At 42.4% G+C, this 64,626-nt stretch overlaps 4 protein-coding genes and 1 pseudogene across 7 annotated transcripts; 4 read left to right on the plus strand and 1 right to left on the minus strand.

The window, feature by feature from the left end:
* Nucleotides 1-2,403: 2,403 nt before the first annotated feature.
* On the minus strand, nt 2,404-9,983 carry LOC133921556 (nuclear matrix constituent protein 1b-like). Of its 2 annotated transcripts, none has more exons than XM_062366491.1 (8): nt 9,663-9,983; nt 8,347-8,556; nt 6,668-6,921; nt 6,189-6,459; nt 6,015-6,098; nt 3,778-5,495; nt 3,474-3,690; nt 2,404-3,006 (listed from the first exon to the last, which is right to left on the minus strand). In XM_062366491.1, exons 1-8 carry the CDS (start codon nt 9,807-9,809, stop codon nt 2,872-2,874), a joined length of 3,036 nt encoding a protein of 1,011 aa, XP_062222475.1. In that variant the 5' UTR covers nt 9,810-9,983; the 3' UTR covers nt 2,404-2,871. The 2 variants fall into 2 exon arrangements, with proteins under 2 accessions (XP_062222475.1, XP_062222466.1); XM_062366482.1 differs by having other exon boundaries at nt 3,474-3,693; nt 9,663-9,982.
* Nucleotides 9,984-23,819: 13,836 nt separating this feature from the next.
* Nucleotides 23,820-27,534, plus strand: LOC133921565 (protein TUNICAMYCIN INDUCED 1-like). The gene is made up of 3 exons (XM_062366503.1): nt 23,820-24,072; nt 24,168-24,515; nt 26,416-27,534. Exons 1-3 carry the CDS (start codon nt 23,959-23,961, stop codon nt 27,193-27,195), a joined length of 1,242 nt encoding a protein of 413 aa, XP_062222487.1. The 5' UTR covers nt 23,820-23,958; the 3' UTR covers nt 27,196-27,534.
* Nucleotides 27,535-29,219: 1,685 nt separating this feature from the next.
* LOC133921573 (DExH-box ATP-dependent RNA helicase DExH6-like) lies at nt 29,220-40,801 on the plus strand (annotated as a pseudogene).
* An 11,095-nt stretch (nt 40,802-51,896) lies between these two features.
* On the plus strand, nt 51,897-56,365 carry LOC133921582 (BTB/POZ domain and ankyrin repeat-containing protein NPR2-like). The gene is made up of 4 exons (XM_062366525.1): nt 51,897-53,189; nt 53,636-54,386; nt 54,942-55,136; nt 55,730-56,365. Exons 1-4 carry the CDS (start codon nt 52,533-52,535, stop codon nt 55,984-55,986), a joined length of 1,860 nt encoding a protein of 619 aa, XP_062222509.1. The 5' UTR covers nt 51,897-52,532; the 3' UTR covers nt 55,987-56,365.
* A 2,718-nt stretch (nt 56,366-59,083) lies between these two features.
* On the plus strand, nt 59,084-64,111 carry LOC133921592 (uncharacterized). Of its 3 annotated transcripts, XR_009910303.1 has the most exons (10): nt 59,094-59,278; nt 60,781-60,942; nt 61,754-61,842; nt 61,926-62,061; nt 62,163-62,237; nt 62,634-62,755; nt 62,846-62,921; nt 63,389-63,448; nt 63,567-63,955; nt 64,034-64,111. XR_009910303.1 is itself a non-coding variant. In XM_062366538.1 (9 exons), exons 2-9 carry the CDS (start codon nt 60,805-60,807, stop codon nt 63,693-63,695), a joined length of 825 nt encoding a protein of 274 aa, XP_062222522.1. In that variant the 5' UTR covers nt 59,084-59,278; nt 60,781-60,804; the 3' UTR covers nt 63,696-64,111. The 3 variants fall into 3 exon arrangements, 2 of the variants coding, with proteins under 2 accessions (XP_062222522.1, XP_062222530.1); XM_062366538.1 differs by having other exon boundaries at nt 59,084-59,278; nt 63,567-64,111; XM_062366546.1 differs by lacking the exon at nt 59,094-59,278 and adding an exon at nt 59,303-59,405 and having other exon boundaries at nt 63,567-64,111.
* Nucleotides 64,112-64,626: the final 515 nt, after the last annotated feature.

Below are 64,626 nucleotides of genomic sequence, written 5' to 3' on the forward strand. Positions count from 1 at the left end.
ATGACAGCCCCAACACTTTCCTGGCTCTCTATTTCGAGGTTGCATCGATGGTTTGTTTACATCTGCAGGTGCTTGATTTGGAACTGGTGGAGCAAAGTTGAAAGCATTTCTGTGAAACTGAGGAGTAGGTTGGGATGCTTTCTTCACCAAAAGGCCCTTTTCTAATTCTTTGGCCTTCCAGTAGGTTTCACAAAGAGTGGCAGGACTGTGTGGAATCAAATAGTGCTTAATTCCATCTTTGAGACCAACAATGAAACTCCTCACATAATAAGGTTCTATCAGGGTAGGATGCTCCATTTGTACTAAGGACATAATTTCTTCAAACTTCAGAATGTAATCATTCACAGATGAATTCTGTTTGATTTGATGAAATTGCTCAATAATGTTATAGGTGCTGCATGCTGAAAATCTATCACACACCATAGGACGAAAATTTGCCCAGGTGATTTGATTGGCAGGTATCCTGAGTCCTCTCCACCAATGGTCAGCAGGACCATGGCAGTGAAGTGTAGCTAATGGCACCCAAACATCCAAAAGGACATTTGCTAGATGAAAATACTTTTCACATAGCTTTAACCAGCCAGCAGGATTATCACCCGAGAATATGGGAAAATCAAGCTTAGGTCTAGCAATAGAGAGGTTGAAATCGCTATTTGATGGAGTTGTCCACATGGTAGTTCTAGGTTCAGCGTGTTCAAGTGCTTTAGGTGGGGAAATAGCTACTGATTTAGGAGAATCTGTACCATGATTACCTGAACCAGTTGCACCTGGTGCACTTGTGCCTGAAAACTTGACTGGAGTATGTTGAACCTGAATTTTCCCAGCTGCTTCCTGCTGTTTCAGAAAAGCCATCTCTTCTTCAGTGAGATGTGCTTGTGGTTCAGACTTTGATGCACTATCCGGGTTATTGAGAGTGTTCATCTGAAGAATTAGCTTGTAAATCGAATCCACCTTGTCATCCACCGAGGTGATATGGAGTTTCACCTCTTGAGTATTGGATTTCAGTCTACCCAGACGATTTTTTGTTTCCTGCACTTCGAGCTTGAGTTTTTTCTACCGCCGCCAATGCCGCCTCACCTGCAGGATCCGGATTTTCCATAGCAGATCTGAATCCTAACTTCCGTCGTCGCCACTACGAAAAAGTTTCTCCAGCGCACCGGGATTTCACACCAGAACAAGCCTGGAAACCGATTGCTGGAAAAAAAAATCACCAAAATTTCGATCCGAGGAACAAAGGCTCTGATTGCCAATTGTCAGATCCCAGGATGGAATCGAACAGAGGGAACATCAAAGCGATGAAAAGCTCAACAAGAACAATTGAGTTGGATCCAGAAGCTACTTTTACTTAGACCAAGGCCAACGGATTCTCTTCACGGCCAGATTCTCGTCGTGAAGGGATTCCCGTTCCCTTCAGCGCTCCCAACGGTTTCCCTTCACGGTTCCCTTCACGACGGGATTCCCAGGGTCATTCCCTTCAGGATAGGATTCTCTCCTTTCACTTCGCGATTCCCTTCGAAGGGAGGCTGTTGGAGATGAGAGGAAATAAAGAGAATGAGAACAAAAAAAGGAATCAGAAAGGGAACGAAATAAAAGGAATATGGTTGGGGTAGTCTTAGGCTAAACCAGAGCAACTTCTTTTCACACCCCATCTCACCTGCTCCCTCTGCCTAAATATCCAAAATAACTGTTCAAAAGTTACAGGCAAACAGCTACAGCGTTCTACTGAAACGGTAGAGAACAGTAAAGGAAAATAGTATATTCCAGGATGCTTCCCAGCCATCGGATGAGTTGAAACAATATCTTCTGAAGTGAACCGTTGGATCTTCAGTCTCGCGTCTCTGTCTTGCTCTTCTCTGCAGCCGTTGCCTTCAGCTTCTTCAGTTCATCAGGTTCTGATAGCTGCAGTGCCTGACACTCAGGCTGTCAGGACGCTTACGAGACTGAACATTTGTAGAACTACTTCTGGCTGATCACATCTACCCATGGCATTTTCTAAATCTGTTGCAGACTGTCATGGATCATGAAGACCGACTGCCTTGGTTAAAAATCCATCTTCTTGCTGCTGCTAGTTTTACTGAAGTCGAGGATTCTTTTAGTGAAGATGGCAACTTTCGAAATTTCGTGCGATGAAATAAAACTACGTCTGAACTTTTTCGTGCCTTCATAACCAGTGTTGTGCAATGGGCACTTGCGTAGTTGAGACTAGTTCGCAACCGTTGGGGGAGTGGGGAGGGGGATGAATATGTGGTCAAGTTATTCTGCAAATCCTGTGCATAACCGCACGAGTAAATTTCAAAACGAAACTACGAAACCGCTTGATACACTCCAATGCAATAACCTAGATTGGGCAGGACTGCAGGACGGACGGACGGGCGCACACACCCAGGGAACACAAGCAGCAGCACACAGCCTTGCACGATTAATAACCAACCGAAGCGAACGCTACGTTATGTCACTGGAACAGCTCAAACAAGCAACAGAAGCGAACGGTAACACACTTATCGACAATGCTACTAACCACCATGCCGGTTTCCTACAACCCATCCATTTTTACACGAACCTGGAAGCTATCAACCACTTTACATGCTGAAGCCTTGGTGGGGATATGAAAACAGGGGGAGGGGGAGTGGGTTACTCCACAGCACCTTCCAAAACCGCGCGCTGCTCACAATACACATGCACACAACCACCAGTACACAGCCTCCCCTCCTTCACAAACCCGAGAGGTGGGGCGTGAAAAAAAGGCAATGAAGCTACAGCTTTGTATGCCAAAAGCGACTGCGACCCTGCTCACAATACCTCATCTTCATAGGGCAGGTAACCGTCAGCCTACAGTTGGCTCTGCATATATCTATCATATGGGGAGGATAATCATGTGATGAGAAAGCGCCACAACTTCTTCGCTGACGATGTCTTCTCTTCCTCCTCACCTTCGTCATCATCAGAGTCATCAGCGTGTTCATCCTTGTCCTCAAGTCCATCGCCATTCAATGGTTCAGATGCAGACTGGCAAGGCAAATTATCAACAGTAAGATAAAAGGGCAACTGGCGAACTATGATGCTTACAATATGGGGAAAAAAATACTTGGGCAGATGATCTGTATGACTTAATGCTGAATAACTTGCAGCTAATGCAACACCTTATGTTTGGCAGAAATTCCCCTAAGAAATCTAGCTATCTTGCATAATTTAACAGTAAAATAAAAACATAAACTAGTGCCTCCAATTTTACATAATTACAATGTACAATTTTACAAACAAGATCTGTCATAGGTTCAGCGATATTGTAAGCAGCAATAATGAATATATATATATGGTAGAAAATAGATGAATTCCTTAAAAAACAAATCTCTGTCCGCACATGTCAAGTAAATATTTAGAAGGGAGAATGCAGCAAGGCTATAATCAAACTCAACATAACAAGGTGCAAACCATTAACCAGAAACATATAATGAGGAGCATTGAGTAGATACCACCAAAATCTCCCCTGAAGGCTTGCCATCTTCAGGAAAATCTGATGTATCTGCTTTCCCATTTGCAAAGAGCACATCATCAGATGAATCCAGATCTCCTGCTCTTAAATTATGAAGTCCTTCGTTTTCAAGTTCATGATCCTTGTTGCTCCCAGACAAACCAACTGGGACTGCATCATGTTCGTTCTTTGAACATTTTTCTTCTAGAACGGATGGACTGCTGAAATTAGACACAACAATACACAGTAAGAACTTCCCGAATTTAGCATAAAATTGAAACAATTGGGTAAAAAAGAAAGGATACCAATTGGAATCAATTTCCCCTCCTATCACTCTCTGAGTCTGAGTAGTGCTCCTTCGGTGCTTTCGTTTTGGCTCTAAAATTTCACTCTGATCCTGAGAGAGTGTATTATTGAGCCTCTTTTCCCCAACTTTTGCACCATGTCCAGCACCATTTTCTAGCTGATCAGCAAATAATCCTTTAGATTTACCACCTGAATAAGCAGTAGCTAAGCTAAAGTCATTGACATTTCCCAACTTTGCAGGTACACCGTTCTGAACGAATCTATCATCATCATGATCAGCATTCTTCTCTGGAGAACGCTTGAATATCACCTGAGCACATTTTCTAACCCAAGAAATTGGTGTTGAGACTGAAGGGGACACTTCTAATTTCTTTCCAAGGAGAAGTTTTGGTGATGAACACTTCTTGGGACTAGCATTTTGTTCATCATGAGACAGGAGAACATCATTCTCTTTCACATTTTCCACACTATCATGCTTTGACTTCCCACATGGTCTCAAAGATAGTTGCTTGTTCTCAGATTCAATCTTCAGCTCTTCCAACTCATTAAGCTGCTGGATTTGCTGTGTAATTGCTTCTCGATCTGAGTGAAGCAGCTTTCTTTGCTCTTGCAACTTCTCTCGTTGCTTATTAAGGGCATCAATAGTGTTCTTGATCTCAGACAGCTCCTGCTCTCTCCTCTCACGCTCCAGCATAGCTTCATTCCTCTCGTCCTCAAGTTTCTGCAATTCAAGCCTAACGTGTTCAAGACTTGAGTTGATAGTTTCCTTTTCAGAGTTCATGTACTCAAGCTCCTTGGATTTTTTCTGCTCAAACTCCTGTTCCTTTTCCCTTAAATATGAATCTATTTCCATCTGCCTTGCCTTGGCAGAACTCAGCAACCCCATTCTCTGGATATCAACGTCTCTCTTAAGATCTTCTCTTTCTTGTTGTATCCTGCTTAGCCAACTAGCATGCTCTTGCTGCATCTTATTCATGAACTCCTCATGTTCACGAGCAAGGGATTCTGAATTATTTTTGAACTGCACACGGAGATTTTCCTTCTCTTGTTTGATGATATCAAGTTCATTCTTGAGATGCTCAGTAATTACTCTTCGCTCTTCAGCAATCTTAACTGATTCCTTTTGTAGTTCCTCCTCCTTCTCATCAATCAGCTCCCATTCAATCTCAAACCTTTCTTTTTCTGCTTGCAGCCTTTCAGCATCAATCATGAGTTCCATTTTTTGGGCTCTCAGATTATCAATTTCTTCTTTAAGTTTCATCTGCAAATTAAGCAAATATTCTCGCTCATTCTGGGTTATTGCTAGATTCTCCTGAGCTTGAATCGCTTCCCGCTTCTCCTCTTCAAAGAAAGCTTTTTCCTTCTCCAAATCTAATTTCATATTCTGAATTTCCTCCCTTTCTTTTTGCAATTCGACATGCAGCGCTTCTTCGTGAGAGGAGAGCTTTCCCTCTTCCTCCTTCAGCTCATCAGATCTCTTCACCAAAGACTCTTCTTCATTTGTTAACTTAGAAAGCCGAAGGTTGACATTCTGTTCCCTTTGTGCCACGGCACGCTCCTGGTCATTGAGGGCAGTTTCTCTCTGGTCCAGCAAGGCTATCCTTGCCTCGATCTCTGCCTCAAAAGACTTGAGCTTGTTGTCCATTTCAGTGTCAAATTCATACTTTCTCCTTGCCAAGGTGATTTCTTGCTCCTGCCTCAGCCTTTCAATCTCAGCCTACAGCACACATCAAGATGATTTAGAAGGGTGACACTCAAGATGAACTATGCACACATCAACTCATAGTTTTAGAAACAGGACCAGGCCGCTGGTTAAACCGGAAAATCACGGAACCGGCAGCTTTGCCGGTCTGGTTTGACAAAAAGACCGGCTGGGCAAAAAAAAAAGGCCAGAAATAGCATTGCTGCCCAGCTTTGTAGCATATATGGGCCCGAAAAGTAAGGCCCAAAGCTCCCTTCCAAGGCCTGCTGCGCATAGTTAGCACAAAGACATGGTAAAAAGGGCACTGGTGGGATTAGAACCTTGGTCCGTGGGTTGAGAGTGGCATTCCGTGACCATTCCACCTGCTAGGTTGTTGTGTTTGAGCTTCTACATATAGATTATTGAACCGCAGTTCAACCAGCCAGGTCACGGGTTGGACAAACAAACCGGTGAACCAGGATCCTAAACAGTTCAATGACCGGTCCAGTTTTTAAAACTATGCATCAACTATAATGGTATTGTAATCCATCTTACCCTTTCTTTGCTTGCAATGGTCTCTTGGAAAATCAATAGTTCGCTTTCACGTTTGTCAAGTAGGGATTCCTTCTGAATTATAGCCTACAAAACAGAGCAATTTCTGTGTCATAGGCACAATTTCAGTAATGAAATTCAGCTGCTAATAAAAGTACAAAAGGAAACAATGCATACTTCCTCCCTAGAAGTAATTGCCTGCATTTTCAGTTCCAGCTTATTTTTGTCTTCCACAAGAACCTTCCTTTCATATTGCAGATTCAACTTTTCCTCCTCCAACCTTTTCTCTGAATGAGTTATATATGCAAGCCTCTCAAGGATGTTCTCATCCCTCTGATTAAGAAGTGCTTGTTCTTTCAGTAACGTCTGCTCCTTTTCATGCAAAATTTTCTTGGTATCATCCAACGATTTCCTCTGGAGGCTCATCTCTTTCTGTTTGGATTCATTCCTACAACAACATTCTTGATTTAGATAAATCAAAGGAAGATGATGTCCACAAACAAAAACATCATTTTGAAGTCAATTTGAACAAAAGATCAAACTGCACCGCTCACAACTTATTAAAACAACAGGCGATCAAATTGATACTGACCTCAAACTAAACTATTTTAGCTAGAAAAGCCAACTTAAATTCACAAGAAAAATTGAGTACATACTCAAGTTCACAAGAAGCACGATATCTTCTTAGCTGATCTTCACGATCTTCAATGTCTTGTAGACTTCTCATTGCAGAATTGCGAGTCCGAATGGACACTGCTTCCAAAGATTTTGCTGCGAGAAGTTTCTCTTCTGCTTCATCATTTTTTTTCTGCGCAGCCTCTATCATTTGAAGGGCTTCAGCCAGTTTGGCTTCATATGAAACCTTTATTTCAGCTGTTTCCCCACGCATATCATGCAGTGCCTTTTCAAGCTACATTAAACACGGAGTCAGTACAAGATTAAGCTGATGTATGAAGTGAACGAAAGTTTGATTTGAAAGTCCCATGAAATGCTAATTTGAGGAAAATCAAGTAGGAAGACAGATCGGGAGTTATCAAATGCTAGAAGCCTACAAAATTTCTTACATCATGTACTGTGTGCATCACTATTCATAGTAAAGAGTACATAAAAATGTTTAGCAAGAAACACGCATCAGTTTAGTTCCACGGAAAAATTAGGTCCCAATAGAAAAATTAGGATTTCACTATCACATTCATGATTTAGAGCTACCGGACTTCACTACCTCATTACCTCTTCACTGCCTCCTAAGTTCTGATGCTGCTGAAGCTCAAGGATTTTTCTTTGAGGGAGGGGAAGCTCATGCATTGGTTCTCTTTAGGGATGAGGATGAGGGAGAAGTGCCGGGTATGGGGATACCATGGAGAGTCCTTGGAGAAGCAGCCTCGCAGGAGTGCACAAATGCCTAGAGAGGTAGATGAAGAAGAGTGGGAATCTGAAGCTGAAGACAATGGCTATGAGGATGAGGAGATTGATTATGAGGATGAGGATGATGAAGATGAAATTCTGAACTCCAATACATGTGTGGAGTGAGGAGGTTGCACGATGGCATCATGCTGCCAAGTTATCTTTAATTTCTAAGTATGCAAGTTTCATGAACTATTATGTGATTATGTCTATTGTCTCTTTTGTGACTCACTAACTTGTGAGAGAAGTCAGCAATGCAGCTTGTGAGCTGTTTTATTTGTGAACTATTGTGACTATTATGAATTGTGAGTGCATCTTTATATTTTATTTGTGATTTGTGAGCTTTTTGCTTTGTTGTGTTGCTGTTTGGAGCTGATGCATGTGCAGCACTGCAGCTATCCCTATGAGATGAGTCTCTACTCTTTTCCCTTCTCTTATCGTTGATTTGTTGTTTAGATACTGGATTTCTCATCTCTTGTCTCTCTGATTGTTAGCTGTTGTTGTACGCAAGAAGCCAAGAACAAGTGTGCAAGAGCAAGTATGAATCTCAATTGAATCTGTTTTTCATTTCTCTATAAATATATAATCATATTCATACAAATTTGTTACAAATTGTTGTTGCGCTAGTGTATATGACTATATGTTACATAACATATTCATACAAATATCAATATGTAATGCTTAAGCGCGCTTAATCTACACTTAAGTGCCCTAGTCGCTAGGCAGTGGACTAGCGCCTAACGCCCTTTGGAACCTTGGGAATCAATGTCAATATTAACTCTCAGGTTACATATTTTATATCTTTGCCAACTTCAGTTCAGTGTAAATTGTTGACAAAGCAGTGGAGAACATGAATTTTTAGTTTTACACATGTGAAATCAAAAGATGAAATCGTAGGACATTGAGATGATTAATTGAAACGGGGTCTTACATTGGCAACGCACTCTTTCTGAATGCTGAAATTTTTTTTGAGATTTTCTTCCCTCTTTCTTGTTTCAGCTAAAGCAGATTGTTGCGCAGCTCGTTCACGCTTGAGCATGATCTCAGTGGCCTCAGAAGAAGCTTTAAGTTGTTCGTATTTGGATGTCAACTCCTTCCGCTCCAATAAAATAAGCCCAAGATTGTGCTGATATTCATAGATCTGCAGAAAGAGTTTTGAACAGAATCGGGAAAAAAATGGAAGATTTATTAACAAAACACAGGTTGCCAGTCTTTCGAGACATAGAAATGTAGAACATGTAATCTTAAACTTTGTTCTAACAAGAAAGGCAGCAGATGCCAGTAAACCAATATGGCGCACAACAATGCACTAGATTTGTAGTATTCTAGCACAGATCAAGGAATGCATGGCTCACATTTTTAATATGAATACATCATATGCAGTTATAACGTAAAGAAGGTAAGTGTTACCGAGAGCATTTACTATCCAGAAAATGCATGCATCTGTTAGCACAATAACTATGACAAGTTCATTATTTTTACCAAATCGTTAGGCCATCCACAGAGCCAACTTGGTCAGTTACCGATACATCAGCTCTTCACATAAGACGAGTAGGAGATGCAACTACATCACACACCGTGTACACTATGAGAGAACTGTTACCAGAAACAATAATGCTTAGCATTTATTAGTAAACCTCTAGTCTACGAGACAAAGTCCTGAACTTCTGCTGTTCTATAGCTATTGTACAACTGCGCGCTTCACAACTGGCACAAATAAACTACAAAATGGTTCAGCAAATGGCAACGCAAGTAGTCATTGTTGTTTTGTCGAGCTGACACATAAGCATTTGGATCCAACTTCTATTGCACCCTTGACAACAAAGCAACTCGCCCGAGTATAGTTCTTAGACGCAGCAATAAGAACTGCAAAAATCCTACCTAGCTCATTTGGCGTATGAAAGAACAGCTAGCTACGACAGTTAAAAACACAAGTCATCCCATCCAATAATTAGATGAATAAAACATGCAGGGAAACGCAAAAGAGAAACAGCAAAAATTAAGCAATTACAATCAAGCAAACCAAGCTGCAAAACCCAGTAAAAGATTTGTTCTGAACACAGCAATACGAACAACCAATCGAAAAACGGCTTCTTGACCGGACAATTTCTACTCCCATCTTGTTCTTCTCGCCTCCCAGTAAAGAACCCGCCTAGGACTACTCCGGCAAACCAAGAACCGCGGGCCACCGAGACAAGAAACCCGGGCGCATCCACCGCACGAGGGAGGAAGAGATAGAGAGATTACCTCCGACTCGAGCCTAGAGATGTAAGAGATGAGGGTCGCCTTGTCCCGGCGCCTGACGGCGTCCTCGTCGAACCCGGCCTCGCGCAGCTTCCTCCAGATCGCCTCGTCCCCCGCGACGCCGCCGGCGGCCGACCGCGGGCTCTCCATGGTCAGGGCCCCGCCCGCCGGAACCCTAGCAGATCCTGACGGCGCCGCCCGCGACCGCGGCGAGGTCACGCGTTCCTCGCGAGGGCTCAGTGCTTTCCCGGCCGGGTGAGCGGCGGTCTCTCTCTCTCTCTCTCTCTCTCTCTCTCTCTCTCTCCCACTACGCTTTCTTTTTTTTTCCTAGCTTTCCTTTTTCATCGTTTTCTTTCGTGCGCTGCGGAAAGGTGATGGGTGATCGGAGTCGGATGGGTGGCGATCTGCGGCGGTAGACCGGGAGCACGGAGGGTTGGTGGTCAGCAGCGGTGAGGATTGATTATTGTCGGATTCTCTGATTTATTTCCGGGGCCAACGCCAACTGTGATGAACTGTATGGAATCGTATTCTTTGTATGGAATGATATTTTATTAGTTAATTTTAGATTTTTATAGCACAGATTCCACCTTTAGAAGCTACTAGTGCTATGGGGCTATGCGTGATGAATTTGCTTAGTTAATGTTAGTTCTTGGAACGACCAAATTAGAGTTCATTGCTTAGAGAATATTTCTCCTTTCCATTTCGTGTAATTGACTTTACTATATAATAAATATAACTGGTGCAATTGAGAAAGCATACACCCGTTTCATTGATGTCACCTTTTGAACTTTGCTAGGCATGGATTTTAGCTTTCGAAATTACAGTCCATAACATTGACATTTCATACGTTTGGATTGTATAATTGTTCTGTTTTACTTACCTGACCATAGGAGTCGTAAACTTGCTCAAGAGATAACTTGCACGTTTCCTTAAGATTCTAAAAATGACATAATTTTTCTTCATTTGTCGTTCATCTTTATACAATAGGTGTGTTTTGTTCCCTGAACTAGATTTTGTAAAGCTGTATCGTATGAGTAGTTAATGGGAAGAAGACTGAGCGGAGTTAGATTTGTTAAAAAAAAATAGTGTTTTGTGGTTGTATTTATATGGATAGAATGAATTGTATTTTTGTTTGGTTGACTAAATTACAGGTCACATGAGTGGTGCAAGAGTCTGATATTGTGATTGATTACTCATATAAAAATGATTTTGTGACACTGGTAAGTTAGCTTATTTACATGAGTGGGTGCAGCCGACAGACTAAATTACGAAGTGAAGCTTCACTTTGAAAAAGGATGAGATCGTATTTTGCACTTGCAGGCTAAGCTATAATATTAGATGTAGATAACCAAACGGATTTTTTTAAAACAAATTGTACGTATCCGTTAGAATAGGATAAAGAATATGCAAGTAACCAAACAATCCCGTCGTCTTCTCACATGTTGAGCTTACAAACGAGATGATGAATCCATGTCCAACTGTAACGAGCAGTGGTGTTGCGGTTGCTCACCCTAAACCAGGGCAATGGGACATGTGTACCAGCTAGTCGTGCGCGCAAAAGGACCACTCGGCTTGCCCAACGGAGAAGGCTTGAACAGGAGCTCAATCGTGCCAATGCCAAGTAGCTTGATTGCACCATCACGACAATAGTGTGAGCAGCGACCCTGCTTAGCCGGAACTAATACAAAACCAACCAATGAATTTAATTAGGGTGTTACTGTAAAGACTGATGACGCCCTCTTAGAGATGAATTAGTTTTTTTAACTATTTAGCTTAATAGAACGAGATAAATCTAAACTAGTTTCTATCCAAATGTATTTCAATTTATCTAATGAGGCTACTCTAATGCAACAAAATTTTACACTCTAGGTTTGGTTCCTAAAAACTACACATGGTAATTTTGGGAAAGTAAATGGGAAATTAATCAATGTAATAAATAAGTGTGGAATCTAAATAAGTTAAAGAGCACAAACTCGGTACGGTAATTTTTTTCCATGGTATCGATAATCTGTCTCTTATCATTAGTTCACGTTGTAGCATCTCACAAGGGCTAAGCTCTTCGGTCAAATAACTCAACGGCTCTAGCTGTTGGAGCTCCACATATTCTGGTGTGCTTTTTGGACTCCTATTAGATGCATCCAGATGCTTACCGCCATCTTCACTAAGGTAATGAGTTGCCACTTTGGCACATACCACTCCTCCAGCATAACGATTGTTGCACGCTGCATAAACTTGTTTGGAGGGTCTTGCAAGACTCACTGCCACCGAAGCCATCTAAGTGTAAGCAAATACAGAAAGTAACAAGTGTGGATCACTCACTTGATTCAACTCTAAACTAATCTACTAGCTAGATGCACACAAGATCTAAACTAGTACCGATCAAAATCTTAATCTTATGCTAATTTTCTTGATCATTAATATCTTTACTAAGCTCTCAAACAGGTGTGTCAACAATCCTTTTATCTCTAGCAACCTTTAAATGGCCATGTGATGAAGTGTTAATTGGGCCAACATAAAAGACTAACCGTTATAAGAATCTGTCATGAAACTCCAATCATCGTACAATACAATGACTTCATCTTCAAGGGGCATATGTTGACAAACTCTTTATCCAGTGGTATGATACTACTGTATGATATAGTGATTATGGAAAAACTTATGGTAGAGTCTTCTATCTGTCTTGATTTATCGTATGTTATGATATCTCACCGTATGATATAGTGAACTTACCGTATAATATATGACCTAATTTCTAAGGAACTTGTCCAAATCAATGCATATAGTTCCGGTCCTTATAGCTTCCTTTTGCTGATGTCTTAGGTCCTCCTCTAATCTATTAGAGCTACTCAAATCTATTATTCATCAACTACTTAGATAACTAAACTAAATACACTAAACAAGCTATTAAACCCAAACTCACTTTATAATACGACCAAAGGAAACAAGCATCTATACATAATAGATGCTCTCAACGCCATGGTCCCTTATCTAAGTCAATATGTCTTTATATCTTCACAGAGCTCTTCTTTTATCTAGATGATCATCTATTTGAAATGTTTGGAACTCCAAATTCATCACATAATATCTATTAGACTAAATCTTATATACTAGCAAATAATATTAGTCCTATTGACTATATTGACATTAATCACCAAAATTGTATTGACTCAATGCTTATATGTCTTTGATTGTTCAATTATTTGAATATAATTCTTTTAGATGTTCCGCATCTACTCTTATCTTCATATTATGTGGTTTTTATAATAAATTGTTAGATATATCTTATAATTTATACTCGCTCTGATCATAAAAAGAGTGTTATTTTAGGTTTTCTGAACTCAACATGTTTAAATTTTAACCATCAATATCTTTTTGAATATTTGGATTTATTTTTAAAAAATAGTACATCTATATTTGTCCTAAATAGTAGTTTCATAATACTATAACTTTTTCATATTTTACATATATTTGATACCATCAAAGTAGTGTCTTGATGATTGCGTCGATGTTTAAAAGGACACGCTCTTTTATGACCCGAGAGTACTCTGTGACACGTAGTTGCGTATCTCTTTGATCATAATATTTGATATTTTAATCAAGATCTGATCAAACTTTTAAAACTATGATCATCAATAATTTTTAAAATATTTAGTTTAGAAATATAAAAATCATACATGTATATTTGTCTTGAAAACTAATTTCATAGTATTATATTTTTATAAAATATTATAATTATACTCTAATAAAAAATAGTGATCAAAATTACATATTAAAATCATGAAAAATTAAAACCATCGGAGGGAGTACAATAATCAACTGCACTTCCAGTTTCGTGAAAGAAAAAGAGGAAAACTGCAATTCAGAAAAAAAAAAAGCACTAGGCCCCCTGTTAGATTCTTTCCCTGGTTTTGGCCTGCACCTGTAGGCTTGGTCCACAGAAGAATCCGATGGAGAACTTTTCGGCAGTATATAAAATAAGGAAACCAACTCAGCACCAGGTGCATCGAACTAGCATGACACGTAGGGTTGAGCCCCGCATGTCCCACAAGTCAGTGATATCTGAGGTACAAGTTGCGGCGGCTAGAGTCTTTTTTTTCCTCCCAACCCGACCCCCGCTTTGGAGAAAAGCTCTCCTTTACTGCTGCCGCTTGGACGGACCAGTGAAAAACGCTTCGACCGCAGACGCTTGCCCAGCAAGCCACAGCTGTGCCTGCGACATGTGGGCCACAGATTCAGTGGGTCCCACGTCGAAGGAACACAACTGGCAAAAAGCGGAAACACGTAGCTGGCGCCTATAGGAGGGCGACCCAGCCGGTGGGTTTCGGCGTGGCGCCCGCCGCGAGGGCGGAGAAAGGGGGTGGAGCAAATTGGCCGGTGCTGTTGCGGTGGTGCCCACTGCCGAGCGGGTCGGATAGGATATGAGCGAGATAGAGCTCGGCTCGGGAGTGACGCCGGGCCGCGCGCATCGAAGTTTCGATTGGTTGGATGAATGAAAATTTTCATTTTATTTCTATCCTCAGCTAACATATTAAATAATATAAATGGTAATTAAAATAGCATAGAAAGAGTAATCACTTATATAGAAAAACAAAAATATTTAATATTGTTTATCTACGATGATATAATAATCTATCTATAAATTATTATATTTTAAAATGAAACCGTAATATGATTTTTTTTATAACACCTAGCAATAGAATATTTCATATAGATACCAGTCGTCTGTTTTTTTAAATCTGAAATCTAACATAGGTAATATTAAATAATTATTATTATATTTTATATTTATTTCGTAAACATACGATAAGTCAGAAAAAAAATATCCACATCGTTTTTACCTAAAAAGATAAGGTTTGACTTTGATGGCTCCCTCCGGGCCCGGCGTGGCGGCTCGTCATTTTTTACTGCCACGCTCGCGTCGCGTTCAAAATCAAACGCACACTGGCTCGTAGGGTTAGGCATGTGCCGCTTGTGGACGTACTGTGCGGTACATGACATCGGCCTATGCTCACCTGAGTGCCTGCAACTTACCACTAGAAAGCGTCACTGCATCATCCAGTATTTTTCTACCTCATCAGCCATGTACATACATAATCTTTTTTTTTTAACAAAATGTACCTACTCCCTCCTGTTCCGTATTTTTTGACGTTTTAGACAACATCATCCAGTATTTTTCTACCTCATCAGCCATGTACATACATAATCTTTTTTTTTCTGGAACAAAATGTACCTACTCCCTCCTGTTCCGTATTTTTTTGACATTTTAGATAAGATCTCACATACCAATGAGTAATTAATTAGGGTGCCTATTCCTTATTTTATCCATATTAAATACACTCGCGTGGCTTTCCCAATCACTACTCACTCACAGCCCGTGTGGTTACGGCCGTTAGTCCCTAAGCTTTAGTGCCGAGTTTGACTCCTAGCATTCCACTTTTTCGCCCACGCGCTGGTTTGGTGTCTTTTTTTTTGCTTCGCGCGTTGGTTCTTTTTCGTGCGTGAGCTGCATGCTTTTTTTTTGTGCCTCCTGCTACCGCTGTGTCGGTTCGTTTTCGAGCACGCGCTGCATGGTCCTTTCTGGTGCCTGCTGCTGCCCTTGTTTTGCCTTTTTTTTTTGCTTCGCGCTCGGATGGTCTACGCATTTTGCATGTAGAGAGCGAGGAGCATGCAGAGTGTGTTGCATGCAATATTTTTTCGCTAGTGCGCTACATGCAAATTTTTTTGGCACCGTCTCCTAAAGCTGAAACTCCCTGTCTGCTCCTTCTATTTAAACCGCGATTAGCTAGCACTTGATGCAAAGAAATCCAACCAGTTAAACACATCAAGATGGAGCAGCCGATAGATCATCACAGTGGTAAGTGTTCGTTTGAGCAATGCTTGTTAGTTTTCCTTTTTTTTTCCCGTTGAACCATGTTTTTTTGTCCATGACAATGTCAATGCTTTTCTAGGTGTTTTTATATGAACTTGGAAGCACCCCACGTTGGATTTGATTTGAACTTTGAAGCACCTCATGTTAGATTTGATCTGAACTTTAAAGCACCTTATGTTGGATTTGACTTGAACTTGGAACCTGTAGAAGATGACAATGTTGTCCAAGGTGGGATCGAAATGAACATGCAACCACCCATGGTAGCTAATCTTGTTTTTGTATTCTGTTGTGCCTTCTTGCCACTACTAATGGTTCTGCACTATTTTTTAGGTAGGGAAAAATACTCCAGATGAATTAAGAAGACAAATATATCAAGCTTTGTTGCAAGAAACACAAATGAGAAACTAAAGAGGCATGTTACCAAAGAAGTTGCCAAACTATTCGGAGTCCGTCATTGCACTGTTCAGTGTGTATGGCAGCAAGGTAAAAGCTCCCTTGATCAAGGCATTCCGGTTGATGTTTCTAGTAGAAAGCGTGGCAGAGCTATCCGTAAGCGAGTTCCATTGGATTTAGAACCACTACGTACTGTTGCACTTAAGCATAGAACAACACTAGAAGATGTACGTGCTGTGTTAGGTATTAGTAAATCCAAGCTACTAAGAAATATACGAGAATGTCAGCTTAAGCGTCACTCAAACAATATAAAGCCACACTTAACTGATGCAAACAAGAAGACTAGGCTACAATGGTGTGTGGATATGCTCGAACCTGAAAGCACGCATGATAATCCAAGGTTCAAGGGGTTGTTTGATGTTGTTTTCATTGATGAGAAATGGTTTTACCTTACTAGAAAATCATAGAGATTACATACTTCCAGATGAGGATGAGCCCTTACGTACATGCAAAAGTAAGAACAACATCCCTAAGCTCATGTTCTTAACTTTTACTGCTCGGCCAAGGTTTAATAGAGAGGAAGTTTGCATTTTTTATGGAAAGATTACGTGCTTACCTTTGGTTACATATAAACGTGCTAAGAGAAGTAGTGTTAACCGGCAAGCTGGGACAATGGAAGTGAAGCCAATCACTTCAATTACTAGGGATGTCATTAGAACGTTCATGATCGACAAGGTGTCGCCGGCTATTCGAGCTAAGTGGTCATGTGAGGATGTCAACAAACCCATCTACATCTAGCAAGACAACGCATCGTCTCATCTAGATCATGATGATCCACTATTTTGTGAAGCTGCTAAGCAACAAGGTTTTGACATTTGGCTTATTTGTCAACCGCCCAATTCACCAGATTTCAATATATTAGATTTGAGTTTCTTTCGTGCCATCCAGTCTATTCAATACAAGAAGACCGCAAAAACAGTTCAAGATCTTGTTCCAATTGTCCAAGTGGTACACTTTCTACTACTAGATTTTTTTTATATATTTTTGCTTTTTTATACTCAATGCTTGGAGCTAACTTTGATTTCATAAACCAGGCCTTCCATGAGTATTCTCCAGGCAAGACAAATAAAACCTATCTTACACTTCAACTAGTACGGAAGGAGACAATGAAAGTTCATGGTTCAAACAAGTTCAAGATTCCACACATGAAGAAACAAAGTCTAGAAAGACAAGGGCGCCTCCCTTTGCAAATCACTTGCGAGGCACTATTGGTAGCCGATGCTATGGCCAAGCTCGCTGCATGGAACAATTAGATATGGATTAGTAGTAGAATAATTAGATTTGGAGTAATAGTATGCATGGAACTATGTAATCCGCATCAAGCATTTGATAGTTAATCTTACCAAGGTTTTAGAAGAACTTATGCATGAAACTCTTGTACAATTTCGTCATAATCTCTTGTTTTGAGAATCCGGCACCTCAGTCTCGCTGGCCAAGGAGTCCACCACGAAACGTACCTCGTCGGAATCTTTGACATCGGCCAAGGAGTCCACCACGACGGCCTTTTGCGTTGGGCTCTCGGCAACGCCGTCGAACATCTTGGTGATGTGCGCAGGTAGCAAGATAACGTCGCCATCCATCTTGACATCCTCAAGATTGGGAGGAAGTACCTCACAGTTGAACTCGTCGAGGTCGTAGATCCAAGCCGAGACCATGTACTCTCTGTGCACAAGACCACAGCGAGAGCACGGCCTCCAGCTTGTGTGCCGGGTACTTCTCAAGGTCATTGACGACGTGGACTCGGCCGCAGCGATCGCACTCCAGCGCGAGCTGCTCCATGACGCTGGTGGTGTCGACCTCCTCCGCAAGGTGCTCCACGATGTCGCCGATCATCTCATCCTACTACGCGAGCTGCTTGGTGACATCAATCGTCACGTCGTCGTCCTGCGCCATGGCGCCGAGGAGCAAGCAACACCAGGGAGCAAGCTACGCCGGGGAGTAAGGGCAACGGTGAGCGGTGAGCAGCGGCGAGCGGCGAGAGGTGCCTCGGCCAGGAGCTCGCGTGAGGGGCCTCGGCCGGCAGCACCGGGAAGCAAGCAGTTCTTATTTAAAGCAGTGCCTCGGGAGCTCGCTAGTTGGCGCTGCTAGAGTAAATGCGATTTGCATGCATGCAAGGGTAAAAAAAACCAAAGTGACCGGCGGGAGGCCAAAACGTCAAGAATTCAGATGCAAAGGGTCCAAGCCTCCAACGACAATAAAATTGGAATCGGAGGGAGTACATAATAACTTGTGGCAAACCAATGCATGACCTGATTACAGGCAGTATTATTGATACGGCAGATGCAGGAGCAAAATTAGGGCATGTTTGTTTGAGCTTCTGCTTTTGAGCTTCTGCTTTTGAGCTTTTCTGAAAAACTGTGCTTTTGACCTATCTGAAAAGCTGCTTTTGGAAATATGTTGTTGGCTTCTACAATAAATTTTTGGCTTCTTAGCACATAGCTTCTCAGAAAAGCATATCTCAGCGAGTTTCTCAGCTTTAGTTCATTTTCCTCAGAAGAAGGCTTCTGGCTTAACTTCTTCAGAACCCCGTTTGTTCTGGCTTGTGACTTTTGGCTTCTGCTAGTAGCAGAAACAGAACCAGAAGCAGGAAACAAACAGGGCCTTAGTACTATCTGATCAACAAGAAGATCTTCATTTCCTTCAAAAAAAAACAAGAAGATCTTCATTCTACCTCGTGCAGCACAACAGCATTGATGTTTCTGGGACTTGAGTTGTTGAAGTGCTCACCTCATGCCACTAGAGAAGAACTTCTAGCAGCGATGTAATTGAACCCATTTTTTTTTTTGAAAATTTTACGGTAGTCTGGGAGAAAATTTTTACGTGGTATATTTCAAACCCATAAACAACTGATGTGCGATTGGCATCAATATATAAGCAGATTGCAAAAGGATGACAAAGGGTATGTATCGGAGGATTAACTCCTGTCGCAGCGATCCCGAGAGACCCCTTTTTAGAGATTCGGCCGGGGGATGATCCTGAATAAGTTCGTCGGAGAAATGAATGAGAGTAAATGCAACGGCCGGTGGTGGGGGTGACGATCTAGTGCAAAGAGAAGTAAATGCACCGGAATTTAGATAGGTTCGGGCCGTACGGGGGCGTAATACCCTACTCCTGTATGGATGTAATAACTGTCCTGAGGAAGCCCCTCAAGGATGTTGCTGGTTACAAAAATATTTGTCTAACTAAGAGCTTGAGGCTCCTTGTTCTTGGGCAGGGACTGTGCCTTGAGTTGGTCTATGGTTCGGTTCTTGGTGCTTCTGTATTCGATGCTTGCGGTCTCTTGCTCTTCCTCGATTTCTTGGCCTTGTATCGATGGCTTGTTGGGTCCATCCTTCTCTTCTGTGCTGCCGGCTCTTTTAAGCACTCGCCGGCTGCGACATGCCCCGAACGGGAAAGAGGAGGCACTAGTTCCAAGACGCCACGACTGGGAAAGGCGTCATCATTTCTTCTGGGTGAAGTGACCGGGGGGTGGAAAACGCGGCGCACGCCCGGTCACCTGTCACCATAAACGCCCTGGCAACGGGCGTCGTAGAGAGGGCCCACCGGGCAGCCGCAGAGCAACCCGGCGTGCCCGCCCTGTCTTGTTCCTCTGCCACAGCAAGGCGGCAGACGGAACGCCTTGATCCTGGCGATGTTATCCCGAGACACACCGGATGATACGGGACGGGACCCGTGCAATTAATAGCCCCAAGCCTCTCTGCCAAAATATGGCAGGAACTGACATTGCGGCGGGAGCAGTTGGGGATGTCAGGCCACGCACGCTCATTAAATGCGGCCTCGGACCTCTGACTGATTGACACCCCATCGGCGAGTGCCTCGGGGGTCTTTCTGAGTCGTCGGGGCACCGAGTGCTCGGGGGTACTGTTCACCTCCCCGAGCACTCTCTCCCGAGATTGCCTATCCTTGTCCTCGGGGTACCGGGTACTCGGGGGTACTATTCACCTCCCCGAGCACTCTTGCATGAACCTTCGGGGAACCGAGTGCTCGGGGGCTGCCACGTACAGCCCCGAGCACTCTCTCCTGAGCACTCTTGCCCGATCCTTCGGGGAACTGAGGGCTCGGGGGCTGCCACGTGCAGCCCCGAGCACTCTCTCCCGAGCACTCTTACGCGGATCCTCGGGGAACCGAGCGCTCGGGAGCTGCCACACGCAGTCCCGAGCATTCTCTCCCGGAACTTGGCTCTTTTGATCGTCGGGGGACTAGGGCGCTCGGGGGTGACCGGGCACCTCCCCGAGCACTTTCTTCCCGGTACTTAAACTCCGCGGATCATCGGGGAACTGGGGTGCTTGGGAGCCACGGACTGTGGCCCCGAGCACATTCTCCCGGGACTTGAACTTTCCTCACCCCGCAGGAGGGACCTCGCGGGATGGCGACACGTGGCGGATGACTGGCCTAGCCTCGGGACTCAGGGACCCCCGGTTCCTGATACACCGATAGTATGTCATTTACATATTTACAAGACACAATTTCGTGGTGAATCAGTTATTCAATGAGATTTTACCGAAATACAATAGTGTAAAGAAGCAACCAGATTATCAGTTAATATTACACTCGCACCAAATTGCACATCGTCGTTCGACTTCTACCGAAAGATCTAAGCATTGCTAAGCATGTATATCGTACTCGTACCTAGGCATAACACCATCTCTAGGCTACAAGAAAATTACTTGAACAATTGACCAAGGTAGAAAGATGTAATTGACATAGGTTCTACCCAAGGGTACCCGACACATGTATACATACATAAGCATATTTATCAATTGAGACTTCCAAATTTGACATGGGTGAAATATGTTAGTTGCTTGCCTTAACGCACTGGCTCACAAAGGTGGGGTACCTCCGGATCGCCCTCGCTCGTTGGGATCGTCGGTTCGGCGTTCTCTAAAAAGAATAAAGCGTGCAATACCATGAATATAGATGAAATGCAACAATGCATGCCATAAGATGCTCAAAACATGTTAAAAGCGCAAAGATAAGAGCTAGAGCAAAATTGGGACTCAAACCAATTTGAAAAGTTGCCGTAAGTGCGGAACCTCTGGACATATGCAGACTATCTGCAAAAATATACGAAACATTCGGACACTGCGCAACTCAGGCAAACTCCAGACTATCCGGACTTGGGCTGAAAATGTGTTTTGACGATTCGTCGATTGATTTAACCCCAAACTTGAATATATGCTACATACTCCTGCGCATATACCATACCAAGAGTTCTAGACTAACTTTGTAGCTTAATCTTAAGAAAATCTTGAATACAATTCAAATTGTCAATTTCACAGAAAGTGCTTCTGCACTTTGATGCGGAACCTCCGCATTTGTGCGGACTATCCGCACTGCCCAGAACTTCTCTAATTTTGAGGAAAAATTTGCCAAATCGAATTGCGATCTTTTCCAACTAAAGAGGAACATGTTTGAGACGGTTTATGGAGTCTAGAATTCACTCATCAACCTAGCAACTCGATTCCTAACTCAAATCTCATCTAAATCCTCATTTTGGTCCAAAACCTCAAAAACTCATGAAGTTTTCTAAAACTCAAAATCGATCAACCATATCATGAATTCTTGCCATGGGGAGCCTAAGAGACTTACTCAAGATGCTTGTGGAGTTGGGTGAACGTCGGGAAGTGGAGGAAATAGAGGGAAATCGAAGAACTCTGGTGTTCCTTGTGCTTCAACCAAGAACACCAAAAAACATCAAATTCGGTTCGAATTTTTCGAGAAAACGAAAATGAATTGGATGGATGAGTAGCTTATGAGCTCTAGAATACAATAGTACCACATGTATACCTCTAATTCTTCACTTGAGTTCGGATTTTGGAAGAAATGGAGAGAGTGCTTGAGAGGGGAGTGAGAGGGAGCTCGGGTGGGGACATGAGGGAGAGTGAGGAGGAGAGAGAGTGGGCAGGTAGGGTCTGCCCCTTTGGAGTGGAGGAGGTGTGGGGCTGGGTGGGTACTACATGTTTGAGAGAAAGATGTCCGTTTTAACTATGACTTTAATTCTTTTCTCTCCTGAATTTTTTTCTTTCATCTAATTAATTTCAAACAAAGTGCTTTAGTGTGTCAAAATAATTTATCTCAAAAATAATTATGATGCTAATGATATATAATTAAGCTTAATCACACAATTATAAAATTTGAGACGTGACACAAGGGAGATAGCTGCTAGGGCTAAGGACAGGGGCACAGGATCGGGATTGAGGAGGGTCCACCTATCAGGGCATGGAGAGGCAAATCGTGTGAAGAAGGCACTATGCTTTGTAAGTAGTATATATAGCAGATATTTCTATTTTAAAAATATAATAGTAAAAAAATCCCTTTACAGGCTCCAGCTGGACCAATTAATTGTTGCATACGAGATCATTCGAGGCACAGGAGAAATGCTTCGATTCTGGGCCGCCAGCTTCCATTTCTCCGTAGGTTCGGCCGATATAGGCGTGCCGTCGTATTGTAAATATAAATATAGATGAACTTTACCGCACATGGTTTCGTGTTTTTAGATTATTATAAATATAAATATAGATGACCAAATAGATGCCTAAGGATTTTTTTTTCAGATCGTGAGAAATTCAATCTATTTTATATAATCCGTAAAAGCTCATTCATATTAGATCGTAAATTATGAGACTTTGTAATACATGCAAACAAGCTTGTTGATTATGAGAATTATCTTTATATTGTGACTGTTTACTTTTTCTTTTACTTTTAAGTTAGAATATATAATCAAAATAAAAAAAACAAACATAGCCTATATGTCTTTAGATGAAACAGTAGTGGACAGATGCCTAGAGGCTACAAAGATAGCCCTTGTTGAAACCTACGTTTAGGGTGGTGCTATGTCCCCGGTGTAGCTCTATCAGGCAATTAAGTGCATTGGTTGGCAATACAACATTAGCTGCGAGAGAAGGGTAGCTATGTTTAGATCATCTCTAATAGATACTTTAAAAATTAATTTTTTATAATATTATTATAATATCCTCTAATATTATTATAGCACTCTCTATTTTTTTTTATCTCCAATAACTACCCTATTTACTTCTTTTTATTACTATTCATCTATCTTTAGATCCAAATGTATACACTATAAACAGTGTTGTCATCTCCGGCAAATTTGCCGTTCGTCTCCTGTAAATCTGCCGCTCCCGCATCACTATCGCAGCCAAAACTGCTGGAGCACTTTCTGAGCGCAGAGAATCCACCGCATCCCTGTGCTGCTACTGTAGCAGTTGAAAAACTACTCCATTGTAGATGCCCTTAGAACTTAGCAATTTTAGGTAGAAACAACATAAACTTTCACAACGATCAAAAGTTTGAAGCGATCCTAAATTCGAAGAATGTAAAAGACGATGGTGAACCGAGATCAGCCAACCCGAAATCCTTGATTCTTGGAATTGGATCCTCTAACTTCAAAGAAAATACTTCTATAAATGAAACTTGGTGCTATATGAATAGTGTTTAACTACGAATTGTTATAACGTGTCTCATATACTACTTTATGCCTCCGACTTAACCAGGTGAAATCAGAGGATCCGGGTCCTGATTCCCGAGGCGTGACGACGAGCCTTGCGGCGACCGGCGCTCCGGTCGCTAATCTGAAATGGCTGAGCACGTGCAGTGTGCCTGACACGACACGGAGGGCGGTGCCCAGGCCCAACGGTGACCATGAAGCGCTCCGACAGTCCAACTGTACCCGCCTCGTCCACCGCCCACGCAACGCAATCCTTTGCTCGCTCCTCATTGGTCCGCTACACGTGTACTAGTCACGTAGCGTCCCGACGGGCCCCACAAGCTTCCCGGTCCCACGCGTCATCCTTCTCCAGAGATTTCCGAATTCGCAGCGTCGAATTTTTCGAGGCAAAAAATAAGGCCGTAGCAAATCCAACTCGTCTTCCCCCTCCGTCTCTTCGTCGCGCAGAAGGAACAGCAGAAAAGGGGGAAATAATTCGGTTGAATCGACAGGAGTGAAGGGTAGGAGCAGCCATGGCCGCTCGAGCTCGATGGCGACTCCTCTTGCTGCCGCTCTCGCTGTTCCTCGCGGTCGGCCCGGCGGGCGCCCTGGCGGCGCCCAGCCCCCCCGTCTCCAAGGCCATCTCGGTGAGTGCAGGCGAAATTTCTCTCTCGCTCCAATTCGTTTAGCCCTTGATCTGATTGGATACGGATCAAATGCGATGCGGCTTTGATCCGCGCAGGACCTGAGGGACGCGATCGTGAAGGGGCTGGGGTTCCAGGCGGAGGGGCTCAAGGTGTCCGGGTTCGACGTGCGGGACGCGCTGGTGGGACAGGCGGTGGCGTACGAGTTCGACATCGAGGTCGGGAGGAAGGTCCTGCCGGTGCGCCTCCTTGAGGACGTTACTCGGTGGGACTTCGTCGATCTCCCCATCTTCCGCTCCCAGGCCGACGCAGACGACACGGCGCTCGCCGAGATCCGGCGAGGAGGGAGGGGGAGCGTCGTCGAGCCGACTCTACCGCCCTTCCAACTCGCCGGGCCCATGGAGCTCTGGATCCAGGATGGCGATGACGTCAGGCTAGCCTTGCCGGTAAGTGCTGAAGTTCTTTTCCTCCGCTTCCCCAACCTGTGCATGATTTGTAATGCTTTTGTTATGTTTTCATATACTGGATATTTGATTGTGAACTGTGAAAGGGTTTGAAAGCGAAGTGGTAGGCGTTCTCACTCAAATCATGCTACTCTTTAGCTCAAGCATTGAAATTCAAATTGAGGATGGGATCGGGAGACAGTGAGAAATATTGAATCTTGATTTGTGTAAGACATTGAAATGGAACCCTTGAGAGGAAATCAATATAAGAGTTGTATTTTTCTTCCTCTCAAGCATCGGAATTGAGGTGAAGTAAGGAGGCAGACCTTAAATTTCGCATTTGTTTTCTCTTAGCTAAATAATCAAAGTTGGACTCGAGGTCAGGTAACATAGCTAATTTACTTGTTTCTTCGTCTCATGTAGTAAAGTTGTGGCTGCTTTCAGGGGATAGAGATTGCAGATCAGAACTTAGGTCTCTGTCACATGTTGCTGCTGTCAACTATACCGGACAATTTCTTTTATACCTGTTTCTGAGTTGAATTGAAATTGGTTTCATAAAATAGCGAGATTGCTTCATCAGCTTACCTTGTATAATGCAGCAGACTCAGGGAGTTTTTTTGACTGGTGGCAACAAACAAGTATCACATTCACCAAAGAAACTAGGCGCGGCTTTAATTCTTTGGTCGTGTTGGGGGCTTGGATCCTTTGGAAAATAAGGAATGATATAGTGTTTAATGGTGCCTCGCCTAGAATAGACAGGGCGCTTCTCCTTGCTAAGGAGGAAGCTGCCTTCTGGATGTTGGCAGGCGCCAAAGATCTAAGTGCCATGGTCGCTACTCGACCTGGGGGTTAGTAGGTTGATGTCTTTGTGGGTTGGCCGTCCAATTTCTGAACGGGCGCTTTTGTACTTTTTCCTCCTAGAGTGTGTGTGTGGTGTGTGTTTTGTTTTGGCCTTTTTTCGGCCTTTGTCTTCTTCTTAATGCAATGATACGCAGTTCTCCTGCGTATTCCAGAAAAAATTTTGTTACCTGATGATTTTCAAGTGCATAATGCAAGTAAAGTCGAGTTGATGAGTTACTTACACGTAACAAACAAACTTGCGATTATGGCCTTTGGGATATGTGAGAAGAAGGAATCGAAGTGCCTTATGTGTTTATAATTCTTGGATTGTAAAAGTACTATTTGAATCCTTTGTTTGTGATAAATGCAATCTTGTTCTTGAATTGTCAGACCCAATACATATTGAGGCTTTCTTCCCAACTAATTTGTGTGAGCCAGCAGGTTGCATTAGTGGGTGAAGACCCTATTATTTTATTAAGCTTCTTCATTATGCACTCCTCACATAAATGATGTTAGTAAATCTCACTATAAAGGAGCCATGTGTTCCTAAACTGAGCTCTGCATGTAAGCAACGCTAAATATTCATGCGAGAAAGAAAATCTTACCTTTTTGTAAACTCATTTTGCTAGACATAGTTTCTTTGATTCCTATATGCTGAAAATATGGATTCTATGCATGCATGCTAATGAGCGTAAACACCCTCTGCTGCCTAGGCTTCATATAAGATCAGCCATTTAGATACCTGGCATAGTTAAGCATGAAATAGTATATAAAGAAAGTGTTTAATCTGACGAAGAATAAATTATTCTTGTTGGTTACTACTTTGCCTTCTTTTCGAACATGGGGAGATCTCCTTTTCCATTATCAGATAACGGATAATAGTAGTTCTTACAACCAGATCAGAATCCAGCGAAGTGGATAGAAGTGTTCCGACTAACATAGCAAAAGCTAAGCTAGGGAGGTAGGACTAAGTTCATAGCTAATACTAATTTGCTATGTGTATGTTTTTATATGATGTTCTACCATAGCTAGTATTAAATTCTAATGCTTGGTTCCTCTGCAGCATGATGTGGACGCTGGAACCCTGAAGAAAGTTGTTCTGTCTGATGGTGCAGTGGTAACAGTGAAGGGTGCCAGGGCTGTGAGCCTCCGGTTGCCACTTGAACTACCGCTTCCTCTCAACCGTACCACTTACAAGGGCCGCCTGTCAAGCCTACTATCCATTGCACAAGCCCTACGTGGTGCAGCCCGGTCTAACAAAAAACCCCTGCTCTCTCTTCGCATCGAGGGTCCAACCTCCCTGTCGTCGACTCCTTCGATGTCTCCCAATGACAAGCTCAAGCTCAAACGGTTGGCCCCAGGCCAAGTGGAGCTCTCCTCACGTGCGATCCCGGCTGTCACTGACGACGAGCATGAGCCACACAACACTGGATTGTGGCCTCTCTTGTCACTTAACGGCTCAGATGGCAGCCTGCAGGGGTTCGAGGAGCTGTTGGCCTCGGTCCTGGGAAAGAAGGCAGGCGAGAAGGGGACCTTCAAGCTGTTGAAGGGGCGGGCCTCGGCACAAACCTATGTCAAGATGGCATTCACGGTGGAGAAGAGGCTCACTGAAGGTGAAGTGAACTGGTCTGACTTCCCGGAGTGGAAGACGAAGCCCAAGAAGCTGAGAGCACACTATGAGGTTCTTGCTCGCGTGGAGGGCGGCCAGGCGATCCCAGAGAGGATCGCCCAGGTGCAGCCGTTCCAGGCCGAGGAGGCCACGTCCGAGAGCGTGCTCACTGGGAATGTCACGAGATCGAAGATGGAGATGGTCCATCCGCCGCCGGTTTACTTCACTCTCTGAGTGCCGGAAGAGCTGGAGGCTTTTTATTTTTCAGAGCTATACGACGGATGGTTGTTAGTACTAGTTTACGATGATAATGGAGATGACAAAAGCTTACAGGTGGCAAGAGTTTCTTGCCTATTGCTACTTACTGCGTTAACATGAAAATTGTTGTTGTATGGCACTTGAATACTGGCTACCTTTGTAAATTATCGATCGATTAATGAAGCCATACAAAATAAGATTGCAGTAATAAGCAAGTTGTACATTTTTGGACGCAAGTGTGCCGCCGAGTTCCTAGCTTGTACTTTACTGCTCTGCAGAAATTGCAAATTTTATCGTTCTGACAATTCTAAATACGATGTAGTGCCAGTTTTGTCGGATGATGCCATTGAACTCGGGGTAATGTCTCCGCTGTTCAGTGCCACGGCGGCGTCCTTGTGGAGTTCGCCGAAGGTGGCTGGACAACCGGTGAGCCATCAGCAACGCCAAGCCATCAGTATTGCACAAGAGCCAATCCAACGCCAAGTCCGGTGATGACACGCAGGGCCCTGAGAGTTGGCTTATGTGTCAACCGCCACGTCAGATGTCCTTCCGATACGATGCGATGCGAATCGAATATTCCTTGGAGCGTTGTAAGATCCCCCGTCCATTCCATGGTTGCCTGGGCCTTGTAAGCCTGGAACTCGCGAGTTCGCACATGGCCCGCTTCCACACGGTTCCACCGCCCCCGCGCTCCGTCCAACTCTCACCGGCCATGATGGGCCACATGTCAGCAGTACCCGTCCATCCAAACCTCCTGCGCCGCCCGCTCCCCCGCAAGGCAGCACCGCCGTCTCGCTCTAGGTTTTCCTTGGTGCACCGCAACAGCGCAGCGGCAACCAGGCGACCGCCGCGACGCGCGAAGGCCAGGACCAAACCCGGAGCGTCCCACCCGCCAAGCCACCGCGCCCACCTCCAGAGTTAAAGTTACCGACCGGAGCTCGGTATTGAAAATTCGTGATAACTGTAGTTACCGGTCAAAAATTTAAAAAAAAATTGGAGAAAATTTATTTGGCAAAATTTAAAATTTGGAAAAAAAAAATCACGATCGAGCGGTTTTCTCGAATTTTTCGTATTGTCGGTAACCGCTCGGTTTTCTCGGAACTACTCAGTTTTTTCGATTTATCGAGCGATTTTCTCGATTTTCAGTGAAGCTAAAAAAAAACCCAAAAATTATCTCAATCTTCTAAATTCAATAACTAATTCATCTTAGCTTCAAATCAAGTGAAACAAATTTTGTTGGTTTTCTTGTGACATGATACATGATAAAAGTATTTATACTCATAAAAAAGTTCAAAATTTTCTGTGAGAAATTGTATTTGTTAAACCAAGTTAAATGTATAGTTTACTCTTTGCTAATCCAAAAATCATGAAAATAATTTTTTAGTCTTTTTACATGATCCTATGTCTTTTAAAAATACATGAACTCATAAATTAGTTATTGTAACATGCATGATTGTGTAAATGTGTTGCGACTAGATTAATTCATAACTGACCCATCACACCTTAAAAATTAATGAAATTACTTTCATTAGCTTATTTATACTATGATTTATATAGAAAAAATAATAGTAGACATGAAAAAATTAATTACAATGTTGTTTTTTACCATATTCACTTTATGCTTGTGAACTTTATAAAAATTATAGAGAAATTAATAAAACTCTAAATAAAATAAAATTAATTTTAAAGATTCTCTTAAAATACGTTTTACACAAGAAAAATATGTGTTTTTATGTTACACTTTTTTTAATATGAGTTAATAATTGAGCCGCACGCTTCAATTTTTTTCAAATTTCCTCCAATATAATACAAACGACATTATTTTTTAAAAAAAATTTCACAGAAAGTCTTAGAATTATATCTAGTTTTTTAAAAGTTTTTTTTTATTTTTTTAATTATTTCGAATTTTTTAAATTTAAATTCGGTTACCGTTGGTTTTCTGAAACCGGACGGACGTAATCGCGATTTTTGGCGGTTACCGTCGCATTTGTGAACCGTGCCAACCTCGCGTCGATGACTACGAGGAGCAAGAAGGGATGGGGCGGAAGGGGAAGGACGCTGCGGCCGGGGGCGCCGCAGGAGGAAGCGGCGGCGGCGGCAGCATGAGGGAGGCGACGCTGGTGCGCGTCTCCAAGGTGCTCGAGGACTTCCGCGCCTCCGACGCCCAGGGTTCGAATCATTCGCTTCCTTTTCACTTTGGTGGATGTTTTTGCACTTTGGAGCCGCGATTTGGGGGGCCTTCGAGCGAGTTTTAGGGGCGCGGATGCGCTGCTCCGGGGGCCTCGCGCCGTGGGAGCTAGGGTTTCTGGCAATTTGAGCTCAGGCCCTGCCCATTTTTGCGCCATTTGATCCTTTCTCTTGCTATATTTTTTACCCCACTAAAGTAGGGCAATTCTTATTCTGCGGTCCGTATTTAGTCATTAGTGCTTTTGGGTTGCAACCTGCGTCGTGAGTAACTTTGCTAGTTTTGTGGTGCACTGATCACCAGTACCACTGTTGTATTTAGCTTGACAGCTGATCGCCTGATCCTTGTTATAATGAGGGAAGAATAATAGTATTTCTCATCGACATCGTGTTTTATCAACACGTGTTTCACAATTGCAATTACATGCTATTTGGACCTTTGTTCATGTGTGGCTAATCTGAATTCATGTTCACGCAAAATTTAAATGTTTTCTTAGGTTTGACCATCCACTAAATGGCGCATTCATTGTGTGTACTGTAGCTTTTCCATTCATACCTGTGGATTAGGTTGTGTTGCTTGGATTGCATGATACAGAATTTCTCTAATTTGAAGAGTGTGCATAAGACTACGACCCAAGAGTCTTTCTGAAATGCTGCCTTTCTTAGGTTGTAGAAAGAATGTTATCACGTGACCTAAAAATTAATTGAAAAGTATTTTCCATTGAGTTACAACTTGCAACTGTTAGTCAAGATTGTTTTGAAGTAATTGTACACCTCCTAGATCAGTAAAGTAAAATTGCTTTGCAAACGTCTCTCCATTGTAAAGTGGCTGTGGATTATGATTAGTGGGTGCAAAGTGAGCGCATGCTCCGGGCCCTTTTTGGGGAATTAATTGTTTAGTAAGTTAATGGTGATAGAATTGTAGTCAAGCGTGAAAAGGTGGGTAAGGTAGTAATAAACTAATAATTACATCTTATATCAACGGCTTTCTTTTTTCATGTGTTGGCCCTAACTTCAGTTTTACCACAGGGCCACCCCTATATTGTCGTCATTGATCTATATTATATCAATGCCTCATGGACTACTGGTCTCTTCCTTGGTGTTATGCTGTGAACTGAAAAAGTGATACCTAGACAATTTTAACTTGCAGTGTACACATTTGAATCTGATATATCCAAACAAGAGTGAGCTGCAATCCATGAGATGTCTAGAAAAATGGGCATGATATCCAAAAGCTCTGGGTGAGCAAGATAACTAGAATTCATTCTGCATAGTTATTTCAGTGAAGAGTTCTAAGGAACCTATGGCTGTGCTTGATGCATCTTTCTATTCTGTCATCCTGATGTTATATTTGCAGTATGAAAGTTACTTGGTATATTTGGTGGTTATTCTGAATTCTATTTGTTACCTACAGGTATGGGGAACGGCGATGCCTTTCTGTTCATAAAAGTAAACAGAAGCAGGGGCTTGATATGGAGGAAGGCCCTAGCCACCTTGGATTTTCTGAAGAAGCAAGACATGTTTTGCAGGAGTTATTTACGCATTATCCTCCTGATGATGCTGATTTAAATGGTGATGCTGTCAGGAATTCTAGTGATAAGGCTGCAAACATTAAATGGAAACCAGATAGTGCCTTTTCCAGGCCAGCAATGCGCAAACTTGATATAGCGAATAAAGTCGAGATGCTTGCCTCTAAAATGAATGGATCCACACAGTTGAGGAAGGTTGTATATTCTGTCTAGATAATATTATCTTTCTTTCTTTGCATTTATAAATAACTCCAATTAGTTTGTTGCTGCTTCTTATCAGTCATATGAGGTAATTTTATTTATAGCTGAAGGTTTTACTTGTATACAGATCATGGAAGACAGATCCAAACTTCCTATTTCATCCTTCAAGGATCTCATCTCTTCGACTTTGGAAAACCACCAGGTATTGTTTTTTGCTCCAAAGCTTTGTCACATTTAAAAGTTATATGTATGTAAATGTGCAATATTGCAAAAATAGTAAAAGAGGTAGTCCAACTTGAAATGAAGCTTTATCTTAGCTTCAGCATGATACATGGATTAAACATTGAAGTGGGTGCTGGATTTTGTCTCCCCCCAGTTGGGGGGGTAAAGCTAACATGAAGATACTCTAGAGTCTAGACATGACATATTCATACAAACGTACAGGAAATTCCTAACATTTGCTAGATCACATCTTCAATTCATGTGATGCTGGCTACCGAGCAAAAAATTGGAGGGCATCTATTCAGGAAATTATTCATCACTTTCCTGATCTTTGTTATTTTTCCTTCATGCATTATACACTTGTCAACTCTCCGGAAGATTTCTTTGATCATCAACTGATGGCAATTTGATCCTCCTATATTTCCTGCCAGGTAGTTCTTATTTCTGGTGAAACAGGCTGCGGTAAAAAAACAAACAGATTTGCCTCCATTTAAATTTTATGTGCTATTTTTTTTTATCACGAAACAGTTCTTGTATAGATCAATCTCACTATTCATTCCTGCATTAAATTCAGATGTTTATCGATGTATTTTTTTTCTATTATCAATTCTGCTTGTTAATTTTTGTTGGTTTATTGATGCAAGCCATTGCTATTCTTGTTGTTATATCAACAAAATGCACTTTGTGTGCTTGAGCCAGTGTCTAAGAATCTTATCAAGGAAGCAAATATATTGATCACTCGAATGGTGTGTCTATGCATAGAAAGTAGAAAGTTATCTATGCGTAGAAACTAGAACGATATTTATGTATATAAAAAAAACTTGACCAACCTAGGAGGAACTAGGTGGCATTGTAAATAAGACGAAATAGGCACCAAATTCACGTCGAAGAGGAATCAAACCTAGGCGGTCTACTTGAATGGTGTGTCTATGTATAGAAACTAGAAAGTTTCTTTTTCTGTCTCTGCGTGCATGCAATGTTATACAAGAAACAGTCTTTAGGTCCTTCGTGTATGTAACATATCTCGTCAGAGGCATGAAGTAATGGATTTCGTTATTTCTTCTAACTTTCTGTGCTTGATATCAAAGTTGCTATGTGCTATTTACATTACTGACATCTCTATTCAAGTAGACTGATTCCAGAAAAGTTTAATGGACTTCTCGTAGTACATATGGAATTGTGCGAACTGAATTGCTTTGATTATTATTTGGTGGTGTGGGAACGATATTTTCGTTTATTTGGCTAACAAGCCATATTGTTCTTATATAGGTTCCTCAATACATCTTGGATCATATTTGGGGCAAGCGTGAATCGTGTATGATCATATGCACTCAATCACGTCAGATATCAGCTATTTCAGGTATGTTTGGCACACACATTATGACATATTGCTTTTATGTTTGTTATCTTCTGGTTGCCAATAAGTTATGCTCTGTTATGTGTGCTATCCAGTTGCTGAGCGAATCTCTGCTGAAAGAGGAGAGGCTGTTGGTGACACAGTTGGATATAAGGTATTAACAAAATATTATAATTTTGTATGATGTATTTCTAGGTTGAGTCTCTATTTAAGGCCAGTTTATGGTTGCTGTGGAATGTCAACTTAGATCGAGAATTCAAAAGAGGAATGAATGTTCCTATAATAGAAGTTCTTCCAGCCTTCCATGGTCATGCGTTTTGAATCATAGGAAGTATATACTTTTTTTGTGGATAATTTTTCTTCATTTGACTTCTTGCCATGCTGTTTGGGACTTTACTTTTTACATCCAGTTTCCCTTTCCTGAATTTATATGTTTCCGCACCTATTGTGCTCATAATTGTGCACTATATTTCAAAATGTTCTTTCTTTTTGGCTTATACTATTGTGTGTTTCCATTTAGATACATTTGGAGTCAAAAGGAGGGAAGAATTCGTCAATCATGTTCCGCACAAATGGCGTTCTTTTGAGACTATTGATAGGAAGAGGAACTAACACCTCAAAAGTACAAAATCCAAAGCGCTCGCTAGATGCTGCGATTTTGGGAATAACACACATCATTGTGGTAATGCTTTATACTAAAATTTTCAATTGTGTTTACACATGTTATCACATGTAATTCGATTTTCAGTAGTTTGTACTCCCTTCCAACTGTCTTTTTTAGAAAGCATGCTATCAAACTTCTAAACTGTACCCATAAACACAGAAATATTTGGAATTTTCACATGGAAATGGTACTAATAGATTTGTTACAAAAAGTACTTTCATATGATTATTATTTACAAATTTCAAGAGCATATAATTGGAAAAGTAATGGTAAAGCAGTGCATTCGTGACCGTGCTAATGTCCTCAATGACATCTATATTGAAAGAGAGGGAGTATTTCTTTTGAAATCGAGTGTATTGCACATAATTTTTACCAACTGGTATGTAGTAATTTGATAGGCGTAGCCATCGTTATGGCTCATAAGAGATCTTTTCCAATGTCAATGCTTCTGCGACTTTAGATCCAATTTAGTATTTGTTTTGTGCTCTTTTAATGCCCTTCAAAAAATCACAGCGTATATGATTATGATTTTGTGTCCACTTTGTTAATTTGGGACAAATCCTGCTTAAATTAATTGTGAACCGTTCTATGGAAAAAATCCCTTTTGTTTTATGATGGGAATAGAAATTTATGCTTATCAATTTCGAGCTTCCATATAATTTGGCCATGATTGCCTTTTCTGAAATACGTATTTTTTACACTTTCTCTCATTCATTGCAAATGTTCCAAGATCATTGCGGGCAAAACCGAATGTTTTGCACAAAATGCTGCAGCAACAATAACAACAACAAAGCCTTTTGTCCCAAGCATGTTGGGTAGGCTTTTGATGAAACCCAACGAGAGCCACAAAAAGATGATATAATATATCCTAGTTCATGGTTCGAGCATGTGGATTGCTAATTTCCATGCACTCTTTGAAATTTTGCTCACAATGTCTTTAACTTTTTTATTAATTCTATTGAACTAGTTTAGCATAGATTTGCGGTTACTCTATTGTTGTAATGTTGTTGGGTTATGTATTGTTCAATATGGTAAGTGGTATGAGATAATAATCATTTTTACTGTCTCTAGGATGAAATCCACGAAAAGGGATAGGTTTTCTGATTTCATGCTGAACATTCTAAGGTATTATGAAAAAACTCATTTTGTATGCTTGTTGCTAAAAGTGCACATGCACATAATAACTGTCATACCCGGCTTTAAGACCAAACCAAATGCGGCTGTATGTATGTTAGGATCAAGTTACATGCATATAGTGACGTCACAAGTGTAATAACAGAGCAATATATCTTATTACAATATTAACTTTATTACCTCAATGACCCCAAGGGTCTAAAGAAAAATAAACACTGCAGCGGTACTAAGTGTAGTCTTTAATCTTCCAGGTGACTTCACTAGCAATCGACGGAGAACACATCCTAGAAAGTAGCAATCAACGGAGAACACACCCTAGAAAGCACCACCTTCTGGATAATCTTCATATTCCTTCCTAACCGAACAACATTGTTTTAGGCAAGTGTGAGTACGTCTTGCACTCCGCAAGTTGTGGTAAATATGCAAATGGGGCTTATCACAAGAATACGGCAACAGGGGTGTATTTGCATAAAAGAACAATTTAGGTGAAACTGTAATTCGAAAGCGAGTAATTAAATTAAATGAACAATAATTCGTAGACTCGAGATTCCCAGTTTCCCACCATCTTGATCTAACCTCAGATTTCAACCACCTGACCAAACCAAGAGTTCCCACCATCTCAACCACGGTTCCCACCACCGTGATTGATCAAATCAGACCACCAAGTTGTTTCTAATCATGTGAGGGTTCCTTGCTGCTCATAACCACGAGCACAACTGATTAATCAATTTTACATTGCAGAGATTGTACACTTTACCCACAAGATTTGTTTTCCTGTTTTGTCGAGTATCCGTTGGTCGACAGATAGCTCTTCCGCACTTCCGAGGTATGCGCTAGAAATCCATTGCAAAGCCTTTACAAAGCCTCTCTTAACATGTGTCTACCCGCTGAGGTTTCACCATCGGGGGAGTACACCCTCCACTCCGGAAGTCCCTTCTTGCGCCTTACGGATCCTAGTAAGTACACTTTCATTTCCCATACCACCAAATAGTCTACACCATGCTGAGAGTAAAGCAAATTAATCAGTTAGGCCCGTCTATATCAGGCTTGTGGTTGTACTGTTAACTCTGAATTGTTGCTCCACTAACTGGTCCTTATGACTTGAGTAGGACTACCACCCACATCATGCACACCGCACCGATCTCGACCGTCCTCTTGCTCAAGTCTTAATTCCAGGTTGCTAAAAAAAATATCACCATTTTTATTTCAGTTGCATAATATCATTATCACATTTCAGTTTAACAACTATATAGTTCCCAAAAATCCCAAAGCATGTCTAAGCAAATATACCCTTTCCATAAAACCTCAATTATCTGGTGACAAGGATGATATGTAATTCTAAAGTAGATCCTATCTTTGGCATTCCAAACAGTATTATAGCATGCAATTTTGGAAACAAAACATTTATAAAATTAGGTACAAAATGCGTCAAGGACAACTTGCCTTCTTGGTGCTCAGCGGGGTCTTCGAACACTTGATCTTGAACTCTTTCAAGCTCCTCCGGGATGTCGACGTCTACTCGCAAAAATAAAACAAGGCAAATAAACACCAAGAGACAAAAAAAAAAGCCAGAGGACTCTAAACAATCTAAAAGGAAAAAAAAAAACAAGCAAACCGCGCAAGAATCTAACAAAATTAAATCTAAGCCAATTTTATTTGATTTATTTTATTTTATTTCTCCATGCGCTTAATTTTTGGAAAATGGAAATTTGGGCTGTTACAATAACCTACTAATACCTTTCTCAAAACAATGTTATGCAGAGATTTGTTGCCAGTGTATCCTCATCTTCGCATGGTGAGCAGAATCTTCGTTTGTAATTCAGTTCTTGTTTTTCAGCCATCATTCCGAAACATAAAAGATGCTTTGTTGTAAAGGCAACTGTTTATTGGCTGCTTAAGGGTTTCTAAACTGGGAATTCCTGGTTTGGTAGATTGATGTTACGGCATCACTAATTTATCACATTAATACATCATTGACACTGGTTGGAGTTTTTAATACTATGATTATTTGAGTGGCGTGTTAAAGTCCAACTCCTTTCTAGTTCATAGGATGACCTGCATGTTTAAAATATTTGACCCGAGTATGTTTCGGTCACAAAAGTATTCACTAATGTATTTAACAGGTACTAATGAGTGCAACAATTGATGCTGAGCGGTTTTCACAATACTTCAATGGATGCCCAGTCATTCAAGTCCCTGGGTTTACCTATGCTGTTAGTAAATACTCTCATATTGAATATCTTAAACCATCTGATATCTTTGTTGACAAGTTACAACTTCTTTTCCCTCAGGTGAAAACTTTCTATTTGGAGGATGTGCTTTCTATTCTGCAATCTGTTGGCGACAATTGTCTTAATCCTACAACCAGTGATCTGAAACAGAGCAGTGTTTTAACCGACGATTTCAAAAGCTTAATGGATGATTCAATTTACCTGGCTTTGGTCAATGATGAATTGGATCCTCTCCTTGAGCTTATTTCTGCAGAGCGGAACCTGGTAATCTACAACTCCCAGCATTCAGAGACTGGTGTAACACCTTTAATGGTTTTTGCCGCAAAGGGTCAGCTTGGGGATGTCTGTATGCTTTTATCGTTTGGTGTGGATTGTTCAGCACAGGATCATGATGGAAAATCTGCATTAGATTGGGCACAGCAAGAGAATCAACAAGAGGTTTGTGAAGTAATCAGTAAACATATGGAGTGTAGTTCAGCAAAATCATCTGAAGATCATGAGCTGCTTAATAAGTACCTGGCAACTATAAATCCAGAGCACATTGATACTGTGTTAATAGAACGGTTGCCTGGAAATATTTGTTTGGATTCCAATGAAGGAGCTATCCTGGTATTTCTTCCTGGGTGGGAAGATATAAATCAAACACGGGAAAGGTTACTTGCTTCTCCATTCTTTTGGGATTCTTCGAAATTTCTTGTGGTATCACTTCATTCCATGATCCCATCTTCAGAGCAGAAAAAGGTTTTCAAACGTCCACCTGCATGTGTTCATAAAATTATTATCTCAACCAATATTGCAGAGACTGCTGTGACAATTGATGATGTTGTGTTTGTCATAGATAGTGGGAGAATGAAAGAGAAAAACTATGATCCATACAATAATGTGTCCACACTTCAATACTTCATGCTTCCTGGGTTTCGAAAGCTAGTGCAAGACAGCGTGAAGGGCGGCTGGTCGTTGTCAGCCAGGAACTTGCTATCATCTTTACTCAAGGTTTAGAGCAGCATCATTGCCAGATTACCAAATTCCTGAAATAAAAAGAATTGCCATCGAGGAACTTTGTTTGCAGGTACAATGCTAGCTGATATTTATTTTGTCCCTAATGCGTAATGAAAAGAACATCATGCATTATTTCACTAAGCTGCAATTAGAGTAATGGTTAGTTACTGACAGCTGTCCGTTAATCCAATCTTCATGGTGCAGGTCAAACTGCTTGATTCAAACTGCAGAATAGCAGATTTTCTGAAAAAAACCTTGGACCCTCCAATTCCAGAAACTGTAAGGAATGCTATTACTATACTTCAGGATCTTGGTGCTTTAGCACAAGATGAACAACTAACAGATTTAGGAGAAAAGCTGGGTTCCCTGCCGGTCCATCCATCCACAACCAAGATGCTCCTGTTTGCTATATTAATGAACTGCCTGGATCCTGCATTAATATTGGCATGTGCAGTGGATTATAGAGATCCGTTCATCCTTCCAATGGCTCCAGATGAAAGAAAAAGAGCAGCCGCAGTGAAAGTTGAGCTTGCTTCATTGTATGGTGGATTCAGTGATCAGCTCACTGTTGTGGCAGCATTCGACTGTTGGAGACATGCCAAAGACGGGCCAAGAATCTCAGTTTTGTGCAAAGTATTTCGTCTCTTCAAACATCATGAATATGTTATCAAGCATGAGACAGCTTCAGAACGAACTGTCGCAAAGAGGGTTTGTTCCTGCAGATACATCTGCCTGCAGCTTAAACTCTAAAGATCCAGGTACTCAGGTTTCCTTAAAAATATGAGCTCTGAAAAATTGTATGCTTGGATTCCTTTGATTTTTTTCCCATTTTGGTGTGTGAACCATATACATGTTAAATCGTGTGAAACACTAAGCAGTAAGTGTTCTGTTTTGCCATATCTCTAGGAAATTGTTCCCTTGAGAAGTGTACATTCTTGCAAGGTAACTGCATGGGGTTTGCATAGAAAATGTAGTTCTTTCTAGTGCCTGTATGTGGGAATATTCCCCTGTATAGTTTTTATCAGGGATTTACAATTTACACACGCATCATGCATAAAGTAGTTGAATAAGAGAATGTCACAGTTAGCACCAAAGATATATATGCCAAGTTAGTATATTCAGATATGATCTCATGTTCTTTTCAGTTCTTGAAAGATGGATATTATAACTTAACTGAGCTAAAAGTCATTACATATGTCAATTAGAAGTTCAGTGCATTACAGATTTTTCCAGCTTCATTTCTTTCATTATTTCTGTTTCTTTTTTAGTATTAATTCATGAAGAAAACATCTTGTACCTTTATTTTGTTATGAAATTATGTTTACCACTTCACAGATTTATATGCCAAGTTGTAACCGAAACCTTGTCAACCTCCCTTCACAAATTGTGTTTTGTACCTTTAAATTTGAACTGTTCAACTGCACTTAACTTGCAACCATGTTAGGTATCATGCGTGCTGTTCTTATGGCTGGTGCTTACCCAATGGTTGAGAGATTGGCAGATTGCTTCCTCCTCGCAAAAATGCTAGAAAAGCAGTCGTGGAAACATCTAGTGGTGTCAAAGTTCGTCTACATCCACATTCCTGTAACTTTAGCCTATCATTTAGTAAACCTTCTGGGAATCCACTTCTGATATACGATGAGATCACCCGAGGCGATGGTGGAATGTACATTAAAAACTGTTCAGTCGTTGGGTCATATCCTTTAATTCTGCTTGCTACAGAAATGGTTGTTGCTCCACCTGATGATAGTGATGAAGAGGAGGAAGATTCCAGTGAGGATGAATCTGAGAAAGACGTTTGGTACATCATAAAGAGGAGATTATGTCTTCTCCTGATAACACTGTTTCAGTTGTTGATCGGTGGCTCCGATTTGACGCTATGGCTCTGGATGTTGCTCAAATATACTGCTTAAGAGAGCGTCTAGCATCCGCTATTCTTTTCAAAGTAAGATGATTGTGCCTTGGCTACTGCATTTTTTATTTAATCATGTATATAGCTTGTTCTTTGTTCTGTGTTATATGTTTTGCTTTATTTTAATGAAAGATGCCATGATGACCTGTCAGGCACACCAGCAAACTTAACATACAATTCATTCTGCATCCTTTTTTCCCCTTCGGTTCCACATAGTTTTTTATAATATTTTGTCAGTTTTCACCAGCGCAAAAAAATTGGTGTACACAGGAAGAAAAATAAATACTGATGAATCTTCAATGTGCTGTTTTTTTCTTCTCACGGTTCATCCTGATTCCATGAACTCGTTTGGATAAAGCCTGTGGAGTGTGGACCATATTGTCTCAATTATACACGATTATTGATCCCTTCAAACTGTTGAGCCACATGACTTTTGTTACTTTTCATGCTTTTCTGATAAAAGGTGTTTTCTACAGGTGAAATATCCACAAGATGTCCTCCCTCCCGCTCTTGGAGCATCGATGTATGCTATCGCATGCATCCTTTCATATGATGGCTTGCCTGCTATGGTTCCGTCCAATGATCTTTCAATGAACCGAGGTTCGAATCAGAATTCGGCGGAAGCTAGCAGATTCTCCCAGGGAACGAGAGTTGGTTATATCACACCTGGTGGTTTCCTCATGTCTTTGTTAGCTGAGAAACCACACAATGCACCTCCTTTCCAGAAGCCATCTAACCATCCAGGGGGTGCTTCAGGGCATACTGGGTCATCCAGGCCCTCTGTTGGTAGATTTGATCAATTACAGCGTCCTTTTCGCAATTCTGGACCTGGGAGTTCAGCACCACGGTCTTCCAAAAGGCAGCGCGATGCTGCACGGTGACCATGGCTTAGAGGCAGCCTTTTGCATGCCCTTCGGCTGTGCTGGACCTGCTGTAACTGATGAAGGGAAAAGGACGATTTTTGTTAGGAAGTAACTAGATTCGCAGTGTTCCATGGTAGAAAGGGGATGCAAAGAATTATAGCACAGCAATGCATTCATCTCTCGTGATCAGAAATCAGCGGTTTCGCAGGTATGTTACCCGGAATGCAATCCGGGACTGAAGTGTACATTGTTACTCTATTCAGCTCTGCCTAGATCCTTTGCATGATAGGCCTCAGAAGTGCCTTGTAATCTCACGCGCTGATGTTGGGATGCCAAAGAATTGCTGTTACTAGCTCAAATACCCCCCCTCCCCTGATGGGCTATGTGCCGTAAACAGTAGGTTAGCCCCTGCATTTTTTTGATTTGGTCACAAGAAATCTCTAGATAATGAGGGCGTGAAGCTGAAGCGAGGGAAAACGTGCCCTGCACTGCACACATCTATTCCTGTGCATGTATGTGCCTGTCTTCTCTCTTCAGATAGTGAACCATTAGCAAAACCACCGTGGTGTGATGCAAATTGTCGTGATGCCGAGGTTGCCATGGAGGCATCTTTATTCATCTTTAATTTAAAGAAATCCGCGACTGAACTGTGCTCCGCTCCGCTCCGCTCCGCTCGTACACCAGGCAGGTATGAAAAAAGATTAAACAAGAAAGTATTCCTGCTAAAGTTGTGCGTGTAGCACGTGTCCGAACGGACCATAGATCATGGCTGTGTGGTACACGAATCCGGCGTGATGTGGCACGGTTGTCGGCTTTATGACATTTCACGGCTGGCAGATGATGACTGGTTTATTGCTTGTCCTTGTAGCATTAAATTCGTTGAAAGGCCTTCCCTGGCTGACAACGGGTGATGTCTTTTGCGGTGTTAAGTGGTCCGATTTAGGTGCACCATCTCTCTTTTTCGTTCTCTGTCGAACTGAAGGATGCGATATGCGGCCTCCTTTTCGATTAGGCGATAAGGGGAAGCTTTATTGACTATAAGCCGCTTTCGGCCTATATATATCGAATTAATATTTCTAATAAATTATTAATTATTAAATCCTCATCAAACTTAAATGAAAAAGAAGAACTAATTCAGACCATTAACACAAGCATACTTGTCTTGACAGCATATATGGTGCCATTGTATTGGCCACTGTTTCTGCGCAGAGGAGGGAAAAGATGAAGGGGAGGCACACCGGTGGCACGGTTCCTGGCGCAGAGGATCGGGGGCTACCATGATAGATGCTCTTCCGGTACGGTGACGGAGGAGGACCGCATCAGCGAGGCCTGCCACAGGGCGGGTGACGCAGCGGCTTCTGTCAGGTGCGCGACTTCACGTGTCCCACCACTGCGCTCGCATACGGTGATGTCACCCAGTTACGCTGCGCCCAGTTGATTCGCCAGCCATGCCTGAATTATATTGTTACGATTATTATTATATAGAAGGAAAGTTGACAATAGCTTACTTCATTAAACAAGCAAACAGTGGCTGCCATGGGAGATCAGGAACCGAGACCGCCTACCTGTTAAATGCAATTTCACGTGAACTTGTCACGCGTTTCTTTATTTCGATCATCTCTCTTATCTGATATAATCTCATTCATTAATTTTTCTCACTTATTTTATGATTATTTTTTACTATCTCTACAATATAAATCTCAATACAAATAAATAGTTCTGATAAATTATATGTAGAAAAAAAGTGCTAATGAAAATTTCATGTTTGACTCCAGGTGAAATGGGAGGTATTACCAAAAGCAATTGTTTCATGTCAACTAGGCTTGTTTAGAAACATGAAATTTCATAAGAGACGGTTCATTTCTTTTTTATTCATCCCACTCCTTGTTCACGACAAAATACTACTGCTTAAAGAGGGTTATTCTTAACTGCAAAATTGCACAGCTCTAGTAGAGATACTACCGAGTTGCTATTAAATATCAATATCTAGGAATGGTTATCAAAATCCATTTCCATCGGTAACACTTAGCATCGAATACAATGCTTTCTTCCTCCTCGTGTCCTACTGGTAGCTTCCCCTGCCACACCTTATTGGTGACCACCTCTGTGACCAATGGTGGGGTTAGACTAGAAACATAGATTGGCCAAATCTAAAATAATAATGCTCAATTTGATATTTTCTTAGTATGCAATTAAGTGGTGAAACAAAGTTTTATTTTCAAATTTGGAATGCAAGGAGTCAAGGAAGGGTCATGCATGCCCCTCTTTGGCCTGCATGAAGCTCCGCCATTGTCCATGATCCTCACTTGCCATAGTTGATGGTTTTGAGGTTGTGGCTACCATCTACGATGTCGCTCCATTCTACCATTGTAGCTAGCGGCACCATCATGGATCTACTGTTTATAAGGCTTCGAGACGAAACCTGTCAAAAAGCCTACTAACAAACTTGCAACTTGGCACATCCTCGCCAACTGCCCTCGCCTTACCTGCTTTGCTGCTGCCATCAAGCCTGCCAACTACCCTATTTTGTTGTTTTCTTCTTCTTTTTTGAGCGGCCACCGATTGAATCCTAACTCTTTCCACTAAACACGGCATGGGTGATAGCTTGACATTTATTGCAACAATTGTAATGGGTTATTTCGTTGGTCGCCATGCTTTTTTGCATACCTTACTTTGGTAAAGTATGGCATGCCACACTTCTTGTGGCTAAGAAATTCTTCACTAGAATTAGATAGATGTTGGCTAGAAAAATAGGTGTTTGAAAAGTAAATCTATAGTAGAGATACTATATCGAGCCACAAATGTGGCAATAACCAAATGCATGTAAAAAAATAAACTTATCAAACTTAAGTTTAGCATAGTGCTGGCAACCATGCCTGAATTATATTGTTAGTATTATTCTATAAAAGAAAAGTTGACAATGGCTTACTCCATTAAACAAGCAAACAGTGACAGCCATTGGAGAGCAAGAGATTGAGACTGCCTACCCTGCCGTACAACAGGGGCGAAGCTATAACTTAAATTATGGTGATGTCAAATACACAATCCAAAGTAAATATTAACCATAAAACTTAATTTACCATGATGCACATATGGTCAAAATAAGATAATTACTATTAAAATTTTGATTTACCCTAGCGCCAGTGCACCAGGATACCTCTACCTGGTTTCACCCTTGGTCTACAGGATGAAATGGGAGGAGGGGTTGCCAATGGTGATTGTTTCATGTCAATTAGGCATGTTTGGAAATCTAAAATTTCACAAGAGACGGGTTATTTATTTTTTATTCACCCACTCCTTTTTCATGACATATACCACTGCTTAAGAGGATTATTCTTAACTGCAAAATTGCACTGCTCTAATAGAGGTGCAATTGTCCACCTTTATCGAGTTGCTATTAAACATCAATGTCTATGAATGGTTCTCAAAATCAATTTCCATCAGTAACACTTAGCATCGAATTCAACGCTTTCCTTCTCCTCCTCCTCCTCCTCGTGTCCTACAGGTTTCTTCACCTACGACACCTTATTTGTAAGACCCTAATTTTTGGCTTTGTCAATTATTAAAATTATGCCCACAAATTAGTTGATAGCATCACCACTAGCATAGGAATAAAATAGTATTTTCATAAATCAAATAAATAACTTAGGTTATATTTTGATATGTTACATTCATGCTGGCTCTGTAGTCATAGTAGGCCCTTTTTTTCTCCCTCTCTGAATTTTTAGGTGAAAATTATTTCAAAAACTCATTTGAATTCAGTTTATATTCAAATTAGATTTAAAAATAGAAATGAAATAAAAAGATAAATAAAAGAAACTCAACCCGGACCAAAACTCCTTTAAAATCCAGCCCAACCCCCCTCTCTCTCTCCTGGGCCGTGGCCCGTCCGCCCTCCCTCTCTTTCTCTTGGTTTGGGTCAAGCCCATCTGGCTGAGCCGATCTCTCTAAGCCGTTTGCCGCCCCACCCTCTCTGCTTTACGGGCCCAGATCAAGCCACCGAGTCGCTGTCGAGCCGCCGAGCCGAGTTGAGCTCCGGCTCGTCTTCCACCTCCGGCCGCTCACCTCCTTGCTCCCGCGTCGCCACCGCTGCAGTTCCCAACTGAAGCCGCCTCCTTTTGCCTCCCCGCCCGAGCACCGAACCGTCGCGCACAAACACCCTTTCCCCTCTTCAATCACGTGAAACGGTCGTCCGTTGCCATTTCTGCCCACGCGGGTTTATCTCCGGTGATGAAGTTCGGTCGGATCGTGCGTCTCTCCTTCTCCCTTCCCCTGTATAAATTCTATGCCACCGAGTTAGCTATTCTTTTGCGCACCCAGTCCAACCTTTCTGCCCTCTCTCCTCACTCGGTTCGCCGTCGCTGTCATCTCTGGTGAGTTATGCCACCACCGTCGCCATTTCGCGCCGTCATGCCATCTCCAGCCTCACTAACCACCCCTTCGGCTTCGCATGGAACTCCGGAGGAGAGTCCGAAGGTCCTCGTCCCCAATTGGCCATCGGAACCTTCTCCTCGGCACACTCGGACCATCTTCGTCGCTTGTCCTCGTCGCCCGACCATCTCACCGAGGCTCCGACCCCATCGATGCTCAGGCAAGATCGCCGGCCCTCCCTTTCTCTTTTTCACCACTCGTCGGTGAAACCCGGCCACCGGAGCCCCTGTTCCGGCCAACTCCGGCCACTCTCCGCTGCATAGTGCCACCGCCGGCCGCTCCGATCCACCATGGACCTGTGGATCGAAGCCTTTTCTCGGTCCATGACCAAATAGACCCGGTCCACACCCTTTTCCCTTTTAAAATAATTCTTTTTTATTTATGACATCAACAACAATAATGCCTTGCACAATAATTAGTTTTTAGTATAAAAATAAACACTAAAATTTGGTAGTTTTGCAGAAAAGCCCCTAGAATTTCGAACGATCATAACTTTTTACTCGTAACTCCGATTTAGGCTATCTTTATGCTCAAATTCTCGTAGCGACGTGTAGAATCTTTTCATATGATTTTTACCAAGTTTTAGTATTTTTTAGTGTACTATTCTTATATTTTATTGTGTGCTTGTGTATAGTTTAAGAGCGGTTTGGGAATTTCCAGGAAGAAAACTTTGAAGGAATCGTGCATCACCTTGACGAAGGCAAGTGTCTTGACCATGGACTAGTTTTTATTTAAAGTCAGTCTCACAAAAAAAATACATGTTGTTTTATGGTGAAATGAGTAGTATAGCAAACACTAGCTTTGTGTACAGGTTTTATTCTTGCAGATGCCTATTTTCTCAATAATGTCATGTTTCGGCTTAGCCATGCTTTTAGATGAACATGTAGTATGTAGGTGATGAATCATGAGCTATGAAATTAAAAGTTGAGATAAAAGGAGGTTATGATATTTGTTGTTGTGAAGGAAATTAGCAACAAGAAATCTAGGGTTTGGGTAAGAAGGAAATGTTGGCGTGTAACTGTTGATGTGTTCCAGGCATGGTTATCCTTGGATGGATATTTTTTGGTGATTACCCTTGCTAGATGGTTTGCGGTCTTACCCGGACCATATTAAGGACCGGTTCGTGGAGCGACCACCCGTGACAATTACAACCACGAGACCTACATGGTACGGTTTGGCTAAGTAACTAGATGTTCTTCTAGTGATGTATGAGCCAGTTGGATGTGTAGAGAAGGAAGAATTACTTTCCGATTCTACCTGGCACAAGAGGGGACTTCTAGGATGGAGGATTACTCCACTTATGTACATCGGTGAAACCTCAATGGCCAAGTGTATACTGGGAAACTCTTTAGAAAAACCTCATAGTGATCTTTTGATGCACACCCTAGAAGTGTGTAAGGTATCGACGGGTATTGGTAAAAGAGTTGGTCACGACTCGTGATAAAGTGTACAATCTCTGCAGAGTGTCAAATTGAATATTCAGCCGTGCTCACGGTTATGAGCAGCATGGACCCTCACATGATTAGTTAGGTTGATGTTTTTCCTTGGTTAAGAAATGATTGAATTATCTAAGGTTAAAGGAGACCTGTTGCACATATTTCCTTTAGAAAAACTGATTTTTTGTAGCTTCAGGCAAAAATGGGCTTTTATGCAAATTGAACCTTAGGGGATAGGAAATCTTGGTTTAAGCCTTCATGCCATATTTTTTTCCATTTGCTGAGTATTGGAAATACTCACGCTTGCTTTTTAGAAGGTGAAGTTTTTGAAGAATATTTTGAAGTCAGTGCAAAGTTCTAGGCTTATGGAGCTTCCGATCGACTGCATGAGGAGTGGGCACTGTGCTGTTATTTATTTCCCCTTCTATGTATTTTTTTTCTTGAGAGTGTTTGGTCATTTTGTAATAAATAACGTTGTAATAATGAGCATGGTGTCTGTTTTCCACTAATGACATCGCTATATGTATGTGAAAATTGATCCTGACATACATATAGTTTATATTCGATTTGATTTTAAAACCGGGTGTGACATTATTGGTTACCAACTCTGTGACCAATGGTGGGGCTTGACTAGAAACAGAGAGGGGTTGAATCTAAAATAATAGCGCTCAATTTGATATTTTCTTAGCATGAAAGTAAGTGGTGAAACAAAGTTTTATTTTGAAATTTGGAAGACAAGGAGGGGGTCATGCATGGCCCTCTTTGGCCTGCATGAAGCCCCACCGCTGTCCCTGACCCTCACCTAGCGTGTGTGCACTTGCCATAGTTGATGGTATGAATGTTGTGGCTACCATCTACAATGCCGCTCCCTTCTACCATCGCAACTAGCGGCACCATCACGGCTCTTCCGCTTCTAAGAGGCTTCAAGACGAGACCTACCAAAATGCCTGCCGGCAAACTTGCAACTTGGCACACCCTCGCCAACTTCCCTTGCCTTACCTGCTTTGCTGCCGTCATCAAGTCTACCAACCACCCTATTTTGTCGGTTTCTTCTTTCTTTTCTTTGAGTGACACGCTTTGCTGCCGTCGTCAAGCCTGCCAACTACCATATTTTGTTGTTTTCTTCTTTCTTTTTTTTGAGCAACAAGACACCTATTGAATCCTAACTCTTTCCACGGACTGCGGCCATTATATGATGGGTGATAGCTCAACATTCATTGCAACAATTGTAATGGGTTATTTAGCTAGTCGCCACGCTTTTGCCATACCTTACTTTGGTAAAGTATGGCTTGCCACACTTCTTGTGTCTAAGAAATTCTTCACACGCGTAAGACCAGTGTTGGCTAGAAAGATAGTATTTGACAAGTGAACCTATAGAAGAGATACATATCGAGCCACAAATGTTGCAATAATAATCAAATTGTGAGAATCGTCCAAATAGTATTTTATTTAACCATTAAGTAGATTATTTACTTACAACTGTAATGATTAACCAGAATACCATTTTGGTAGTCCCGGCATCTGTTTTGTGTCTAATATTAGAACACATGCCTTTCCAATGTACATAATCACAACAAAGTTTAATAAAGAGAGAGTAATTGAAAATATAATACAACAAAGCTTAATAAGGAGTGAGTAATTGAAAATATATTACAAGTCTTTGATCATCAATAATTTCTGACAATTTACAACAAAAGAGAGCTAGGAGGATAATTAAACATATTATCACCTAGCCAAAAGAGAAACTACGTAACGAAATAAAACATCTATCAACAACAAAAGATAGGTGGAGCTATATTTCCTTAGGCTCCACCCCAAAATAACGTCATCCAAGTAGTTTGCACTACTCATCCCCGCCACCTACATCAGCGGGCGTGAAGTAGCCGAACACTAACTCCTTCACGCCGGTAGCACCTGAAAGAGCAGCGTGAGTACGAAGTTATTCGCAAGACTTAATCCATAATGTGTACATATAAATAGCCCAACTCTAAGGATAATACATTTGGATGTTAGCAAGAAAACGACCACATGGTTAAGTAAATTTATAAGCGAAAAAAATTGGACACGGTAATACGAGCATATATACTTAACCATACACATATACCCCTCCTATCCTGTAATCATTAACATCATAAATATCTGTAACGGAACTATTTATGAATAGAATCTCTCAACCACATCCCAGCATACCGTACCATATCATTCCACATTCCTGACTCTACGACCGATGCGGATGGACAAAAACATGATCATTTATGAATTGCTTTTAAACCCTGCATGAGGTACTCTTTTATCCACACGACACAAGGACTATTTAGCTTGTGTGACCAGCTAAAGTTCACACAAGGGGTACTCATGACAACCTTTCTTAAATAAGCCACAATCGTTTGATCAGGCGTCTCTAGGTGCGGGGGTCATCTAGAACTACTCCCAGAGCAAACTAGATACTCTTACAAGCCTATTATGCCCACAACATCCGAGACGTGCAAGCCAAAGGATCACAACTAAATTAGGTATTCATCTCATCTTTCCCATAAATGGATATATGGTTAGTATGGAAAGTGCTAAAGCTAACACTACTGACGGACGGTACTTAATCGATGCAAGCGACCAATGGGATCCGAGCTCCTCTCCCGACATATCCCTAGCACCGTCCACATCTCGCATCATCCTCACCACTCATACATCCCAACATTATTATCAATTCATTTTGTGAACAAGTAAATAAGCCCTAAGCTCACGAACAGTGGTTGAATCCACCGCTTGACTTCTACCAATGACCTATACATTACTAAGCATTTGGTTAACTTTTGAATTTAGACAACTATATAGTTAAACCCAGGTTACAAGGATAGGAAATATCAAATAACCAAGGTAAGATTAGTGCAACAATATAGGTTCTACCCATAATTCCCAACATCGACTCGCTGTTCACGCACAACATACATATAACATAACTTATCAAATTAGACACAATTGATCCAAAGTAGTGGGTAGAATATGCTTAGATACTTGCCTTGCTGCTTCGGCGCCTGCCTGATGCACTTGCGTGGTACTCACAAAATTTTGAAGGCTCGAGGTCGCCTTCAACCACTTGGACCATCGATGCAACGCTCTCTAAATAAATCACGAATGTGTTGCATAAACAAGTGAGTGACGGAAGAGTGTGCATATGATACATGCTTGAACAATAATGAAGCGTCGTGTTTCAAAAATATTTGCAAAGGAATGTTAAACGATTCGGGTTGAAAAAGTTTTGAACATCGAATAAGACGTCCTAAGGTCATATAGCTTTGCATGGCTGGCGGTTAGACTGCCGATGTGCAGAGAGATTTAGGGTGTGACGGTCAGACCGGGCCACTGGACGGTCAGATCGCGGGCACTGGCGGTCAGATCGGCCCTAGAGGCGGTCTGACTCTTTACTATAGGGTTTTAACCGGATGTTTTGGACTCAACTGGCGGTCAAACCAGCCCGATTAGTGGTCATACCGTGCGACCTTGCCGGTAGCACCTTTGCGGGGGGCACCAATGAAGGCTCTAGCGAAGCCTTCGGCTACGAATGGTACCAAAGTGCTCTATGAGACTAGTGGAGTGCTTATAAGGCTATTTGAACGATATTTACTGAGTTAAACTCAGAATACCCTATGGATAAGCTTTAGGTTAGGATTAAACTCAGGTCTAAGTGGGATGATGATCGATTAGAGCTTGAGAATGATAGGGAAACGGTAGGGGAAGACTCACCTTGAATTAGGAAAGCTTTTTAGCAGATCAACCCATTCCGGGGAAGCTCCGATTTGGAGATCAGACTCTAAGGTGGCATATCAGCTTGAGATGGAGAGGCCCAGGGAAAAGTGCCCCCCAGTGATGTAGAAGTGGGGGATGAGCTCGAAGAAGCCTTTGAAAAACTTGGGAAGGTCTCCTTCGTCGATCTACAATCGTTGGGAGTCATCTATATGATCTCTTACTCGGTTTGTGTGAAGAGAGTGAGTGAGAAGTGAGAGAGAGAGTAAGAGAGAAAGAGTGATCGATTTCTTTAAATGCCACTGGGCTCTAACGGTTAGATCGCAGGAGGTCTCAATTGGACTGCGGTAAGCCCACGTGGTAGTCATTGACGGTCAGACTGTTGGAACGATCTTTTCCCTTCTCTTCATTTTTCTATTCTTCTTCTTCTTTTCTAAAGCATTTATGGTTTTACTAAAGAGCTCTAAATCATCTCCAAAGTATGTTTAAACATGTTTAACTAGATTTAATAAATAAATATATAAAATAATGTCATGATAATTATAGATACTTAATTATATAGTTAAGATTTTGGGACGTGAAATAAATGCATGTCAACAAAAGTTAAAGTTATCAAACTTAAGTTTAGCATAGCGCTGACAATCAACCAAACATGGTCTTAACCTAAGTTTAGATTTGATCCCCATTTTCACGTTCCGTTCTTCAGCTTTAGCATAAAAATACCTTTTGTAAGGCTTTTCTTTTGTGAGAGATTTTGTAAGGTTGTAACTTGCTTTTTCCTACGTTAGCCGAGACATCGTGCACACAGCAATTTCTATCCGCACATGTCACCTCACCATAAGCATCGTTGTTCTCTTACAATCAACCTTAAGGAATCACAAAATAGGGATCTGCAGTCTTTTTTGCAATGGAAATACCATATTGGAGGGCGTCAACACAATTATTAGGAAACCAAAGGTCTCAACCAAAAAGAACTTCAGCGGAATTTCACGTCATCCGCCGAAATAAAAGACCAGAGTACTGTTTCAGAAAAAGTAAATTAGACAAACTCAAGTGCCATAGCATAACTTGCAAAAATCCTTCTTTTTTGGATAATAGGTAATTCCCGCTTACACCGAAAGCGAAATACAACATACAACTGTATTCCCATATTTTAGTCTGGATTTTACATATAACCAAATACTCCATCTAGACCGAAAACTGATGTTTTGGATTTATTTAACATGAACCTGGAATGTAAATTGATGAAAAATATATTTTATTGTAACATTTTTGTAAATTTTATTAAAATTGTGATGCTAATAAAATCTTGCCTAGAGAAATCGATATACTCTACACATGTAATTTTTATATATCTTATTTGAATATAAGAAATGTTGATAGACAAGGTTTAATTACTTTATAAAAAAATCACCACTTAATTTAGACTGGAGATTTTTCTAAAAAACCCCTCAATTTTTTTAGACCGTAGACTGGACAGGCATACGCTAAGCTCACGCCCTGCCGTCGACGTCACCGCAGTCAGGCGTCACCTGGCAACGTATACACGGCACTGGTTTTCCCGCAACTTATGCCAGAACACCTCAGGTTTCACGTAATCTACTCGAAAAAGACTCATCTAATCTAAGCAGTAGGCTTAGAATGGACGGCTATCCTCTGACTTTATGCGCCGTTAGATTCGAAAGGGATAGATAAGATTTAGTGCTACAGTATTTTATGTACAGTAAAAGTGGAACAGTACTTGCATGATCAGCAGCGTCCCTGACTTCGCAAGTCGGGTACGAATGGGGACGCAGCAAATCCAGTCGTCCCATCCGGCGCTCTATTCTTCCTCGTCGTCTTCTTCGATCCACTCCTTTTCTCCCCCTCCCTGCTTTCCACGCAACTTCCCCCCGAATTCTTCTTCCACGATTCCATTTGACCCCCGCTGCTCCTCAGAGCTCAGTCAGTCCTCACCCCTACCACTGCTAGGTCGTCCGTCGACGCCCCCCACAATTTCTCACGTCCTTTTTTCCTGCCCCTACTGCGCTGCCCACTGGGATTGGTTCTTTGGGATTTTACCCGCCGCCCGATAGGAAAAACTCTTTTTTCTTTTTGCCTCAGACCTGACGCAGCGCCGGCGAGATCCCGCTCCGGAACCTGCAGGGCTGGGGGGAGTTGGGGGTCAGATTTACGGCGACTTCTGTGCCGCGTTTAGGGCGGGTCACGTCGGGCAGGTTCTTGCCGACGCGGATCTGCTTGGAGCCAACCAAAGGGAGGGCCGAATCAGGCTGTTCGCCCGTGCGAGGCCAAAAAGCTCCGGCCTTGGCTGCCGAAACCGCGTGACGCGACCACCCGTGGTGGTCCGGCACGATTAGGGAGGGTCGCGTCTCGTGCTTGGTCGTTGGAGTTCGAGATCCGTAGCCAGGCATGGAGCCCTCGTCATCCATCACGTTCGCGTCCTCGTCGTCGTACCTCTCCAACGGGTCCAGCCCCTGCTCCCTCGCGCTGCCGCCGCCGGGGCCGCCACAGACCCCGCCGTTGGCCGCCGGGGAGGGGTGGGGTGGTGGAGGCACTGCAGGAGGGAGCGGCAGCAACGTGGAGGCGGTGAGCCTGAATCGGCTCAGCAAGAACCTCGAGCGGCTGCTGCTCCCCGACTCGGACCTTGACTGCAGCGATGCGGACGTCGACGTGCCCGACGGCGAGCCGCCCGTCCCTATCCACCGCTGCATACTCGCCGCGCGCAGCGCCTTCTTCTACGACCTCTTCGCCGCGCGCAGTCGCGCAGGGGCCACGCGCGGTGATGCAGCCGCTGGCGCCGGAGGGGAAGGAGAGGGGGCTGGCAGTGGGAGGCCGCGGTACAAGATGGAGGAGCTCGTCCCCGGAGGCCGCGTGGGGCGCGAGGCCTTCCAGGCGTTCCTGGGGTACCTGTACACGGGCAAGCTCCGGCCGGCGCCGCCCGACGTGGTGTCGTGTGCCGACCCCGTGTGCCCGCACGACTCGTGCCCGCCGGCCATCAGGTTCGCCGTCGAGCTCATGTACGCGGCGTGGACCTTCAAGATCCCCGAGCTCGTTTCGCTCTTCCAGGTGAGACGCAATACTGTATATGGCTGCTGTTGACTAAAATTATTGGATTCATGATTTCGTTTTGCTCCAATCCGTGTATTTGATGGATGCACTTTTTTTTTTGCAATCTCTTCATGCTGATCCCTAGTGAAAACAATAGATTTGGAGCAGGTAAAAAGATGCAAGATGATTGATTGTGGAAGTTGTTGAAAGTGGAAACTCATGGTCGAGTTAAGTTAGTTTTGTTAGAGTAACTGAGAACTGCTAAAATGGTTGAGTAATGCTTTCTTAGTTGGGCCAACTCAACCTGTCCGCTTTAGATCTGCAAGAGTTGCTAGGCTGTACACTGTACAGCATATGTACACCAAGTATTCTCGTTGAGTAGCTTGTTAGACTGTTTATCATCAGTTCAGCTTTGCTGTTTGGACTTACGTAATGCAATTGGTTAACATGGTCTTCTTCTGCAGCGGAGGCTTCTTAACTTTGTTGACAAGACTCTAGTAGAAGATGTCATTCCTATTCTGCATGTTGCTTCCCACGCAGAGCTGACTCAAGTGCTTGACAAATGTATTCAGAGGATTGCGAGATCAGATCTTGATGATATATCTTTAGATAAGGAGCTCCCTCCAGAAGTTGTTGATGAGATAAAAAAGATTCGCAGAAAGTCCAAAACAGCTGATGGTGATGCATTCGTTTCGGACCCTGTGCATGAGAAAAGAGTCCGAAGAATCCACAGAGCACTGGATTCTGATGATGTCGAGCTTGTGAAATTGCTTCTTAATGAGTCTGAAATCACATTAGATGACGCCAATGCATTGCACTATGCTGCTTCTTACTGTGATTCTAAAGTTGTCTCAGAGCTGTTAGACTTGGGGCTGCCTAACTTGAATTTGAAGAATAGCCGTGGATACACTGCACTCCACTTGGCTGCAATGAGGAGAGAACCAGCTATCATTATGTGTCTCCTAAACAAAGGGGCAATTGTGTCACAACCGACAGCTGATGGCCGGAGCGCAATTAGTATTTGTCGGAGGTTAACAAGATCAAAAGACTACAATACAAAGATGGAGCAGGGTCAAGAGTCAAATAAAGATAGGTTGTGTATAGATATTCTAGAGAGGGAGATGATGCGGAATCCTATGGCAGTGGAAGACGCAGTCACCTCGCCTTTATTGGCTGATGATCTTCACATGAAGCTTCTCTACCTGGAAAACAGAGGTGAATTCCGCACCTTGTTTGATAGAATGTCAGTGATTGTAATTGAAAAGATGGAGGCGGTGGGAATTGATTCAGGCCACCTTGTAGTCTAATGACATGTGCCCTCAACCTTTCTGGACATTAGGAAATAATTGGTACTAGGAAAAATGTTTGTTCATTTGTATCATTTTGTTCTAACTAGGTAAAGGAAAACAACTCTGAACATTTAGGAGCTGGGAAAAGCCTAGACTATCCATCCTCTTTCTCACCCTAACATCATCATTTCCCTCTTACGTGATGCACAAGTCCCAAGTTAATCTAATTTCCGATGACAGACCTGTAACTTCTGCTGCCACTCAACTTTGCTCACTCCATAGCCTAATGGTGGAGTTCTAGACAATATATTGAAAAGGATTTCACACTATTGTGTGGCTGTCCAACAGAAGCTAGAACTTGGGGTGATATGTCATTCTCATTAACCTTGTTTATATTGAACTTGAGAAGAAAATAAACTTTACGTTATTGAACTACACTGTATTCCCCTGGATCGTAACATGTTAAGTATCATCCATGCAGTTGCGTTTGCCAGATTATTCTTTCCTGCTGAAGCCAAGGTTGCCATGCAAATCGCACAAGCAGACACCACAGAAGAATTCGGCGGTATTTCTGCAGCAAGTACTTGTGGTAAACTGAGGGAAGTTGATCTAAATGAAACACCAGTAACACAAAACAAAAGACTTCGTTCAAGGGTGGATGCACTGATGAAAACAGGTACGGTTTCAAGTATCAGTCTTTCGATTTTACTAGAACTGCTCCATACCAAATTTAGTTATAATGCAACCACAGATTCTACATAGACCAAAGTGAGTTATCCATAAGATGTTGTATATTAAGCTGCTGACAATATGCATGTACTAGAGTTATTCTTGTTGTCTTTTTGAACAGAAATTGTTCGTATGGCTAACAGTACAGTAGATCAGCTTCGATTTATGTACTGCCACGTCTGCCAGAGTTAACAAAACATATGGCTTACATTGCCTAGCATGTGCTTTCTATATGGTAGTATAACGGCATAATATCCTTTCAATGTAACGACCTGATCATGTTAAATTCCGTTTCTGTATTGTGTTGTTTTTGTTGCGTCTTAACGAGGGCATATTCTTCAATACTACTTTGGTAGGAGTGGATTGCAGTTGATGTGAGTACGAAATGATATATTCTCGTGTATTGGTGTGATGAATATGCAGTTACAGTTATCGTCAAAGACACTTTCATTTAAAATGTGTGACTGTCGTCATATATGAAATATGCTTGGTTAACAGCACGGTAGTCATTCATTTGACATCTGCTTGTCATACTTGCAGTGGAGTTGGGCCGTCGGTACTTCCCAAACTGCTCTCAGGTGCTCGACAAATTCCTGGAAGACGATCTGCCGGACGGCAACACATTCTTCCTCCAGAATGGCTCTCCCGACGAGCAGAAGGTGAAGAGGATGCGCTTCTGCGAGCTCAAGGAGGACGTGCGGAAGGCGTTCAGCAAGGACAAGGCCGATAGCAGCATGTTCTCGGGCCTGTCATCGTCGTCGTCGTGCTCGCCGCCCCAGAAGGTCGTGAAGAAGTGACGAGTTTTGCAGCAGTACAGTTGTAATCACGGTCTTGAACGAAACAGCATAGGGATCGATAGTAGATTTTGTGTATGTACAGTGCTTACGATGATGCAAGTAAAACTATATGATATATGTCAAAACATGCCAAGATGGACACTAACTGCTCCGGGATCGGTTGAAGAATATGAACAGAAGCATACAGAGAGAGAAGAAAACGAGCAGGTGGCTCATAGATATTCCAGAGCAGCGGTACTCTACGCGGGTTTATCACGTTATCTTGTTTCGGATAACTGTAATATGTTCAATAGCTAGGTCATTACCGTGAGCTTACCACACTGGTTATTGAGGTTGTAGAACATGAAAAATGATGTACGAAAATATTACTTCATTGTCATCACTTGTCAGTATCAATACAGACGCTACGTGCGCTGAGAGTCTCCGTGAGCAAGTGTTGGTTTGTGTGGCAACTCGGTTGTTCTGCCTCCGTGGTCTGGATGCTCGCGGCACCTACGTCTTTGCCGAGTTGCCGTGCGGTTGCACGTGGGCGCGCGGCAGGTTGCTCCGAGTCCAAAGCCCAACCCACGCGCGTGCCGACCGGCTTCGCCTGCCTTTGCCAGTCGGCGCCGCATCGCACATGCCGACCACCAAAAGGTTACCCGCCGCGCCCTCTCGGCCACGGCCTCACGGGCCTCCGCGGTGTCGCCCGCGCCCTGGTCCTCGTGCGTACCGCTGCCCCGGTGCGCTACGTGCGTGCCGACGAGCAGTCTCGCGCGCGACTCGGGCCTTAGTGGTCTCGGCCGCGCTTGCGGTTCGTCTCGTCGAATGCGTCCAGCCCTCCGGTCGCGCGGGCTATGGCCGTCAAAAAATCTCGGCGCCCTTTGCTGCAACGGATCCGGTCGTGGACAGGATAAGCGATCCAGTTTCGGCGGGCCGGTGCCCTATTCCTTTCCCGTCAACGTCGAGAGGTATTCTAAAAATAATCCTACTAGACATGATTTTACATATTTACAATTTATATCTAATATATAGCGCGATACATGTCATGTATCATACTATAAATTATATTCGGACTGCAGCTATTATTTCCCCGTATTCGGCATTCTTTCCACTCTCCCGCGAGACGGTCGAGTCGCATTCCACCGGAGAGAGGCTGCATCTGGTCGAACACGTCGATCACATAGTCAGATGATACAAATCTTATCGGAACTGGTTACTGGTGGTATTAACGGGTGAACAATCTTACCGTACAGATTCAAGCTGTCTTCGACTCGAATTTCGCTCTTCTTCTCTTTGTAAACAGAAGCTGTTGCAAGTTTGGTGTAACAGGATAGATTGCCTTGGAGGTGTTGAAAAGCGTGGCTTTTGTTGTGCGTCACGGTGGTGCCGTGACGGTGACTTTGTCCTCGAATGGTGGAGCTATCCTGCAAACTTCGTTTCATTTTGACGAGGAATTGAAGCCGTTTACTCTAAAATTTTAATCGAACCATATTGGGCAAGAAATAGACTATATTTTGTAACAATCGAAATATTACGCGTCTGAAACAGTAGAGGCACAGTGCGTGGACGAGTATTCAAGAGTCCAAACAGTGGGGTATACAGTGCACATTGACCGGATTACCAATAGTTTCTCTGCTACAGTAAAATAAATTCAAATTGCAAAACTCTAATTCTCAGCGCTGTCCCAATGAAATTCTCACGTTCCAAAAGGCCACTTTAAGTGGATCGGTGTATGCAATTAAGCGTACCTCCTGAAATGAGAAGGCAAAGCATAGATATCACCAACTACGTTTTTATAAATATGCAAGAATGATAATGTTGACGTACTATTAATCATAATGACTCCTCCAATTAATATTCTCACCAATAGGCGCCACATTATTAATACACGCTTCTTAAATTTTAGATGTTGAAATTTAGAAGTGGCGACCGTGACAATTGCATACATCATGGTCGGTGATGTTTAGGGTTTAGAGGAGATTTTCGGAGTCACCGATATGATTCTCAGGTTTAGAGGGATGCTAGTGGGAGCAAGTAGGCTGTGGGAGGCGAAAGACGGCCGGTAGGCTAGTTATTATGGTGTGAGAGGCAAGAACGCTAGGTTAACATGGTGGTGGGTAGCACCAGCGGATCCGTTAGTGGGAGTGCCACCAGAGACGGATGCGGGCAGGCGGGTGGTGCGGGGAGCTGAATGTCAGAGATAGAGGTTGGAGAAAAAAATTCACCGTTGAATTCAAATTTGACGGTCTAGCGACGACGCTGATTTTTTTTTTAAAAGCGACAACTGATCATTAGCATCCGCCTTATTCATATCATCCATCTGCGTCCCACATACAAATCAGAATATTAGAGCATCTCTAACCAGCTACTCATATTTGACCCATATTCCTCCTATTTAAGGATTCATCATCTAAATTCCGCACCCTACTTCTCAGCGTGCTCCAACCAATTCATCATATTTGATTCTCTATATTTCACTCATAGCTATTTTATTAATATATTGTACTCTCACTCCTTGAACTCCTCTCTCTCCGAAGCCTATCTCCCTACTCCTTCTCTCTCCCCGATGTCGGCCCGAGCTCCCTCTCTCCCCCCGACGTTGGCTCGAGCCCCCTCTCTCCTTTACCTCCCTCTCCCTGAGCTCCCTCTCTCCACACCTCCATAGCGCTGGCGAGCGGGCAGGTGCGGGGTGGCGCGGCGGTACGGGAGGGCCTGTGCGTGGGCGTGGCGACGCAGGAGGGGGCCATGTGCGGGCGCAACGATGCGGAAGGGGTCGTGCGACAGGCCTGTGCGTAGGCATGATTGCGCGGGAAGGGGTCAGCGATGTCACTATGCGTGGATCTGCAACTCCCTACATGTGAGGTGAGTAAGGAGATTTGGGGTTCCTCAAAGAAAGGGACCGGATGGGGTTGGTTGGAAATCGGTTTTCGTTATTTTTTCCTTAAATATAGGATAGAGGATGAAAAGAGGGATTTTCAGTTCATTTTGTATAATTTTTTTTATAAAAAAGCATTTTAAATGCATTTTTATCCGTTCTTTCATTCTTTCGTTCATGTCAAGACAAAGTCCTCTCGCACTCTAATGGCCATTATTATTCCGGTCCTCTTCTTCTCCCTTCCACTCGTTCCCTTCTCCATTTCGTCTCGCAAGAGTCGCAAGTCGAAACAGGCGAGGCGAGAACTCGTCGTGGAAGCTAGCCGGCTCCGATCCCAACCCGACCCGACCCACCCCCTCCCGATTGCTTTGCACCAACGCAAGCGCGCTCCCCTCCGCCCCGCCCTGCCTGCCTGCCGTAACCGTGCCGCGCAAGGTAACTAACGCCTTCTCCTCCCTCCACCCCTCCCTCCCGCTCTCACCCTCGCTCTGTTGGCGCTTCTTTGATTTCCGTCTTTGATCCTGTCCGCTCCGAGAATCGTGGAGTGGGCTGCGGCTCAGAGGTGGGTTGGGTTGGGTTTTGATCTCGGTTCTTGCCGCCTCGCGGTGGTGGTGCCATGTCGAGGGAGTTGTGGTTTTGTTGGGTGTTTGCTCCGTGCGTTCCTGGGTTTGATTCTGATGGATTTTTGGGCGCCGACCGCGTCGGGTCCTGTACGCAATGCGGTGGGAGGTTTCGTTATTGTTTTCTTCCTCCTCGCGTTAGGATGTTGGTTGATGTGTTCGGGTACTGCGCACGCGACGGGATGCTGTGACCGTTGTTTCCTTTCGAGCTTTGCGACCCGTTTGGGAGTCGATTCCATGCCCCGATTGGTCGCAATGTGCAGGAGGGTTTTTCTCTTGTGCCGTTTTCTCGCTGGCGAGTTGAATTCTGCCGCGAAAAGTTGCCCCTCTTGCTCACCCTTTTCCTCCTCCGCCTAACCTTTATTCGTCGTGTTCATGATTCCTTCTGCGTGTTTGCGTTGCCTTATGTCGTTAAAAGGCCTCTTCGATGAGCTGCAGTGCCCACCGCCCTCGGTACTATTTTCTTGTGAGAGGGAACATCGCACATTCTTTGGTATTTTCGTGTAGATTTTCTTTCATTTTTTTTTCTGAATGGTTGTCGATCATGTTGTTTGTAGCGATCGTTGTTAGGTGCCACATGTCATGTGTCTGGTGTTGTTGTTACTTGTATTGAAATGACTGCAAATACAGTAGCTGTTATCAGTTGTTTTGCATTTGATGGATGCTCCATTAGAATTCATGTTTGCTTTACTTGGACTGTTATATTTAGAGTAATGGTAGTTGATCATATGGTTTGTTCCATAGCTACAACTGTACGTATGTCTGGTGGTTCTGATTCACACTTGGGCACTTGGCTTTAGTTGAAGGCCATGCTATCTGATTATCTTAGACTACGGCACCCATAATTCTTAATAGGATAAATCATTTTCCTTCGGCAATATGTTGTTGCCTTATTCACAACTCTTAACTAGTTAGTCTAGTTTCAGTATTTTCTGTGCAGTCCTACTTGCTATTTTAGGCGAACATGAAGTATGAAAGGAATTGAGTATATCTGGCTTCTCGATCAGAACTTAAAACATTCATAACTTGTTTAGTAGTTGTCGAACTAGGTTGCCATATCTGCATGGTTTCCCATTGCTCATTTAATTGTTGGATCTGTATGGTTTCCCATTACGCATTTAAAACATCCATTGCACATTTCATGGATGATTATCCGATTATTCTGTAGCAATGGCCCATTTGTTAGTTCATCTTCTACATTCACGCGGGCAACTGGATGACTCAAAGCTATTGTTGATATGCAATGGTGGTCATTTACTATACTTATGCTCCATGGTTGAAAGGTTGTCTCATTATTTGACATGTCTCTTTCATTAGGTTGTTGGGTTTATACATCAGGTGATGGACCTGTCCACCACTTCAGTAATGGCAGCTAAGGCCTACAAGTACAAAGCAGAATCACTTGTTAAGGACTACCTTCTTGCAGATTCTTATGTTTCATACACTGCTGTACTTGGTGGGATCCTGATGTGCAAGATGGTACCATTTACCCCCTCTTATCTGTCCACGCTTAACATACATGATCAGCCTACCTCAGAATTAATTATGCTCACATGGTTCTGTATTTAGATGAAAGCAAAATATTGCTGTAACTTTTGGTAGAAACTTTTTTCCCTTAAAAAGATTGATATGGGTAAATTGAGGACTATGGAAGAGCTTAGCTTCAAATAAATATGTTAACGTCTACTCAGTACTCACCAAAGCTGAGTTAGAGATACAAAACTATATATGGTAAATTAGGTTGTGGATGTATGAGATGGTTGAAATGTTTAACAGTTTGCTTGGTCTTATAATGTCCAGTCTTATTATGAGCCATTTTGGTTCAGCTAAATTCATGGCAAGTTTACCTCAATAAATGCCTTTTGAAGCCATGCACATTACAGTACATAATTTTCATTATGTACACTGTTTAGCAGCACAGAAAGTAGAACTTGCATCACAAGCTATTGTGTGGTTCTTGTTTAATCTTTATTAGTTCAATCAACTTCAGGATGTGTGAAAATATTAGCATGGGTTGAAAGTTTCAACTTGAAACACTAAAAGTTACTGAATGAAGTACAGACAACTTGGTCAATGTGTGAGCCCTACCTCATCAATAGCAAATTAGCAACTGGACTGCAATGTAGGTAGATAACAACAGGATGATAATAATTCTAGTTTCTGCTACTGCCTACCTTAAATTCTTGCACGGAACTTACTGTAATTAATCCCTTGTACCAGAACTCTAGTTATTTTCGTTTTGAAACATGTTGTGTCCATTACTTGGCTAAGCTTACATTTGGTTTCTCAGGTCTATGACATCACACACTTAATCAGCTCATTCTACTACAAGGGTTATGGTTCACTCACAAAAATCCAAAAGCTTGAGTGGAACAACAGGTGTAGCTGTCTGCATGCAAAATTTGTGTCCAATTTCACCCTAAGTCAAGACTTCTATTTAACAAGCACTTTTACCTGTTTAGGGGCATGTCAACTGTCCATGCAATATTCATCACAGTCATGTCAGTGTACCTGGTATTCTTCTCCAACCTATTCTCTGATCAGCTGGATGGACCAGTCACTTTTCGGAGTTCAAACCTGTCCAATTTTACTCTGGGGGTAAAGGATGTTAATATTCATTCCCGTCCAAGAATAGTCTATGTTAGCATGTACAGTTTTCCCCCCTTTTGCCTCATATTAGCTGAATTTCGTTTGTCAAGGTTTCTGTTGGGTACTTCATCACTGACCTTGGTATGATATGCTGGGCTTATCCTTCCCTTGGTGGAATGGAGTATGTAAGTGAATACATGTGATCAGTAACATGTTTTTCTTTAGTTATTTCCTTGCTTTTACTCCCTCTATACATAAACATATGTTGTTTTGGACATGGCACGGTCTACAAGAGGCAACTTTGACTACTAATTTCTACCACAATATGTTGGCAGCAACCCTGCAAATATGGTATAATGGAAGTATTTTTCATGGTGAACCTATTACTTTCATTTGCTAAAGCTAGATATACATGCTTGTCTAACCATAACTCAAATAAGTTTGTAAATATTGACTAAACATTGTCCAAAACAACATACATTTGTATACAAAGGGAGTAGGTTGCTATTCTTGATCGAAATTTTAATATTCACTGCTTTTGTTGCTGTATATGTCATTGACTACTAGTTGACCATTATCAGGTTCTTCACCATATGCTGTCACTTATGTCTATAGCCTATGCTATGTATTCTGGGGAAGGACAATTGTACACGTACATGGTTCTCATCTCTGAGACAACCACACCTGGAATCAACCTCCGATGGTATTTTCTGGAATTAATGCACACCAATATTTTTCTATCATCTTGTTGTTTGAATATATCTGACCTGCTCTGTCACCTTCTGTCATCAAGGTTCCTTGATACTGCTGGAATGAAAAGATCCAAAGCCTATCTTCTCAATGGTGTTACAATGTTTGTTGCATGGCTGGTAAGTTACCACAGTGTCATTGTAGTTTGCAGGTTATAAATCATGCATTACCTGCACTTGATCAGAAAGTACTTAACTATGCTTCAATCTAATGCGTGCATGCATGAATGAGCAGGTGGATTGTGTAGCCATATTTGTATTTTAAGCTTCTTTAGTTAGGGAAATAAGGTTTTTTTTTTCAAATTGCAGCCATCTTGGAATATCTTTTTCTTCGTTAGACATTTCTCAGCTCTCATGGGCTATATTAGGTGGGAGGGAGAGAGGTTAGATGTTTCCCAGCTCTCTTGTGCTGCAGTAGATGGGAGAGAGGCGAAGGGACTTATCATTTTTTTCAAGTGAAATTATGGACGTAGCAATCAGTAGTCAGGTTTAATCAATCTGCTGTCTTAATCAGTAAGACGGTTGTTCTTTTATTGTTTAGGAAATTTTATAATGCTCTCTATCTCTAATGGTGGAGCTTAATGCAGGTGGCACGGATAATTTTGTTCGCCTACTTGTTTTACCACATCTACATCTACTATGATCAGGTACTTTGCTCTCATATGTAAAACAGGTTACACTTCAATATCACACTGATGATTTTGAAACAAAACTTCACTGGTTTATCGACCGTAAACTTGGCTAACTTGTCTTGTTTATTGACAGGTCAAGCAGATGCATACCTTTAGCTGCATTCTGATATTTGCTGTGCCCACAATACTACTTGTCATGAATACAATGTGGTTTGCCAAGATCTTGAGAGGCCTTAAAAAGACCTTAGCCAAGAGGCAGTGAAGAGAAGAATGGTAGCTGCAAAGCTCATGGACATCTACAGTCATCCCGTCGTACAGTGACTTCACATTAACATACACTTCCCGAGTAAAGCCGTTAGTGCAGCTCCTAGCACAAGCTAAAGCCCTTGTACATGATTCAGAAATACGCTCAACGCAGCCCAAAATTTTCCCTGGATATTCTACCCTGTACATATGCACCTCTGGTTATGGCTGAGGATTATTTTTCTGTGGATTATATGCTTCGCCGTCTCAAAAATTTAGGTAGTGATCATCAAATAGACCTAGAAAGGCTGAAACTCTTACAAGTTTAATCTGCAGCTCTTATTGTTCTTACTGCAGAATTGTAGTGAGTAAATTCACTATCGCTTCAAGTAAAGTTGGCTGGTAATGGTAGTTCAGCATTTTTGAACTCTTCAATCTTCCATGCGCAGCTCCGGTTATTGGTTGTTAAATTTGGTAATTGTTATTGTGCAGATGATTCCAGCGGTCTAAGAAGATAAGTCAAGACCTAAAGCATGCAGTAGTGGTAGTTCTGCAAGTTAGTTTTCTGATGCTATATGGCTATCCCTTTGATCTGTTTTCATGGTGCAGGTTGTGTTAAGGTTACCAAACACTGTTTGATTTGAACGGTCCAGCTTGTACTCATTTGGTGGTGCCTTGTTAGAGTTAATCCTCTTAAGTTTCCCTTATTTAGCGGAAGAGTTGCTCCAGGATATTGATGCAGAGCAGTTCATGGCATTGGTCCACCGGAAATTGATTTCTACCTCCGCTTGTATCTGCTACGGGCATCTGGACCATCCAAGCCGCTTTGGGATCTGTTCCTGTCCAGTTGGTGCACTTGTATACCTTGTGTATTTGATTTCTTTTTCTTGCAAGAATCAATGTACACTAGTACATCGGGCAGCTTTTCCACTGACGCAAGGACAGGCCAT

This window comes from Phragmites australis, chromosome 1 (assembly GCF_958298935.1).
Source record: "Phragmites australis chromosome 1, lpPhrAust1.1, whole genome shotgun sequence".
NCBI classification, from domain to species: domain Eukaryota; kingdom Viridiplantae; phylum Streptophyta; class Magnoliopsida; order Poales; family Poaceae; genus Phragmites; species Phragmites australis.

Coding starts and splice junctions, on each gene's coding strand:
- LOC133921556 (XM_062366482.1), bottom strand. CDS start 9,809: ATGGAGAGCCCGCGGTCGGCCGCCGGCGGCGTCGCGGGGGACGAGGCG. Junction 5,496..6,014: donor CCATTGCAAGCAAAGAAAGG/GTAAGATGGATT, acceptor TGTGTGCTGTAG/GCTGAGATTGAAAGGCTGAG. Junction 3,007..3,473: donor CTTCAGGGGAGATTTTGGTG/GTATCTACTCAA, acceptor TTGCCTTGCCAG/TCTGCATCTGAACCATTGAA.
- LOC133921565 (XM_062366503.1), top strand. CDS start 23,959: ATGGCCGCTCGAGCTCGATGGCGACTCCTCTTGCTGCCGCTCTCGCTG. Junction 24,073..24,167: donor CCGTCTCCAAGGCCATCTCG/GTGAGTGCAGGC, acceptor TGATCCGCGCAG/GACCTGAGGGACGCGATCGT. Junction 24,516..26,415: donor ACGTCAGGCTAGCCTTGCCG/GTAAGTGCTGAA, acceptor GTTCCTCTGCAG/CATGATGTGGACGCTGGAAC.
- LOC133921582 (XM_062366525.1), top strand. CDS start 52,533: ATGGAGCCCTCGTCATCCATCACGTTCGCGTCCTCGTCGTCGTACCTC. Junction 54,387..54,941: donor TCTCTACCTGGAAAACAGAG/GTGAATTCCGCA, acceptor TCATCCATGCAG/TTGCGTTTGCCAGATTATTC. Junction 55,137..55,729: donor GGATGCACTGATGAAAACAG/GTACGGTTTCAA, acceptor TCATACTTGCAG/TGGAGTTGGGCCGTCGGTAC.
- LOC133921592 (XM_062366538.1), top strand. CDS start 60,805: ATGGACCTGTCCACCACTTCAGTAATGGCAGCTAAGGCCTACAAGTAC. Junction 60,943..61,753: donor GGATCCTGATGTGCAAGATG/GTACCATTTACC, acceptor TTGGTTTCTCAG/GTCTATGACATCACACACTT. Junction 62,756..62,845: donor CCTGGAATCAACCTCCGATG/GTATTTTCTGGA, acceptor TCTGTCATCAAG/GTTCCTTGATACTGCTGGAA.